Source organism: Acomys russatus, chromosome 3, assembly GCF_903995435.1.
Source record: "Acomys russatus chromosome 3, mAcoRus1.1, whole genome shotgun sequence".
Taxonomy (NCBI): domain Eukaryota; kingdom Metazoa; phylum Chordata; class Mammalia; order Rodentia; family Muridae; genus Acomys; species Acomys russatus.
Window position 1 is genome coordinate 83,750,176 of NC_067139.1, and position 62,161 is coordinate 83,812,336.

General features: G+C 43.4%; 2 protein-coding genes across 2 annotated transcripts; one reads left to right on the plus strand and one right to left on the minus strand.

The window, feature by feature from the left end:
• Window positions 1-9,208: 9,208 nt before the first annotated feature.
• On the minus strand, window positions 9,209-9,525 carry LOC127187238 (acyl-CoA-binding protein-like). Its single transcript, XM_051143411.1, has one exon. It carries the CDS (start codon window positions 9,494-9,496, stop codon window positions 9,248-9,250), a length of 249 nt encoding a protein of 82 aa, XP_050999368.1. The 5' UTR covers window positions 9,497-9,525; the 3' UTR covers window positions 9,209-9,247.
• Window positions 9,526-19,795: 10,270 nt separating this feature from the next.
• On the plus strand, window positions 19,796-60,285 carry Rnf212b (ring finger protein 212B). The gene is made up of 14 exons (XM_051143412.1): window positions 19,796-19,895; window positions 23,160-23,212; window positions 23,415-23,489; window positions 43,732-43,847; window positions 45,038-45,098; window positions 46,214-46,242; window positions 48,591-48,637; window positions 48,854-48,896; window positions 49,062-49,122; window positions 49,486-49,534; window positions 55,516-55,555; window positions 56,157-56,251; window positions 56,978-57,039; window positions 60,223-60,285. The coding sequence occupies exons 1-14, from the start codon at window positions 19,796-19,798 to the stop codon at window positions 60,283-60,285; spliced, it is 894 nt and encodes a 297-aa protein (XP_050999369.1).
• Window positions 60,286-62,161: the final 1,876 nt, after the last annotated feature.

Here is a 62,161-nt window from a genome sequence, read left to right on the forward strand (position 1 = left end):
CCCCCATCAGTAGTGCCCCGGGCTAGGAACCACTTCAAACCCGTGGCCTGCTGGGAAGGCAGATCAAAAGTACAGCCCCAGCCATATTCCTGGTAGGTGTGCTAGAACAAATCTGTAATCTCAGCACTGAAAAGGCCGAGGCAGGAAGATCACGAGTTCAAGGCCAGCCTGCATTATAAGACAAGACCTTGTCTCAAAACCAACGAACCAACCAACCAACCAACCAACCAATCAAAAAGAGGGGCTGGGGTGATAGCCCAGTCTATAACATGCTTGCTGTACAAAGCTGAGCACGGCGGCCTATGCTTGGAATTACAGTGTTGGGAAGGCAGAGACAGGAGGATTCCTGGGGCCCACTGTCAGTCAGCCTAGCAGCCTAGCAGAATTGGTGAAATCCAAGCCAGCTAGTAAAAACAAAACAAAACAAAACAAAAACAAGCGGCTAGAATAGCAGCTGAGCTTGTCCTCTGGCCTCCTCAAGCATGCCCAAACTCACACACAAACACAACCAAAACAAAGAAGAAAGACATTAAAATAAAGTGTGGAAAAGTGAAGAAAGCCCCTCTCAGATGGCCAGGTCCTCCCTCGGTGCTCCCCACTTCCAGCCCATTTACAGCATCGTGCTTTTAATCTGAGATGAGAGTTCTGGCTCACACCCTGCTGCTCCAGCTGCACTGCCTGCTGCCCTCCTTCCCCGATGGTGATGGCGACGGAGCCTTGATCCCCCCACTGGGATGGTAATGGAGCCTTGATCCCCCCACTGGGATGGTGATGGAGCCTTGATCCTGCAGGAACATGTCCCCAGATATGCTCCTTCGTCTATAAGTTGCCTTGTTCATGAAGTGACTTCATAGTAATAGAAAACGCTGGACACCTGCACACACACACACACACACACACACACACACACACACACACACACACACGCTCTCTCGTTCTCGTTCTCTCTCTCTCTCTCTCACACACACACTGTGTCCCCTTTTAGTACTGTGTCTAATTAGTGACCAAGTCTCCCCGACTCTCTGGAAATTGTCCTGTAATCTTCTCCTCGTCCCAAAACTGTTCTAGTCCGAGAACTACTCACTTGCCCCCTCCCTGAAACAACCCACCACCTATCTCAGTTCCCCGAAGCCTTCATCTGCTCCCAGACTAAGGTTGTTATGAACCATGGGGCCAATCGTGTTTCTCTCCTGCTCCAAAGCCTTTGGTGGCTCCCCACCGAACACAGCAGTGGTCCCTGAGGCTGGTGGGATGAACACCACAGTCACCGGGGCATGTAAAGCTAGACACTTACCTGCCAAAAAAAAAAAAAAAAAAAAAAAAAAGAAAATGATAAAAACAGATGAGACTAGAACTGTCAGGGAGAAAGGATACAGACAGAGATACTGGAACTACAGGTGGCCTGGTGGGCGGTACATCACAGCGGACAGGAGTAAGGGGCTCTGTGAGTGCCCAACTAAAGTGACGGCAAGATGTGCTGTGCATCTCACAACACTAGAATGGACAATATAGTAAGCTCTATCCTGAACATAACCTAGGTTAGGAGTGAGGTGCGTGATGACTGTCTATAAAAGATGAAATAATTTAAAGTGTCCACAGTAAAGAAATGACAAAAACCGGGTGTGGTGTCTCATGCCTGAATCTCAGCCTATGGGAGTCAGAGGCAGGAAGATCAGTTTCAAGGCTAACCTCAGCTACAAAGAAGTTGGAGGCCAGCCTGGGCTATCAGAGACTCTTTCAATACACAAAAGAGGAAAACCCCCCAACCAAGAGAAGTGAGAGACATTTAAAGAGACACGGGCTAACCCGGTTTAAACATCCGTGATGTAGTCGTGGATCGAAACGTCACGTGGGTCTCCACCAACAGGCACAGCTTTCACATTTCACATAAATTGAATTTAGAAACAAAAACAGAAAGTAAATTAGATTTAGCCCAGGAAAGTGCTGTGCTATCTCTCCGGTGCACTTTCTATAGCTCCCTCTGCTGGTCACTCCCTGCCACTGCGTCTTGAGGTATTTCACCCACAGCTTTCCTCAGGCTCTGCTGCTTCAGTGGACCCGCCTGAGGAAACCACCAGCTCAGAAAATGAAGTCTAAACTTCCACAGAGACATCAGGCTCACCCTCCAAAGCGGTTCCATAGCATCTTTTCTCCGTCACCCCTGTTGATGTCCCTGCTTTTGAGTCCCTTCAGCAGCTCTGGGCCATCCTGTATTCTCCCATGTTAGGGTCAGTATTGGCGTTTCTCCTCTGCCTGGCATGTGTCTCTCACCGCTGTTGTATATATAAAAAATTTTGCCTTATTTCAGGACCATTCGCATACGCATTTGAAACCGGGAATGGTGAAACATGCCTGAATCCCAGGACTTGGGAAGTAGAGACAGGAGGGTTGCAAGTTCGAGACCAACCTGGCCCACAGAGCAAGAGTTTGTCTCAGAATAAACAAACAAGGGGCCGGTGAGGTTGCTCAGCTGCTAGGAGGAATTGGTGTGTAAGCTGAGAGATTCAGTGCTCTGCGCCACGTATTGGGGGTACTGGCTCCACTAAGTTGTCCTCTCACCTCCACATTTGCTTTGTGACATGAGGGCCCCCCTGCCCCTTTATGTAAACGCATACACACACACACACACATACACACACACACACATACACACACACACATACACACACACACACACACGACTAAAAATATAAAGGCTCAGAGATGGTTCAGCCTGTAAGGGCTCTTGCCTCAAGTTTGAAGACCTGAGTTAATCCTCAGAACGAAGGCACATGGTAGAAGGAGGAAACAGCCTCCCTCAAGAATACATTTCTAGTGAGTTCGAGGCCAGCCTGGTCTACAAAGTGAGTCCAGGACAGCCAAGGCTACACAGAGAAACCCTGTCTTGAAAAACAAAAAACAAACAAACAAGCAAACAAACAAACCAAGAATACATTTCTGAGGGGAGCAGTGGTGGCACACGCCTTTAATCCCAGCCCTTGGGAGGCAGAGTCAGGAGGATCATTGTGAGTTCAAGGTCAACCTGGTCTACAAAGCGAGTCCAGGACAAGTCAAGGCTACACAGGGAAACCCTTCCTTGAAAAACAAAACAAGCCGGGCGTGGTGGCGCACGCCTTTAATCCCAGCACTCGGGGCAGAGCAGGCGGATCGCTGTGAGTTCGAGGCCAGCCTGGTCTACAAAGTGAGTCCAGGACAGCCAAGGCTACACAGAGAAACCCTGTCTCGAAAAACCAAAAAAAAAAAAAAGAAAAAAGAAAAGAAAAGAAAAACAAAACAAAACAACAACAACAACAAAAAAGAGTGCATTTCTGCAACTCGGTCCCCAAAATAGGTGAAGGGGGTACAGTGCCTCTTGTGTGTTTGGATAACACTTTTACTCTCCACTTAGGATGTGGGGGTTATGATTAAAACCCCCACTGGAGAGGCTATGGGTATTTCAGGGTTGATGGCCTGTTTGAGCCCTGGAACCCACATGGCCAGTGGAGAGCGCTGAATTCTACAAGCTGAGAACCAACCCCCCACCCTTGCAAGCTGGCCTCTGGCCTCTAGCATCGTGGCACGCACACAAGCCTGTACAGAATAGGTTTAAAATGTAATAGAACAATCTCATGAATTGCCACTAGAACCCCAGGAGAACACAGTGCTCATGAGCACCCCTGCTCTATCTACTTCCAGGCACGCTTGGTAGTTAGACTGACATTCCAGACTGGAACGCTGCTCACGAAACAGCCAGGTTACTGTTTCTTTGGCGCTATCTTTAGCTTCCTAGAGAGCCATTCCTTGCCCACCTATATAGCCGACTTAACATCCTGATAAACTCATTAAAACTCCTTGGAGTCTATTAACTTTACAAAATCCTATTCTCCACCAGCAGAAGAGGCAGGAGTCTCATCAGACAGCGTCTGAGGCCTACAGGAGAGATGCCCCCATCGCACTGTTGTTGCCTCTCTGATGTACCCAGCAATGTATTTTAAAATTGATTTGAAGTATGACTTTCTTTGTTCTACAAAGCTTCACAAAACCCTCCCATGTGGGGAGAGGGAAGCTGGGTGTTTTAGTTACTGTTTTGTTTTTGTTTTGGATTTTGGTTTTTCGAGATGGGGTTTCTCTGTGTAGCCTTGGCTTTCCTGAACTCGCTTTGTAGACCAGGCTGGCCTCAAACTCACAGCGATTGGCCTGCCTCTGCCTCCCAAGTGCTGGAATGAAAGGCATGCACCACCACGCCTGGCTCATTAGTTATTGTTTTATTGCTGTGAAGAGACAACATGACCAAGGCAAGTTTTCAAATGAAGCATTTAATTGGAGCTTGTCTACAGTTTGATAGTGTCCATCCATATTCATGGCGGAAGCTGACAGGCACAGCGCTGGAAGAGAAGCTAAGAGCTTAAATTCTGATCTGCAAGCAGCAGGCACTAACACACACACGCGTGCACACACGCACGCGCGCGCGCGCGCGCGCGCACACACACACACACACACACGCACACACGCACGCACACACACATGTACAGAGACAGAGAGAGACAGAGACAGAGACACAGAGACACAGAGACAGACTGGGTCTTGGCATGGGATTTTCAAACCTCAAATCCCACCCCCAGCGCCATAAACCCCCACACAAGGTCACACCTACTGCAAGGCTACACCTCCTAATCTTTTTAAACAGTTCTACTAACTGGGGACCAAGCCCTCAAACATAGAGGCCTATGGGGGCACTTCTCCTTCAAACAAGCACACAGGCACAAGCCAGCGCCATCGTTCCTGGGCTATGACTGAAGGGCTCACGCAGGCGGGACCATAGCAAACACCACAGGCCTGGGCATGACAAACATGGCTTTGCCTTTTATCTTTCTCCGCCTTGCTAAACTGTTAGACTACACCCCTAAAGCTAGCCCTGAAGGTCCATTCCTTTATTTGGCCATTGCTTTGACTAAACTAGTGAGCGTACCCTATCAGAACTGATCGGCATGTTCTAGCTCATTCTAACACAGACCTTCCCCGTTCCCCTGTGAAAATTAACACCTGCAAAGCTATTTGCTGCTGTTTCTGCATGATTCAGATTCAAGCACCTTGTCTCTCTGCCTTGCTTAATAAAGAATCTCTTTGCACTCAGTTTGTGCTTGGAAATTGGTGCTTGGGTGGGGTCTGTGCCTAATCTGGGGTCCAGAGGGGAGCACCCCGCAGTATTCAGGTCCCTTCAGTGATCACTCAAATTTAGCTCCAGAATAAACCATCTTTTCCTTTTGACGTGAAAGCTGAGTTTTTGCATTGATAGCAACTCAGAGGCATCAGGAGAAGGTGATTTCCCAGCCAAGTCTGAAGGGATAAATAGAAGTTAATGAACTAATGGAATATGACTACGCATACACACACTCTAAATAAAATGTAATTTAAAAGATATTGGTTTTGGCTGCTATTCAAGATGGCAGCCGCCGGCACCCATGGGACCTCAGGGCAGCTCCTGAGGCACCCACGGGACTCCAAGAGGAGACTCAGAGCCCACAGAGGAGTCCGCAGAGTATGCAGTATCTCTGGAGCAGCTAAAACAACAACAAAACAAACAAAAATGCAGATCCTGTTGGGATTGAGTTGCAGTCTGGATGTGGGCATCCTACATGCAACAATGTTATGTAAACTTTGTTCCCCAATTTTCTCTGGTTGGTTAATAAAGAAAGGCTGGACAACCTGTAACTGGGCGGAAGAGAGGTAGGTGAGGCTTCGGTTCCCAAGCTTGGGGACTTAGGTAGGGACTGCAGGGGAGGAGAGATGGAGGAAGATGGAGAGACATGTGGCCTGACAGAGAAGATCCAGCCCAGACAGGACTAATATTGGTGAGTAACTGGGGGAATTCTGCTGGGAAGTAACTAGACTAGCTTAGAAAATTACTATAATTCGTACCTGCCCACTTATTGGGCTTAAGCTGTTTATATAAATCAATAAGTCTCTGTTTCAATTATTTGGGTCCTAGCTCGGATATAAAGTCCTCTAGAATTAATAAATATTCCATGCCGGGCGGCAAATAAATAAATATTCCACAACACAGCCTGGTCTACAGAGAGAGAGAGAGAGAGGAAGGAGAGAGAGAGCGAGGGGATGAGAGAGCTGAGAGAGAGGAGAGGAGAGAGGGAGGAGGAGGAGAGAGAGAGAGAGAGAGAGAGAGAGAGAAAGAATGTCCCAGAACAGCCAAGGCTATGCAGAGAAGCCCTGTCTCCAGAAAACAACAACAACCCCTTCCCCCCCAAACAAAAAAGGACAGGGGTATTTTATTTTATTATTTCTTTTTAATTTTTATTTTATTATTATGATTTTTATTTGTTTTTGTTTTTTGAGACAGGGTTTCTCTGTGTAGCCTTGGCTGTCCTGGACTCGCTTTGTAGACCAGGCTGGCCTCGAACTCACAGTGATCCGCCTGCCTCTGCCTCCCAAGTGCTGGGATTAAAGGTGTGTGCCACACGCCCCTGGTTTAGGTGACAGGGGGATTTTATACCAATGAATTGGACACAGAGAAAAATGGACATATACTTTGAAAGACAAAAACTATTAAAATTCATGCAAGATGAAAATATAACCTGAGTATGCCTACATCTATCAAAACAACTGAATTTGTAGCTAACCAGATTCTCACAAAGAAACCCCAGACTGAGATAACATCACAGAGAAGCTTTCTGAGCATTTAGAGACCGCACGCCAGTTTGCCAGGTTTGGGGGTTTTGTTGTTGTTGTTTGGTTGGTTGTTTTTTTATTTTTGTTTTGGTTTTTGTTTTTTCAAGACAAGGCTTCTTTTTCTCTGTGTAGCCCTGGCTATCCTGGACTCAGTAGATCAGGCTGGCCTTGAACTCACAGCGATCTGCCTGCCTCTGCCTCCCGAGTGCTGGGATGACAGGCCCATGCCACTGCATCCTGCTACGTGCCAGTTCTTTAACATATGCTCCCACAAAACTAAAGAAAAAGAAAACATTCCCAAATGATTCTTTCAGACTAAGTTGATACCCAAACCAGAGAGCTATTACAAGAAAGCTAAGGCTCGGCGTGGTGGCGCACACCTTTAATCCCAGCACTCGGGAGGCAGAGGCAGGCGGATCATTGTGAGTTCAAGGCCAGCCTGGTCTACAAAGGTAGTCCAGGACAGCCAAGGCTACACAGAGAAACCCTGTCTCAAAAATCAAAAAAAAAAAAAAAAAAAAGAAAAAGAAAAGAAAAAGAAAAAAGAAAGAAAGCTAAGTGGGTCCAGCAAGATGGCTTTGATGGGAAAGGCACCTGCTGCCAGGTCTGGCCAGCTGAGTTTGGTCCCTGAGACCCATTTGGTAAAAGGAGAGAACTGACTCCTTTTGATAGGAATTTTCCTGTGACCACAAGCACATGGCCCATGCTCACCTCCCCCCCCAATTAGGCACACACACAATCAAAAAATAAAATGTAATAAAAAATAAAGGTAAAACTAGTCCACTTCATCTCATAAATGCAAAAATTATAAAGTTAATTTCAACAAATCAAATCCAATAATATATAGAAAGGTTAATAGTCATGAGCAAGTTTTCCCTAAGGATATATTGTTGGTTTAACATTAAAAAGCATTGTCATGTAGCTGGGCGTGGTAGCGCACGCCTCTGATCCCAGCACTCAGGGAGGCAGAGGCAGGCAGATACGTGGAAGAAAAAAACAAAAACAAAAAACCAACAACACTAAAAACAACAAAAAAAGCATTGTTGTTTATGCAGTGACACACTGAAAATTTTAACATGTCAACAGACATAAAAAGGCATTTGAAAAACAAAAAACAAAAACACAGTGTCGTGCCTGGAGCGATGGCTCAGTGGCTAAGCACTCTTTCTGCTCTTCCAGTGGGCCTGCGTTTGTTTAGTTCTCAGTGCTCGTGACAGGCTGCTCCCAGCTGCCTGTAACTCTTCTGCCTTCTGCACACACACAAATAAAATAAATCTTAAAAAAAAATCCAATGTCCAATCCTGATTTTTTTGTTCGCTCTTTTCTGTGGTTGTTGGTCTATTTGTTTTCTTTCTGAGACAGGTTCTAACTATGTAATCCAGGCCCCAGATTCCTGACAACCCTTTCGCCTCAGTCTCCCAAGTGCTGGGATTGCAGGCATGAATCACCACAACCTATTTAATCTTGATTCCCCCCCCCCCCCCAATCGCCTCAGTCTCCCAAGTGCTGGGATTGCAGGCACGAATCACCACAACCTATTTAATCTTGATTCCCCCCCCCCCCCAATCGCCTCAGTCTCCCAAGTGCTGGCATTGCAGGCACAAATCACAACAAGTCTCCCAAGTGCTGGCATTGCAGGCACAAATCACCACAACCTATTTAATCTTGATCCCCCCCCTCCCCGCCAAGTCATAGTTTCTCTATGTAGCCCTGGCTGTCCTGGACTCACTTTGTAGTCCAGCTGGCCTTGAACTCATAGAGATCCACCTGCCTCTGCCTCCCTGAGTGCTGGTATTACAGGCATGCACCACTGCACCTGGCTTTGATTTGATTTGTTTGTTTGTTTAAACAACCAATTATAAAGAAGAGAGCTTCCTTGAGAGGGCATTTGTGAGGAGTATACAGCCCAGGTTATCCTCAGTGTTTGTAAAATAATGAATGTTTTTACTCATGATAAAAATTTAAACAAGGGGTCTGTGTGTAGTAGTCTATAATCCCAGCACTGAGGAGACGCAGGCAGGTGGATTCTCTGAGACGAGCCCAGTCCGATCTACACAGTGAGTTCCAGGCATTGTTGTGACAAAAATACCTGAGGGGAACACCTTGAAGAAGAAAAGGTTTATTTTAGTTTCTAATTTAAGCTTGGTCCCACACAGTTAGCAGAACACTGTGGTTGCTGCTATGGCTTGGATGAGAGTGACCCCATAGGCTCATGTAGTTGAATGCTTGGGCCCAGGTTGGTGGAACTGTTTGGGAAGGGTTAGGAGGTGTGGCCTTGTTGGAAGACTTGTGTCACAGGGCGGGCTTTGAGGCCTCAAAAGCCTCTTATCAATTACCATTGTGTTCTCTGCCTCCTATGTGTAGATCAAGATGTGTTCTCTCAGCTGTTTCTTTAGCCATCTCTTCATCATTTCTTTCTTTTTTGAGTAACAAATGTACTTTTAATGATTTCAGGTAAAAACTACACAGGGAGGAGGATCAATGATTAATTCTGGCCCTAATTTATCAGAGCCATATCATCTACATTAGAAAAAACCAAGGGCTTCTCAGGTCACATGTGTGGCTGGCAGCCAAATCCGGTCTTTTATATTCCGTATTTCTTCTTTAGCTCTTCTACTTTTTCCACATAGGCTTTCATGGCACTTTTCTTGGAAGTCCCTTTTAGCTTATTCCACGAATCCCACTTGGCCTTGCCTTTGAGGTCCAACAGCCTAGGCTGCTCTGTGTTTACATCGCCCACGGTGGCTGGTTTGAACAGCGTCTCTTCGTCCGTTGGCTGGGTCTTGAGTTGCTTCACCTCCTCAGCAGCTTTGTCAAATTCAGCCTGAGACATACTGGCGAGGTGACTTGGATCCTGAAAGCACAGCAAGAAGCCAAGAGCCAGCAGCAATCAAGGTCCAGACCACACAGCTTAGTGTCTTTAAAAGCACAGCCCCCTTCGTCCTTTCTTTTTGCACTTTCTAATTAGATCTCACAGCAAATTATGGGGGCACCAGTAAATTAAATTATGTATAAGTCATCTTATATAGGTGAAAGGTAACACCTAGAGCTACAACCAATATGTCTACACAAAAATAAACATTGAAAAATATGATAGGGCTGGAAAGATGGCTCAGAGGGTAAGAGCACTTACTCCTCTTCAGAGATGGCTCAGCAGTTAAGAGCACTGTCTGCTCCTCCAAAGGACCTGAGTTCAATTCCCAGCAACCACATGGTGGCTCACAACCATCTGTAATGTGATCTGATGCCCTCTTCTGGCCTGCGGGTGTATGTGCAGACAGAGTGCTGTATACACTGTATACACAATAATAAATAAATCTTAAAAAAAAAAGAAAGAAAGAAAGAAAAAAGAAAAAAAGAAAATTTGATAAATAAAAATGGAATCCTGGGGCATGGAGTGGTGACAAATTATAGCTGAATATTATGCAGACAAATGAGAAGCTCTTTATACATAAATATGAAGCAATTCCTAGAATTCATTTTAAGTGCATGTTGTGTGAGACTTGAATAAACATCTACTCACCCCAGACAGGGAACTGATGACAACATAAAGTAATAATTCTACCAAAGCTCTTTTTAGTGACATTGACCTCTGGCCCACACACACATAGCTATAAATATTTAATCACAAGGGAAATCCACAAATGGCAGACAAGCCACACTCCACAAAGACATGTACTTCCACAGAGGCATATGAACAAACAGCAGTAGCCAGTTGTGTTAATAATCTGCAATAAGGGGGCTGGAGAGATGGCTCAGTGGTTAAGAACGCTGCCTGTTGTTCCAAAGGTCCTGAGTTCAATTCCCAGCAACCACATGGTGGTTCACAACCATCCATAATGTGATCTAATGTCCTCTTCTGGTGTGCAGGTGTAGCAGACAGAACTCTGTACGCATAATAGTAAATAAATAAATCTTAAAAAAAATAATAATAATCTGCAGTAAACTCACTCCTGGTAGCATGCAGACACAGTCCAAGAACAAGTCCGCATTTCAGAAGAAACTGAGGTCACACAACTCTTACCTTGTTTTCTTACTCAAAAGTCCCCTCACAGGACTCCATTCTTGGATCATGTTCTGACAGTACTCAAGGAATAACTTGGTTAATATGTTAACAGTATTTTTGGAACAGAGCCCTAAGAAAGGAATTGCTGGCTTAAAGTATAAGCGCCTATGTTTCCTAGATACGGCCCTTTTCAGTACAGGGAGAGACGACTGACTTTTCACTGGAGTTCCTGTCCTGCCCTCTCTCCCAGAATGGAGTGGGCAGACAGCGATGGGGAAACAAAATGAAGTTTTATTTGCCACGAAAGAGTGGACATTTAGATAGGAAAGCAGAAGGTGAGACCCTTGGTGGCAAGAGGATGCCAAGGAGAGATGTCATGTGTGCGGTTTGTACAGGAATGACCCCCACAGGCTTATATGACTGCTTGGTTGTTAAAGTCACTCTTATTTGCCTTTCTGCCTCTGGCTGGTAACCTAGGCCTAGTCCTGGACGTTTCTATAGCCTCCATACAATATAATGTAGGCCTAGAATGCTTTTAGCCTCTGAAACTTACTACTGAATAAACCCACTCTTTTCAGTTCTTTTGAGCTCTGGCTGGCTGCTTCAACTAAGTTGTTTTGGCTCAAACTCCTCTCCTAGCTGACTGATTCAATCTGGCTCCTCAGCCTCTGACTGAATTGCTCTGCTCAGCCTCATATTAACTTTAGCAATAAGTTCTAATCTTCTGGCTCCTTCTCATTCTCTGGATCATTCTGTCTTCACCTGTGTCTGGCTTTTTCTCTCTTCAGTATGTCTCCGTAAAATTTCCCAGTAAAATCTGCCTCTGAGGAGGCTAGAGAGATGGCTCAGAGGTTAGGAGCACTGTTTGCACTTCCAGAGGTCCTGAGTTCAATTCCTAGTAACCACTTGGTGACTCACAACCATCTGTAATGAGATCTACTGCCCTCTTCTGGCCTGCAGGCAGCATGTTGTATACATAATAAATAAATCTTTGTTTGTTTTTTATTTTTTGTTTTTTGAGACAGGGTTTCTCTGTGTAGCCTTGGCTATCCTAGACTCGCTTTGTAGACCAGGCTGGCCTCGAACTCACAAAGATCCACCTGCCTCTGCCTCCCAAGTGCTGGGATTAAAGGTGTGCTCCACCACGCCCGGCTAATAAATAAATCTTAAAAAAAAAAAATTAGACCATTGTTTATAAATACCTAACATGGTATCTGACACAAGGTGGATGTTAATAAACGGTAGCAATTTTGTCTCTCTTGTAGGGAATGATAAGGGTTACCTTAAACAAACAAACAAACAAACAAACAAACAAACAAAACAACTGCCTCTGAATTCCACTAGCTGAACTGCCAGGAACTCAACTCCACTGAACTGCCTCTATTCACTGCCTGAACAAAACTACCTGAACAGAACTGAACTAGACCTCAGAGGTCTGCCTGCTTCTTTCTCCTGGGTGCTGGGATTAAAGGTGTGCACCACCACCTCTGCACCTAAGCTTTTCTTCACCTGAAACTTGCTCTATACCAGGCTGGCCTTGAACTCAGAGATCTGATTGGCTCTCTGCAATTAAGGGCAAGTCTGTATTCCAGACAGAGTAGCCACGTTGCTGGATTAAAATTTCTCTACACTTGGTCCTTGGGTAATGGATTGTTTGGGGGAGGATTAGGAGGTGTGGGCTTGTTGGGGTAGTGTGTTACTGGGGGTGGCTTTGGGGTTTCAAAAGAGCATACCAGTCCCAGTCTTCCCCCCTCCTCCTCTCTCCCTCTCTCTCTCTTTCATGCTTGTGAATCAGATGGAAGCTCCCAGCCCCTTCTCCAAGTGTCTTAACCGTCTATCTGTTGCCATACTCTCTACCAAGACTGCCATGGACTCACCCCCAGAAATTGTAAGTGAGCCCCCAATTAAATGTTTTCTTCTGTAAGTTGTCTTGGTCAGGGTGTCTCTCCACAGCAATAGAACAGTAAGACATTGTGTGACAGTTTGTTCTTTCGGATGGATTTTGGGGGTACCAGCTAAAAAAGGTTATAGGCATTACCGTTACATGCTCTCAGCAGGCTTTGGGGTGCCAGCCGAGAGACTATCAGCAAGTGCTGTAGCTTCAAAGCTCTCAGAGGCCTTGGGGGTGCCAACTAAGAGCAAATCTGCACAGAGCAGGTCACTGATGCCCAGAGCAGAAACAGCTCCCATTTCCGGCCAATCTGAAAGTCTGGGGCAAGTCTCCCTCTTGAGACTGAATACATGGACTTCACGGGCTGAGGCAGGAATAAGGAATACTGAAACCGGGGGCGGCGGCCCTGTCCCCTGCACAAATTCCTGGCACAGAAAACAGATGCGGCATCGCTTGGAGCAGGAGCAGGAGCAGTGGGAACTCAAGAAAATGTCCTTGCTAATGGCAGTCTCCTGTAGGTCCTGTGGTGAATCTCAAGAGCAGGGTTCCTTATCCAGAAAGTGTCTGGGAGCTGGGTACCAGACACAGCCAGGAGCCAGAAAAGAGTTAGATTCTACCTGAACCAGATGCTCAAGGTTTTCTTTCCTTTTTTTTTTTTTTTCCCCCCAACTCCAAAGAGTGGTCCAGTGGGTCTGTCTGTCCAGATCTTGTATACTCTGTTATGCAGAGCCCAGTAGATTCTGATTGACTAGGTGTGTGTGTATGTGTGTGTGTGTGTGTGTTCAGATGAAGTGTATAATGGGACTAATCCTGGAAAAGAGAGAGAGAGAGAGAGAGAGAGAGAGAGAGAGAGAGAGAGAGAGAGAGAGAACTGTCAAATCCAGTGAAAGAGAAACCTGAGGATGTTCTCAAAGGCCTGGCTGCCCCTCCATGCTATTTCCCTTCCTCCCTCAATGTTGCTATGGAAATGGGAGAAACGGAAAGAGAAAGGTGGGAAAACCCCTGTAGTCTTCCCATGGATTCTGGTTCCAATTGCAACTCGGCAAAAAACAGCTCTTTGTATCTGGAAGTTTGAGCTTTCCTTTTGGCAGCTAGGTCTACTGATCCCAGGGGTTGTGACAACCACCAGTTTTCTTCCTAGGGTCCTAAAATAATCATGGTGGCTGTCAGAAGACAACCTGCTGCCACTTTACACTGCCTGCTCCAAGGTACAGGTGTCCTCCAACCCAGCTCCAAGGTACAGGTGTCCTCCAACCCAGACGTCTCAGGCCCTGGCTGCCACTGCTGACCTCTGATCACCCTCTTTGCCCATCACCACTGGACATGCTCAACCTGTAATGTATGTGACTGTTTGCCCAAAAACAGAATTTCTCTGAACCCAACAGATGGAAAGTGGTACTCTGATAGCATTTTCATGCATGTGTTTCTTATTAAAAGTGAGGTTATAAATTTTCTAAAATGTTCAAGGGTGATGGTGAGATGGTTCATTGGCAAAAGAGCTTGCCATGTGTCATAGTTAGTGTTTTATTGCTCTGAAGAGACACCGTGACCACGCTTTTGTCTGGAGGAATATGGACTTAGAAAAACAGTGAAATGCTGTAAGTGGGGCCTAATGGGCGGGCCAACCTAGTAGGAACATGGAAGACAGTGATGTCGAGGGGATTTGAACTGTGGGGGGCTCAAGAGGTTTCAGAGGAGAAGAATATTAGCACGTGACTGAGAGACCCGTCTTATGATATTTTGGCAAAGAATGTAGATGCCTTCTGCCCTTGTCTGAAAAGTCTGCCTGAAGCTAAACTGAAGAGTTTTGGATGAGTTACACTGGCAGAGGAAATAAATCTCAAAGCAGCCGAGCATTGACTCTGTGGTGTGGGTATTATTGATCCCTCTGGTGCAGATCTATAATGACAAGGAGCAAGCTGAGCAAGGAAAAATAGAAAATGTACAGTCTGAGGTCTCAGAAGCTCAAGCGAGGTGCAGTGGCTCCCGGTTCACATCCTGCTGCCTACAGATGCAGAACTCTCAGCTGCCTCTCCAGCTCCGAGTCTGCCTGGGTACCACCGTGCTTCCTGCCATGATGATAACGCACTGAAACCTCTGGACGCAAGCCAGCCCCAATGAAACGTTTTTCTTATTAAGAGTTGCTGTGCTCATGGTGTCTCCTCACAGCAGTAGAAACACTAACCATATAAACCTAAATTCAACCCCTAGTCACATGGTAGATGAATAAAACTAACTCCAAAATGTTGTCTTTGACACCTCCTCCCCCGACATGCGCACACACTAATAATAATGGTCACAATAAGTACAATAATTTAAACCATTCAAAGGGTGTGCAATTTTGTTTTTGCAGCCCTGTGGCTTGACCCAGGGCCTCATGCATGCTTATGAATGATATAACACTGAGCTGTATGCCTGGCCCTTAAAGATCATTTTTATTTGTTCTAGGAACTAGACATTCATTTATTGGATTCAAGTTTTTTATGAAGTTGTTGACATTTTAAAAAGCTCCTTCTATTTTAAATGTGTTAACCCTTTATTATATAAGTTGATTTCACAATTTGTCACTTAGTATCAAATTTCACCTAAGGTGGTGTTTGCACACACGTTGGTGTGTTTATGTGTACTTCTTCAAGCAAAAGATTTTTTTTTTTTAATTTTTGAGAGGGAGGCTGGAGAGATGACTCAGTGATTAAGAGTGGTCACAGCTCTTGCAGAGGACCAGAGTTCAGTTTCCAGCACCCACATGTGGTGGCAGCTCACAACTACCTGTAATTCTAGCTCCAAGGGATCCAACACCATCTTCTGGCCTCCAGGGGTACCTACAAACATGCAGACACAGACACATAAGTAAAAGAAGATTATATTTAAAGCAGTTTGGAGATTGCTAGAGATCAGACACTAAACGGAGGGTCTCATGCATGCTAAATAAATGCTGCATCTACCACCAGCTCCATCTCTAACTCTAAAAGAATTTTTGATATAGTAAAATTCATCAATCTTTATTTTCTTTAGATTTTTATATAAAATGAACATTACCTCTTTTCCTAGGTTATAATTATGTTTCATTTTCACACTTACATTTCTGAACAATTTGGAATTTATCCTGAAAAACAATGTAAGAAATATACTTAAACTGGGTATGGTGGCACAAATTTTATTCCCAGCACTTGGGAAGCCAAGGCAAGTGAGCGTCGTCTAGCCTGGTCTACATGATCAGTTCTAGCACAGTCAGGACCATGTAGAGAGACCCTGTTTAAAAAGAAACGGGGGGGGGGGGGGTGGAGAAAAGCAGAGAGAACAAAAAGAAAAATATATACTAAATATACTTTTTTTGTTGTTTTGTTTTTTGAGACAGAGTTTTACATTGTAGTTCAGGCCAGCCTGGAATTTACTATGCGGCCCAGACTAGCCTGAAACTCATGGTGATCCTCTCAGCCTTCCAACTGCTGAGATTACACACAAGCGTGAGCCACCACATCCAACAGGCCCAATTTAAAATATTTCCAAATGGCTGTCCAATTGTCCTAACTCAACACAATTCCCTTCTAATCCTAAATTAAAATTTCCAAATGTTCTTAGTTCTATTCCTTGGCTTTCCCTTCTATTCCGTGTGTGTGTGTGTGTGTGTGTGTGTGTGTGTGTGTGTGTGTGTGTGTGTCTATGTCTGCATGTGTGGTGGTGGGGAATGAAAACTGAACCCAGGGTCTATGCATAAGCATGTGTTTTGCACCCCTAGCCTACTCTCTCTGTTTGTTCTTTTGTTTTTGAGACAGGGTTTCTCTGTGTAGCCTTGGCTGTCCAGGAACTTGCTTTGTAGACCAGGCTGGCCTTGAATTCAGAGATCCACCTGCACCCCAGCCCCCTTGCTGGGATTAAAGTCATGGACACCCTGGTAGGCTTCTGTATGTTTCTTAAATTACAGGTGCTCTGTATTTTAACATTTAAGTAACATTAAGCTAGTTTCCCAACACACGGACACCGAAAGGCCCCCCTACCCCCAGGCTATCCAGACTATTCTTGTTTGGTTGGCTTTCTTTCTTTCTTCCTTTCTTTCTTTCTTTCTTTCTTTCTTAATTTTTAGAGACAGGGTTTTGCTGTAGCTCATGATATTCTGGCACTTGCTATCTAGACCAGGCCAATCTAAAAACAGAACAAACAAAACAAAAACCTGACAACCATGCAGAGGAAAACTATTCTCTTCCCCGTTCCCCCCCCCCCCCCACAGCCCCAGTTTTTTCTTCTCTTCCTGACTCCTTTTGTTCCCCACTCCTTTTTTTCTTTCCTTTTTGGGATAGGGCCTTGAATGTCTCCCACTGTAACTAGGTATGGAGCTGAGGACGACACTGACCTCTTGATTTTCCTGCCTCATTCTCCCAGACATGCAGGCTGGTTCTTGTATTCAGTTAAGAAAAGTTAATCTTTTTTTTCTAGACATCTGTTTGTTCTGAGTTTATAGCCAGTCAGCCTCTACCTACGTAACTTCTAAGGTTTTTAAAAATTTCTAATTTATGCTGTAATTTATTTTTCTTTCTGTTTGTTTGTTTTCTAGGCACGGTTTCTCTGTGTAGCTCTATCCTGGAACTCACTCTGTATACCAGGCTGGCCTCGAACTCACAGATATACTCCCCCATCTCGTTAAATTCTGGGATTAATGGCGTGTACCACCGCCGCCCAGCTGATACTGTAATTTTCTTTTTTTTTTTTTTAAAGATTTATTTATTTAATGTAATGAGTACTCCATCTGCAATATACACCTGCAAGCTAGCAGAGGGCATCAGATCACATTACAGATGGTTGTGAGCCACCATGTGGTTGCTGGGAATTGAACTCAGGACCTTTGGAAGAGCAGTCAGTGCTCTTAACCTCTGAGCCATCTCTTCAGCCCCGATACTGTAATTTTCAAGCGTCCATCATTTTCATTTCAATTTAGATCATGCCAAAGCTTCTATGGCTTTGCGATTCCATTTCCTTTTCTTTTGGGGGTCGTTTGTGGAACATTAAAAGGCTCATTTTCACTTCTCCACCCCCAGTGAAACAAGACAACTTCGAAGGCCTCCTGGACTTTTCAGGCCACCGTATGGCTCACCTTTCCAGGGAGGCAGTGTGGGTGCTTCTGCGGCTGCGCAGTAGGACCAGCGCGCGCCCCCGCGCGGCCCCGCCCACCCCGCGCGGCCCCGCCCATCCCGCGCGGCCCCGCCCACCCCCCGCGCGCTGGTTCTTTCCGGCGTGCTCCGGCCTGGCAGCTTCTTCGCACCTAGCGGCGGAGTGCGGGGTGGCGGCTGTTTGCTTTCCCGCCCTTTCCGGCGTCTCCTGAGAGACCGGCATGGACTGAGCTCTCCAGTGTGGGATCCTGGTGGCCACGCTGGTAGGGACGCGAGGTAGAAAGAGTCTATCTAGCTCTAGCGCGGCCTCTTCCTCAGCCTGTCAGGGCGGCTGAGAACTCCTGCGAAGTACTGTACCCCTGAGCCTGGTGCTGGGGGGCGGTGCGGTGTGGTGGTTGTTTATTATTATTATTATTATTATTATTATTATTATTATTATTATTATTATTATTCTTATTATTATTATTATTATTATTGATTTTTAAAATGACAGGTTCTCACTACATAGCCCTGGCTGCCCTGCAACTCACTATGGAGACCCGACCGGCCTCGAGCTCAGACAATCTGCCTGCCTCCGTCTCACAAGAGCTGGGGTTGAAAGGCCTGTGCTACCTCACCCTACTATTTAGTAAATTAAAAAAACCTTTCCATTTACTTGTGTGGTGAGGTGGGGTCGTGGCCGCGTGAATAATTAGCAGGCGGTCCTTGTGCCGTAGTGCACGTGCGGAGGGCGGAGGGCGGCTCGGAGGAGGAGCCTGTTCTACCTATTGGTCCCAGGGTATCACACAGTAAGCCCCACTAGCAGCTTTGCCGTCTCACTTCCCCTCAGTAATTACACTTTTTTATCATAAATCCTCCCCCCGCCCCCAAGACAGGGTTTCTCTGTGTAGCCTTGGCTGTCCCGGACTCACTTTGTAGACCAGGCTGGCCTCGAACTCACACAGATCCACCTGCCTCTGCCTCCTGAGTGCCGGGATTACAGGTATGCGCCACCGCGGCCGGCTATAAACTTTTTTTTTAAATCCCACAAAATCACTTTTGTTTGGATATATACTTAAGAAATTATACAAAAGTTGCTGTCAGTAAAAACAATCTTACAGCACAGATCATAGTATGATTACCATGTGAACAAAAGAGCTGTTTAATGTAAGAACGCTAATGTTCCACAGCATCAGGAGACTTGGATTCCAACCCCAGAATTGCCAGTAAAGATGGAACTTTGGACAAGCTGGTTAGTTATGGTTGCAATCATGTACATTTGAAAAATAAGAAAAAGAAAAGATGAGCCTGGTCATGACTTTAAATGCCGTCCAGACCTGTGACTGGGTTTCTGTGGAGTAGAGGTGTATGTAAGTTGAGACTATTATCATCGAACTGTTTCTCTTAGACTAATGTGTGATCTGTCTGATCCACCACCCTCAGTTGGCTCTTTTCTCTGCCCTTTTACAGGAAACTTAGTAAAGATATTCGCTGGGCCTGGGGCTCAGTGTACTTGTTTAATGTTCATGAGGCTCACAGCAGCACACAAATAGGGTGGCATGCTTTTCATTTTTAAAAGATTGTTTTTCTATTTACAAGTTTGAGTTAAGCTAAAAAAAACAACAACTTATAAACGGAAAGTGAGAGTAAAGGCAAGCACACAAATTCAAATACTTACAGCCATACCAGTCCAAGAAAAGCCTCATTTCCGTCTTCCTATGACTTTTATAATATTTTACACAGCTGGGTGGTGGTGGCGCACGCCTTTAATCCCAGCACTTGGGAGGCAGAGACAGGCAGATCAGGATCGCTGTGAGTTTGAGACCAGCCTGGTCTACAAAGCGAGTCCAGGACAACCAAGATAACTTAGAGAAACCCTGTCTCGAAAAACCAAAATAATAGTAACAATAATCATCATCATCATTGTAATAATAATAACATTTTATGCACACGCGGGTGCCCAATGGCATATAGTGAATGTAGTTAGCTGACTTTTCCATGTTATATGTGTATCCCTACAGACAAATGGAATGCCCACACATTTGTTTCCACATCCAGCAAACTATCAGAAGTTAAGCAAACAGCGTTATCTTAACAGCTATAATTATATATATGCTCCATATGATTCCTGTTCTTTCTGTCTGCCCCAGAATGGATTGGTTTCATTGCAACCAGTGTTTCCGAAAAGATGGGGCCCACTTCTTTGTTACCAGCTGTGGCCATATTTTCTGTAAAAAGTGTTTGACTCTGGGTGAGTAACTTCTTTTCAGATGTATCCCAAAATGTTTTTTAACTTAGATACAATGAGTAGCCATTTCTCTGTGTGTTGTTGAATAAAAATCACTTGGTAGGCATCAGTGATAATGTAGACACTATGGCAGCTGTCCGTTTTGGAAACTAAAAGAATCCATAAATAAAAGAACGGAGCTAAGTGATTTAGTAAAAGTGTTACTCTTCAGTGTTTTGAGTTGTGTCAAAGAAAGCCATCATGGATGAAAAAGTTATTTTGATACCTTGCAATTTAATAAGCAATTTCCTGTTTGTTTGGCATTGCTGAGTCCAGAACCTAGGGCTTGGCACATGCTAGGCAAATGCTCTACCAGGAAGCTACACCTCATGCCCCCTTACAAACTTCAAAAACTAACTTACAATGTTTATTTTTTTAAGATTTATTTATTTTGTTTATTGCATATGAGTGCTTTATCTGCAGAAGAGGGTATCGGATTACATTATAGGTGGTTGGGAGCCACCATGTGGTTGCTGGGAAATGAACTCAGGACCTCTGGAAGAGCAGGTGGCACTCTTAACCACTGAGCCATCTCTCCAGCCCACAATGTTTATTTTCAATAAACATATTTTTAAAATAGTTTTCTTTTTCCTGTTGTTTTGAGACAGGACCTTACTGTACAGTCTTGCACGTTCTTGAACTCAGTCTTCCTGCCTTAGCCTCCCAAGTGCTGGGAGTTCAGATATGTACCACCATGCTCAGCCTCCAGGACCAGTTTTATGTAATCGTCTCCAGTCCTTGGTAATAATTACTGGTAGCACTATTTTGTAAATGAGGAAATTATCTCAGAGAATAAATGATTGCCAACTTCTTATAACTATCAAGTTATAAAAACTTAAAAGCCAGGTAGGGCATGGTGGCACATGCCCTGGAGAGGCAAAGTTAAGCAGATCTCCAAGTTCCGTGCCGGCCAGAGAGCTACAGAGTGAGACCCTGTCTCAAAGAAAGGATGCTTGAGTTTTGTTTTGGAGTGTTGGGTAAAGAACTCAGGCCCCCTGGGACAAGCACTCTTAGCTGTACCCCTAATCAGTAACTAGCTTGCCTTCTTAGTGCCAACACACGTAGGGCTGGGTGAGCCAACAGGGTAGCATATGACTATAGCTACTGGGGAGGTCAGGCAAGACGCTGCTTAATTGAGCACAGGAGTTGAAGGCCAGTGTGGGCAGCGTACAGATTCCGAGAACAACAGTAATTTAAAAACAAAGCAAACAAAAAAATGAAACCTGTAAATCATCTAAATCTAGAAAAGGGAATTTGCCCTGCTTAGAATAGATAGGGTGCTTTGATCAGGGAAACATCATAGAAGACATTGTGCTACAGTACGGTTTTGAACAATAGGCTGGAGTTTGGCAAGTTTAGCAAAGATAATTCTAACTTAAAGAGTGAGGGCTGAGCCGGGCAGTGGTGGCGCACACCTTTAATCCCAGCACTCAGGAGGCAGAGGCAGGCGGATCACTGTGAGTTCAAGGCCAGCCTGGTCTACAAAGCGAGTCCAGGACAGCCAAGGCTACACAGAGAGACCCTGTCTCGAAAAAGCAAAAAAAAAAAAAAAAAAAAAGACTGAGGGCTGGAGTGATGACTCAGTGGTTAAGAACTTTTGCTGCTCTTACGCACACGAGGCCTCACAGCCATCTGTAACTCTGCTTCTAGGGGGTCTGATGCCCGCTCCTGGCTTCGACAGGCACTGGGCACACACCACACATGGCACACATACTTACGTCAGGCAGATGCTCAGTATGTCAAATAAAAACACATCTTTTAAAAAAACTAAAGCAGCAGCATGTGTAATGACATGTGACATCTTTAAATTGCCATGCAGCTGCTTCTGCAGAGTTGAGACTGCACAGAGAAGGTAAAGATGGTGAGCGGTGGAGCCAAAGGGCGGGGGATGGGCATCCTGGGCTGTTAGCTTGTTGGTGCTGGAAATCTGTGTAAGTTTGTTTTTATTTTAAATAGAATATTTTCACTTGCTAGCTCACAGTGAGCACTATGGAAAACTGACAGGGAAAGAAGCTTTATTCCCCAAGGAAGGAAGAGTCGGGTTAAATAGTCTCTGGAGAACATTTTCCCCTTGTTTGAGTCTCACTACCTTTTGAGTCACCGGCCGATGCACTGAGACTGTTCACTGTGCAGCACACCTTAGAGTAATTGTGTTGGGAAGCACACACCCATGTGTGCTTTTTCCTGACGTGGCGTTTATCTTGTTTAATAGATGAACCCAGGATCTTGTGTATACCTTCAGAGAAAATTCTCCATCACTGTATGTCATCCCCAGCCCACTGGCATTTATTGTCATCATCAGCACCACTGCTAATACTGCATTCATAAGGAGAGCTTAGAAATTGTACTTTTCCCTTCTTTCAGATTACACTAACTGGACTAAGAGTAGGAGAGCTTCCAAGATCTAGGAATATTAGCAAAGTAACAACAGGAAGGGACAACTGGGGAGTCAGCCTCTTGTAGTACCCAGTGTGTCAGCAGAGAGGAGAGATGGCTCAGTGGCTTCTCTTATAGAGGACCCAGGTTCGATTCCCAGCACCCTATTCTGGTTTTCTCAGGCACCAGACATGCACATGGTACACAGGCATACATGAAGGCAAAACATTGATAAAATGAATCTTTTTTTTTTAAAGGCACCTAAATGAAAACCATTGGTACTTTTGTATTTGTCCCAGAAGACCCGCAAATGTATTCCAGGACTTCTGTTGGCACAGTAGATACTACCAGTAAATGTCATTAGTCCCAGTCAATACTCAGGAGACTGAGATGAGAGGGTTGCTGGAAGTGCAGGCCAGGCTGGCTACATTTATGAGACCTTGTGTCTCAAAAACAAAGAAAGGAAAGAAGACAGGGAGATAAGCACAGTGCAAGCCTCGTACCTCAGCATGCTTGTTTGGAAATGTTGGTTTAGAACAAAGAGATTAAGTTGATATCGTTTTTCTTTTTTCATGACAGGGTTTCTCTGTGTAGCCCTGGCTGTCCTGGACTCACTTTGTAGACCAGGCTGGCCTCGCACTCACAGCGATCCCCCTGCCTCAGCCTCCCGAGTGCTGGGATTATAGGCGTGCCCACCACGCCCATCAAGTTAACATCCTTTATAGCACAATGATGATCTGAATTTAGCTAGGAGCCTGTTTCTTGTCTTGCTGCTCTACTTGACAGCTGTCACGTGCCTTAGGAAAATCTTACCTCTCGCTCTTATGCAAACATTTCCCCTTTGTCTCTCAGAAAAATGTGCTGTTTGTGGAAGTCCGTGCAAGCATCTGGCTCTTTCTGATAATGTAAGTTTTTACCCTTGTCAAACTGCCCCATCCAATCCCTGTCAGTAGGAAGTACATGCATACATAATAAGCTGCTCAAGACAAAAAGAAGGAGCCAATTTGAAGACAGCAATTGAAAAAAGATAGCTATTTAATTCCATTGTCAGCATTTTCTTTCATTTTGTTACGGATGTTCTCACTGTGTGTCTTGCTCTCTTCACAGCTAAAGCCTCAAGAGAAGAAGTTTTTCAAAAGCCCTGTAGAGACAGCTTTGCAGTATTTTAGTCACATCTCTCAGGTATGCGAACCAAAATGAAGAAAGCTTCTTCCCGCTGAAAGGCTGCCTGGGGTCTTGTAGTGAGGACAGCTGGGTACGTGGCGCTCCTGTCTCTAAGGGAAGGGTTAAAGGATTCTCTCTGTCTCTGTCTCTGTCTCTGTCCATCCGTGCTCCCCCAACCCCTCTCTGAGACTGGGTTTCTGAATGTAGTGCTGGCTGTCCTGGAACTTGTTCTGTAGACCAGGCTAGCCTGGAACTCAGAGATCCACCTGCCTCTGTCTCTGCTTGGATTAAAGGTGTGTCACCACCACTCCCAGGTAGGGAGTTTCTGTTGAAACTGTCTTTGTGCACAGTGCAGAGAAGCTGCTCTGTTTGCTTGCTTCCCTGATACAAATCTCTTCCAGTTAACTTTTTACTGACCCAGAATCTATGGTGTGCAGTCAAACACACTCTAGTTGAATCTTATTTTGTAGTTTCGACTTCTAATAACTAGTTCTTGTGACTAAACAGTCACAAGGAACTTTATTATCTTTCTCTGCAGATATATGCATTTAAAAAAATTGCATATATGGGCCTGCAAGGAATGGGTTTGGTAATTTAGCTTGGAGCCTTTTGCTTATAGACCTATATTCATGAACATATGTCTTAGTCTTTATTTTTTCAGTAACCTTTGCAGTAATATTTAACTTTATTTGGAGTTAACAACCAATTGCTTGAACATTAGAAAATATTTGTCTTTTCCCGATGCCTCGTATGTTGACGAATGATTGGTGTGTCAGGAGTAGTAGAACATTGCAAAAGGCAGAAAGGAAGCAGTGTTAATTATGAGAGAGTTCCCAAGTTGTGAAGGCTTTGATTTTTAAGATTCCACTCTCGAGTTCTCTGCTGAGATGATTTTTTAGTATTATGGGATACCTCTCTTGGAATGATTTTTCAGACTTTCTGAAAAGAGATGGATTAGTGGGTAAAGGAGCTTGCTGCCAAGCCAATAGTCTGAGTTCAATTTCTGGAACCCGTGGGCTGGAGCGATGGTTCGGTGGTTAAGAGCACTGGCTGCTCTTCCAGAGGTCCTGAGTTCAATTCCCAGCAAGCACAGGACAGCTCACAACCATCTGTAATGAGATCTGGTGCCCTCCTCTGATGCGCAGGTGCACATGCAGATGGAGCCTGCATGATAAAAGGAGAGAGCTGCCTCACAAAAGTCGCTCTCTTACCTCTGTGTGCATGCATATGTGCACACACACAATAAATACGTAATTTAAAAAGATTTTATTGCTTCCTTTTGTTGTTAGTGTGCTGGTTATTAGACCCTGGGCCCTCTATGTGTTTGGCACCACTGCATCAAATCCCCAACTATTGTCATTTTTAATTTGCTTTTTGCCTTCAAGAAGAGTCTTTCCCTTCTCCTTTCCTGACCCCTCCACCACACGAGGTGGGTGTGTGTGTGTGTGTGTGTGTGTGTGTGTGTGTGTGTGTAAGAGAGAGAGAGAGAGACAGACAGACAGACAGACAGACAGACATAAAGAGAAAGAGATCAGGTTTGGTGGCTAGTGCCTTTTCCCACTGAGCCATCTCTTTAGTCCAAAAGCAGAGTTTCTAGTAGTCCATAACTCACTCTGTAGTGGAGGATGACCTTGTATTTCCTTCTACCAGAATGCTGAGTACAGGAATATTCTGCCACTCTAGATGTAAATGTGTTGGGAAAAACTCAGTCTCTTTTTTTGTTTGTTTGTTTGTTTGTTTTTTGAGTCAAGGTCTCTCTGTGTAGCCTTGGCTGTCCCGAACTCACTTTGTAGACCAGGCTGGCCTCAAACTCACAGCGATCCACCTGCCTCTGCCTCCCAAGTGCTGTATTAAAGGCGTGTGCTATCACACCCGGCTATAAACCCAGTCTCTTGCTAGCACTTTACCTACTGAGCTCCAGCATGTTGTTTTTTTGTTTTGTTTTGTTTTTGAGAAAAATCTCACTTTGTAGGTTAGGATAGCTTTCAATGCATGATCCTCTGGCCCCTACTTCCTGAGTATTGTGATTACAGACATGTACCAAAAACCACACATGGCTTTGGCATTCCTTTCCTTGTCTTTGTGTGGTGTGTTGCTGGGAGTTGAGCCCAGAGTCCCACGCACACCAACCAGGCAAGCTGTCTACCAGTATCAGCTCTTCTTCCTAAGAGAGCTCTGTTTGTTTTCCAGACAGGGTTTCTCTGTGTAGCCTTGGCTGTCCTGGACTCACTTTGTACACCAGTCTAGCCTTGAATTCACAGAGATCCACCTGCCTCTGCCTCCGAGCATTGGGATTAAAGATGTGCGCCACCACTGCCTGACTCCCAGCCTCCAGTCTTAACGCTGGAAATACAGTAAGGAGAATTAGAGCTTTCGTTATCACTGTCTTAGTCCCTTGGATGAGCCATTATATTTGAGATTCTACATTCAATGTTTTGAGTAGATAAAATCCAGCTGAGACCCAAGGAGAAATGTAAAAGAGGTCACATGAACAAGAGAAAGAACAGACCTTTGGTTAATGTTTAAATCCACAGTTAGTTAATGATCAGTAAAGAAATTATATATAGTCTGAATCTTAACCTGCCTAATCATGGGACCAATTATACATGGTCAAATAATCAAGGTAAAATAAATAGAAAGGATCAGTTAATCATCACTTTAGTGAAGGGTCAGTTTGGTAAAGTCAGCAGTCTGAAAATGTATTTTCCTAATGTGTGCAGTTGAATAACTGATGTGGGACCTACCCCTAAACTGTGTCATTAAAGCTTTTGCTTACATTTTCTTTCATAAGAAGGATCTTCCCTGGCGTCTTAGAAGGAGCTCCAGCATCTACCTCTTGTCTTGCTTTTATAGGTCTGTGTGTGTGTTTGCTTCTGAGCCCTGCACTGGACGATAGCTCTCAAGGGCAGAGATTGGGCTGTTTTGTTTGTTGTTCCCCTTGACTAGTTTCTAATACGGAACGAACATTCAAAACATTGTCCTTAAGTGAACAAATGGACTGTTGCTCGAATTGTCCGTTTCCGTTCTCTATAATGTCCCAACAAGGACAGTCTTTTTCCTGCCCTGTGCTAGTTCTTGACTAAAGCTGCCTCTTGTGAATTCTTGACTCTCCTCTAAACTTTTCAAGGGAATTGAAGAGCTCATTAGGACTTGTTAGTGCTCTTTTAGTCCTAGACCACAGACCTCACCTTTACTCACAACCACGCACCTTTCAAACACATGCAGCATTGTGCCTTCTCTAGTAAAGCCTGCCATGATTTTTTTTTTCAAGTCAGGGTTTCTCTGTGTAGCCTTGGCTGTCCTGCACGCACTTTGTAGACCAGGCTAGCCTCGAACTCACAGAGATCCTCCTGCCTCTGCCTCCCGAGTGCTGGGATTAAAGGCGTGCACCACCACACCTGGCTTTACATGATTTTCTAGCAGAATTTTGTCTTGTTTCTTGTACCCTACATTGTTTTTAACTCTGCAAAATGATTAACTCTGAAAATGTGATTTATTTGTTGACATATCTGTTTTTATCTCTTTTCAAAGGTGGGTACATCTTTGTAGCATTCAATGACTAATTAGATGTGTGACCCAAATTATGTTCATAAGAAATGTTTTGTAGAGCCAGGTGTAGTGGTGCAGCCTTTAATCCCAGCAATGGGAAGCAGAGTTAGGAGGACCTGTGTGCTTTTGAGTCAGCTTGGTCTACACAGCAAGTTCCAGAACATCCAAGACTACATAGACAGACTTTGTCTCAAAAGAAAGAAAAAAGAAAAAAAGAAATGCTTGTAAGTGACTGAAATGTAAGGACAATTAAAAGACAGGTTATTTAAAGCCAGGTCTGTGAAGTAGGTACTTGTAGATCCAGGCAAGAAATTTAAATTTTCTCTTAAGTAAAGTTACATTATTGGAGTGTTTTATACAAGGAAACGACATTATATGATACATAATTTTAAAAGAGAATGTGGCTGTTGAGTGACTAGGCCATGAATGGGTTAAGAGTAGAGGCAGGGAGACCAGTCAGGAGGAAAACAATCTAAGCAGACTGCTTGCACTGAATCTGTGGTGGCAGCAGAAAGGGAAAAAGGCATGAAGGTTATAAACCAGTGGCATAGAACTTTCCCAGCAAGCCTGAGAAGGTTCTCAAGCCACACACACACACACACACACACATGCACACACACACACATACACACACGCGCACACACACACATACACATACACACACATGCACACATGCGCACACACACACATACACACATACACACACACATATACACACACACATGCGCACACACACACACACATACACACACATACACACATACATACACATACACACATACACACACATGCACACATACACACCACATGCACACATACACACACATGCACACACACACATGCACGCACACACACATACTCACACACATACACACACATACACACACACACATACACACATACACATACACACACATGCACATACACACACACATACACACACATACACACACATGCACACACACACACATACACACACACACACATGAGAGAGAGAGAAGGTCGTTACTGTATTGTGAAGGCTCAAGGACAAATTTACTAATGTTTAAGAAAAAGCATAGTACAAGTTAGGTGAAAATACCAGCAGCTGCTAGGAGAAGGTAGGGGGAAAGTAATGCCTTTTCAGTTAGACATTAGAAATGGACAGCTTATGTTTAAAGGCGGATGGGGCTAGAAAAATGGCTCAGTGGTTAAAAGCAATAACTGCTCTTCCAGGGGTCCTGAGTTCAATTCTCATAACCCACATGGTGGCTCACAGCCATTTATAATGGGATCGCTGTCCTCTTCTGGCCTGCAGGTGCACATAGAGCACTGTGTACGTAAAATGCACAAATAAATCTTTAAAAATATTAAATAAATAGGATAGCATTTCCAGGAATGGAAGTAGGAAGTAGGCTAAGGGAGCTGAGTAAAGAATCCAAAACCTTATTTTGTGAGTTTTTAAGCTTGTTTGTTTGAGGTGTGTGTGTGTGTGCATGCGCATGTGGGTGCTCGAGTGGCATTTTGTTTTGAGATAAGGTCTTTCTGCATAACTATGGCTGTCCTAGAACTCAATAGGTAGGCCAGGCTGGCCTCCAATTCATAGAGTTACACCTGGCAAATAATTTTTAAAGAATGAAGAAGTAATGTTGCCAGTGCAAAATGTGAAAAATGTTTTACCATGTTTTGGTTGTTCCCTCAAAAATCTTCCTGGCTGATTTTCTCCTGGCTCTGCCAGCAAGATGTGGACATATTAGGTTTTAGTTGACTCTCAGAAACCAGGTAGCAAAGTCAGGAAGGCTGAGCTCATTCTGGAGCTCAGTGCATAGAAAACTGCGCTATGAGTTCACATCTTGCCAGAAAACAGTGTTTTCTAGAGGATAAGGTAAGGGGGTGGGGTATTTCAGTGTAGGATGTATACTCTCCTGATGTCAGGATATCAGAGTCATATATCCATCCATGTACAAGGTACTGTGTTCACTCCACTCCCCACCCCCTCTCCCAGCATACACACAGAGAAAGTAAGTCTAGGGAACAGTTGAGGACATGTAAGGAGAAAAGAAAAAAAAAAAAAAAAAAAGAGTTCCCTCAACACCTAGCAGTTAGCTGGAAGAAAAGAAATTAGGAAAATTGCCATCAGAAATAAAAACAAAAATGTGTGGTGGAAGAAAAGTATTTCCAAAGGTGGCTATAGTCATCTGAGTCAAATACTGTTGAGACATGAAGTCAGAATCGGGAGTGAAACCAGGGTTGACTGTCATCCCTCATGGAATTCATAGTCACATATATTCGCCCTTATGTTGTGTGTTTGTCTGTCTTGTTTACTTTACCTCCAGTACTCTTCATAGCCTTCTGTGATCTGGTTTCTAACTGTTGGATTTAAAACTGCTCCCACTAAGGGCATCAACATCCTCATTAAAATCAATGGATACTTTTTGTTTGTGTTATAAATGATCTGACCTGATTTCTCTCCTTAGAAATGTTTTTTGGCTAGCTTAACTAACAGGTACTGTTTTCTTTGGGAGTTCATCTCCCCCTCTCCCCTATCTGTTGGTTTTTCAAGACATGGTTTTTCTGTGTAGCCTTGGCTGTCTTGGACTCATTTTGTAGATCAGGCTGGCCTTGAACTCACAGAGATCCACCTGCCTCTGCCTCCCAAGTACTGGGATTAAAGGCGTGCACTACGTGCCTGTTATCTGTACATCTCTTAAATAGTTACATTTCTCTAAGTGCTGTCTTTCCTTTTGATAAGTGCCATGAATAGTCTCATCTCCTTCGGATGTATGACCAGGAGTGGCATAACTGGGTCTTGAGGTAGATCGGTTTCTAATTCTCTGAGAAACCACCATATTGATTTCCAAAAGTAGCTGTACAAGTTTGTACTCCCACCAGCCATGGAGGAGTGTCCCCCATGCTCCACATGCTCACCAGCATGAGCTGTCACTTAGGGTTTTGATCTTAGCCATTCTGGTGGGTATAAGATGGAATCTCAGAGTTTTTCTTATTTGTATTTTCATGATGGCTAATGGTGTTGAACATTACTTTAAGCGCTTCTCAGCCATTTGAGATTCCTTTATTGAGAATTCTCTGTTTAGATCTGTACCTCATTTTTGTTGTTGTTGTTGTTGTTGTTGTTGTGAGACAGGGTTTCTCTATGTATTCCTGGCTATCCTAAACTTGCTTTATTGACCAGGCTGGCCTTGAACTCACAGAGATCTACCTGCCTCTGCCTCCTGAGTACTGGGATTAAAGGTGTGCGCTGCCACCATGCCCAACTTGTACTAATTTTTTAATTGAATCATTTAGTGTGTTGATGTCTAGTTCCTTGAGTTCTTTGTATATTTTGGATATTAGCCCTATGTCAGATACAGAGTTGGTAAAAATAATTTCCCATTCTGTAGGTTGCTGCTTTGTCCTGTTTATAGTGTTCTGTTCAGGAAGTTGACTCCTGTGCCACTGTGTTCAAGCCTGTTCCCCACTTTCTCTTCTATTGGGTTCTGTGTATCTGGTCATATGCTTATGTCTTTGATCCACTTGGACTTCAGTCTTATACAGGGTGATAGCTATGATGTTTGGATCCTTCTACATGCTGACATCCAGTTAGACCAACGCCATTTGTTTAAAATGTTCTCTTTTTTCCATTGTGTATTTCTGGCTTCTTTATCAAAAGTAGGATGCCCATAGGTGTGTGGATTTATGTCTGGATATCTGATTTGATTCCATTGATCAACTTGTCTGTTTTTATGCCAATACCATGCCGTTTTTGTTACTAAAGCTCCATAGTACAGTTTGAAACTGGGGATGATGATACCTCTGGGAGTTCTTTTATTGTACAAGATTGTTTTATTAGCTGCCACGAACCACCGAGGGGGCTTCTAGCCATGGAGAGCAAGGGCCCTAGGATATCAGGTGGGCACGGATTCGGCGCGACAGACAGACATGAACACAAGGGAGGTTCAATGCTGCTGCCAAAATCTTTACTTGAGCTCAGTGGTTTATACAATCATGACAGGAACTTCTGCTACCTACAAACCACAGTTTAAGAGATACAGATCAGGTTACAAAGTGCAAAGTACAGCAATAATCAGAAACTAAAAGTACAACAAGGTCCTCTGTCTATGCACAAGGGCCAGAGACAGACTGTGGTTAATCACCTCAGAAGGTGGCATGAGCTTTTCTTAGAATTTGCAGTCAGCTAGGCGAAGCTGGCTCCTTTCTCAGGCATGTTATTATTAACAGCTTTTACCCATGAGAGAAGTACAAGTCTGCACATCTGTAGCCCATAAAGTTGTTACATTCCTTTACACATCTTAATATTTCTGGTCGTCCCATACATTGTAAACCAAAACAATCCCATGGGGTGCCATACTTTACTACCGCCTTGGTGAGTTGTGTAATTATGTCATTTTTCTCTGCTGCAGTTAAAGTGCACCATGGAGGTCTGGCCCTCAAGATTCTTTCCCAGGGACTCAGGTCCTAATGTCTTATCTTTTTACCATCCTTAGTAACCCATCGCGTTAAATCCTCATCATACACTCCTATATATGGTAATGGAGGGTAGGAAGTGGTTCTTAGAGCTAGGGTCCTCTGTATTTGTGTCTCTGCGTCCATTTCCCTTCAATCCAGTCCTAAGTTGTCCCGTTTTCTGTTTTACTGGGAACTCCCGGGACTGCTTCACTCTCCTCGCTATCCTCACATTCCTGGATATGCCTTCTCTTCTAGAATTCTTTAGCCTATACTCCAGCTGTTGCCATTTGTCAAGTGCCTCCTGTACAGTTGCATTTTCTTTCTGTATCAACTGCACAAACACCTTCACCCCCAAGGTGTAGTTTCATTTACAGTCATGTTTCTGGTACTGTTTAATATGAGACGTTCAGCTTTCAGCTACTTCATCCACGGCCACCATTGGTTCATTTCCCGATGGACTCACATCAGGTTTCTCAGTTACTGAGATGTTCAGAGGGTAAGAACAGCCTTGCCCTGGAGATGGACTTAATAAGAATGTGTGAGTGATTATAGAGCAAGGAAGGAGGAAAAGCAGAAGTAGGCCAATAGCCAGGCTCTGTACACCCAGGACTCGGGATGCTTGTCTCAACAAATACCTGGGCTTCTGCCAGGGACCCTTGCGAATCTGGTTGCCCATCACCTGATTGATGTCGGAGCATCCTCCGAGCCGATAAGGTTGCATGTCACACAGACTCTAGCGGAGTGGGTGTGGCAATTAGCTATCCTGTTTTTTGTTTGTTTGTCTTTGTTTGTTTTTTCATATGAATTTGAATATTGTTCTTTCCAGACTCATCTTTCTAGCACCTTATAAGTTGTTCAGCAACTCAGAAGCCCCAAATCTCCTTGTCCAATTAGTTTACGGACATCTCATTGGGTATGACTGACTAAATAATTGTCCATTAGTGACTGAACTCACTCTCTAGCCTTTGTCCCCTCCCTAGATATGGGAGGAAAAGAGAAGGGTTAGGGCTAAAAGTTCTAACCCCTGATCAGTCGTGGATTCTCTGGCAACTACTATCTCATCAAGAATCACCACATTAACACACACTCAGGCATGGCTGAAAGGGGCTGTGAATAACTGGATTCTAGTATCACTGAGGACAGTGCCACAAATTTTAGAAACTGTATTCATCCTCACACTGCATTCTTCAGAAAATCAATTTGTAGTGTTAATACAAAAGCACAGTTCTCACCTCAAAGGCACTAAAATACAGTTTACTCTAGAGATAAATGTGAGTGACCACAATCTGGGAACATGGGTTCAGATTGCCCTGAAAGGCATGTTTCATTGTGGACATGGTTGCATAGGTTTTATTAGTGATAGGACCAACTCATAAAACCAGGCATTTACCAATGCATTGATGAAGAACACAGATAGGTGGATTACAGCAAAGCAAGAAAAATTCTGCTGTTGCTTTCATGTGCTTTCTCACAACATTCTTAGCCTTTGCAATGGATGGTAGACAGTGTCCTGCCAAGGACACACTTTAAGATGTTTTAGTAGTCACAAGGATATCGTCAAGTCAGACTTACAAGTGGGCAATGAATGATTTTCAAAGAGACTAAAAACAACACAATATATTTTGGTTCTGGTTTGCAACATTTAAAAAAATATATCTTTTAAACAACTTTTGTTTTTTTTGAGACAGGAATTCTCTATGAAACTGTACTGTTGTGGAACCCACTAGTAGTCCAGGTTAGTCTCAAACTGACAGAGTTCCACCTACCTCTGCCTCCAGAGTGCTGATATGAAAGGTGCACACACCACACCCAGATGAAAATCTACATTGTTGGATGTGTCTATTTGTATGCATAGATGTGTGTGTATAGCACATTTCTGCAGTGCAGACAGAAGCCGGAAGATTTGCATGCCCTGGAATTAAAGTCACTATGTAGATGCTGGGAACTGAATCTAGGTTTTCTGAACAAGTAAGTCCCTTTTTAACTGTGTAGTTTTAAGTTCAGTCATTTTGCCCTGTAGAACTACAGGTATGGCTTTTTTTCCCCTGAGAACTTCAGTTTATGAAGAAAGGTTTATTTTGTCTCATGATTTCAAAGATTTCCATCCATGGTTGGCTGCTTCTGTTGCTTTGGATCTGTGGCAAGGCAGAACATCATAGTAGGTGTGTGTGGTTGGGAAAAGCTACTCACCTTATGATAACCAAGAAGCAGAGAAAGGATGGAAAGGGAGGTTAGGATCCCCATATTCCTCTAAGAGCTTACCTTTAGTAAACCTTTTTCCAGTAGGCTTACCTCCTAGAATTTTACCACCTCCCAGTAATGCCACAGACTGATGGCAAAGTCTTCAACACATGAACCTTTGAAGCACATTTAGCATCCAAACTATGTCAGGGCCTCTATGTTAAAACCAGAGACAAAGATGAAGCACATACTTCTCCATTCTGCACAACAGCCCCCAGTCAGGCAATAGTTATAAATGACTCCAGAGATGGTTCAGGTAGGAAGCATCCCAGAACCGGTGTTGGAAGGCGCATAACCACTTGTAATTCTAGCTCTTCTGACCTCCATGGGCACCCACACAATCTCTCTCTCTCTCTCTCTCTCTCTCTCTCTCTCTCTCTCTCTCTCTCTCTCTCTCTTTCTCTCTCTCACACACACACACACACACACACACACACACACACACACACACAAATCAGAGGGGTTTTTTTTTGTTTGTTTTTAAGTTTTAAAACTTTTTTATACCACTGGGAATTGAGCCAAAGTCTTCACAGGAGGTAGGCGAGCAGTCTCCCCCTCTCAGCTATACTCCAGCCCTTTTAAATTTTATTTTGAGGCAAAGTCTCATTAAGTTACCTAGGCAGTCTTCAAACTTCTCTTGCCCCGATCTCCTGAATACCTGAGATTGTGAGCGTGTGTGTGTTCCTAGCTTTAAATTTTTGTTATAGGTAATTTCAAATATATTAAACCAGAGAAAATATAATATGAATAATATATGAATTTCCATTATTAATCGTCATATTTTAACAGTTGTAAGCCAATGGCCACATTTTCCCTTTTCTTCTACTATCCCAACCAGATTATCCAAAATCACATATTTCATCATGTTAAATGTAGATATTTTCATGTGTATCACTTAAGGTGAGAATGCTTTTTAAAATATTCATATTCCCCCCCGCCTCTGGTTTTTTGAAACAGAGTTTCTCTATAACAGCCCTGGCTGTCCTGGACTTGCCTGGAACTCACAGAAATCCGCCTGCCTCTGCCTCCCTGAGTGCTAGGATTAAAGGTGTGTGTCACCACACCCAGCTTTTATGATTATCTTTAGAGTTTGTTTGAGTTAGGTTTCAATACAGTCTGTATATTTCAGTTAGTTATTATTTTTTGTTTCTTTTTAACTATAAGCTTCACCTCATTTTTTTATTATTAAAGAATAAAATGGTTTTATTTTATTATTTAATAAAAAAAGAGGTTTTCTGTCCTATTGTTTATAACATGGATTTTGTTTTGTTGTATTCATGGAGTCATTTACTGTGCTCCTTGGACCTGTTTCCTATAAATTGGCAGGAAAAGCTTATTCCCCATTACTTGATCTAGGGAAGGTGAGGCAAGGCAACTTCAGTGGTGTTACATTTCACAGGAAGTACATGTTGGTCTTCTGTCATTTGTATGATGTTGCCATGATGAGTTTCACACAGATTTGTTAATTCTTTGCTAGTTTCAAAGTGTTATATACTAATTCTGTCATTTCCTTTGCAGTTTCTTTTTTTTAGTTTGAAAGACTTCTAAAATCAAAGAACAAATAAATACTTCTAAAATCAAATTCTGTTTTATTAGCTTAGTTAGTCTGAAATAGTTGAGAAATATAAGACCTGGAGCTGTAAAGATGGCTTCGTGGGTAAAGGCACCTATCACAAAGCATGAGGACCTGAGTCCAATCCTGGGGACCCACATAGTAGAAAGGAGAGAACCAAGTTCCCAGGCTATTTTCTGACCTCTATACACACTCTGTGGCACAAACAAATAAATAAATGTAATTGTAAAACTGTTTGTGGTGGGGGGAGGCTGGAAAGATGGCTAGGTGGTTAAGAGCACTTGCTGCTCTTTCAGAAGACCTGGATTCAATTCTGTAAGCTTAATGTAGTTCTCTAAAGCTCATTAACTCTGTTGCAAGTACTCAAAGCATCTAAACTGCTTGAGACAATAGGTATTTAACTAGATAGAAATTTACCCTTAGAGAGCCGGGCGTGGTGGCGCATGCCTTTAATCCCAGCACTCGGGAGGCAGAAGCAGGCAGATCGCTGTGAGTTTGAGGCCAGCCTGGTCTACAAAGTGAGTCCAGGATGGCCAAGGCTACACAGAGAAACCCTGTCTCGAAAAACCAAAAAAAAAAAAAAAAAAAAGAAACTTACCCTTAGAAACTAGAATTAAGGGTTTGGTGTTGGCTCAGTCCACACAGTACCCGCTGTGCAAGCACATGGACCTGAGCATCAGCACTGGGGCAAGGTGTGGTGAAGGACAGAGGTAGGTGGATCTGTGGAGGTCATAGGCCAAGCAGATTAGCTAAAATGATAAACTCAAGTTTGGTGAAAGAAATTGGCCTCCAGAAGCATGCACACATATGTGTATGTTCATGCACATACAAGAAAACTTTAGGGGCTGGAGAGATGGCTCAGAGGTTAAGAGCACTGGCTGCTCTTCCAGAGGTTCTGAGTTCAATTCCCAGCAACCACATGGTGGCTCACAACCATCTACAATGGGATCTGATGCCCTCTCTGGTATGCAAGTGTACATGCAGGCTGAATACTGTATATGTAATATGTAATAAATAAATAAATCTTTTTTTAAAAAGAAAACTTTAAAAAATAAAGCCACTTTAAAAAAAGAAAGCCACTTTTGTCAGGCACTGTTACACATACCTTCGAGGTCCGCTTGGTCTACATGGCAAGTTCCAAACCAGCAAGGACCTTGACTCAAAAGAAAAAATTAATAGCCAGGTGCAATTGCACACTCTTTTAATCCCAGCACTCAAGAAGGTAGAAGCAAGCGGATCTCTGTGAGTTCAAGGCTAGCCTGGACTACAAAGCAAGCCAGAGGCAGCCAAGGCTACACAGAGAAACCCTGTCTCAAAAAGCCAAATATATACTGTTTTTGTTTCTCTTAGTTTCTCTCTTAATCCAGCTATCATACAGATAATTGAGACTCTTTTTTTATATTTGTTTAAAAATAAGCTTCACAGCCGCAGTGATACATACCTGTAATCCCAGCACTCTAGGAGGCAGAGACAGGCAGATCTCTATAAGTTCAAGGCCAGCCTGACCTACAAAGCAAGTTCCAGAACAGACAAGGCTACACAGAGAAACCTTGTTTCTAAAAACCAAAAACCAACCAAACAAACAAAAACGGTTCGCAACACAATTTTGAGCCGTGTAAGTCTGTTCTTAACCCTCTGTGTTATCCTTACTCCATCTTTGCCACGATCCCCAAGTCACTAGCTTTTTAGTTCCTTCCTTGCTCCAGCTGAATCTTTTTCACCGCTCCTGCCCCTCGGCCTGCGGCTCCTGCCCCTCGGCCTGTGGCTCCTGCTCCTCGGCCTGTGGCTGAATCCCCTGGCTGACTTCCCTGCTTCCTCTTCTAACTCCTCCTCCCCTGGCTGGCAGGAAATTTAGCCCTATTCTCTCCCCTGCTCATTGATTGCCTGTAAGCTACTTTATTGGCATACAAGGGGACAATTGGGGACCAGTGTTTATACAATTTTGAGACAGGACACTCTCAGAACAAGGATTGCAGCCAGATACGGGGGACACAGAACCAGCATGTGAATTACATAATCTTATACAGACTACACATATATGAACAACTGATGTAAAAACAACTAATGCTCATTTCTGAAAATCTTTGTTTTAATAACCTGCATTGGGAGTCAGTGAGATGGCCCTGTGAGTAGGGTACTTCTTTCCAATCCTAATGACCTGGGCTGGAAAGATGGCTCAGCAGTTAAAGGCTAGGCTCACAACCAAGCCTAATGACCTGATTCAATCCAGAATCTACATGGTGAAAAAAGAAGACAGAACTCTTCAAATTATCTTCTGATGGCCAATCCCCTTCCAAAATAAATGTTTAAAAAAGTCAGTAAGCAACACTGGGGGTGGGGGCGGGACTGAGGTTGGGTGGGGTGGGGGAGAAACAGAAGCAAACAAAAAACATATAGTGAATCTGCTGAACTCCTACTTGGCTTCCATAACTGTGCCTCTCTCTGTTGGTGTCTGCTACAGTTTGGAAAGAGATGTCTTTGGAAGACTCATGTTAAATACTTGGCCACCAGTCTTTGGCACGATTAGAGGATGTGGAAGTTTGGGCTGGTGATACAGCTCAGTTGGTAGTGTTTGCCTAGCGTTCATGAAGCCCTGGACTGACTCCATAGGACCCCATAAAACTGAGCACAGCGACACATGCCTGTATTCCAGATCTTAGTAAATAAAATAGGAGGAGCAGAAGTTCAAGATCATCATCAGTTACATAAAGTTCAAAACTCTGTTTTGATGTTTTTTGTTTTGTTTTTTGAGACAGTTCCCTGTGTAGACTGTCCTGGAACTCTGTGTAGACCAGGTTGGCGGCAAAACTCAGAGATCCGTTAAAGGCACGCACCACTACTGCGCGGCTTTGTTGTGTTCCGTGAGGCCTGGGAGGAGGAAGTTCAATAACTGAGGACATGCCCTTGAAGGAACTGTGAACACCCTGCTCCCTTTCTGCCCCTCTCTGCCTTCCAGCCATGTAACGTTCGGGCTTCCTTTGCGACGTGCTCGCACTATACTTGCCACAGGTCCAAAACCAAGGCTTCTTGGTATAGTGATTTGAATGAGAATGTCCCCCTTAGATTTTTGAACACTTGGTTCCCAGTTGATACTAATGTTTGGGAAGGTCTAGGAGATGTCACCTTGCTGGAGAAAGTGCGTCAGTAGGGGCAGGATCTAAGGACCCTGTTCCCAGCTCACTGTCTCAGCTTTGTGCTTGTTTTCAGTGTGTGAGCCCTCAGCTCCCTGCTCCTGCTGCTGTGCTTTCCTTCTGCCATCATGGACTTTAACCCTCTGTAACCATAGCCCAAACGTTTCTCCTATATGCTGCTTTGGCCATAATGTTTTATCACAGCCACAGAAAAGTCCTAATATACTTGGTAACCATAGACTAAAACCCCAGAAACAGTAAGCTCAGACTAATGTTTCTTTTTTGTAGATTACATCGGGTATTTTGTCATTGTGACCATAAGTTGATGAATAGTACTTTTCGGGTGTCTTCCTTTTACTCTCTCCAGCCTTTTGATAGACCTAATTCAGAGCTGATGTTTTATAATGCTCTCCTCACTAAATAAAAGTTATGTTCTAGCTGGGTGTGGTGATGCACACTTTTAATACCAGTACTGGGGAGTCAGAGACAGGTATATTTCTATGGGCTAAAGGCCAACCTAGTCTATAGCAAGTTCCCAGATGGCCGGGGATGTGTAGTAAGATCTAGTCTCGAAACAAAAGAATTATGTTTTATGTGTTAAATAAAATTTATACGAGACTATTAGATTAGATTGAGCTGCTACAGTAGGCCCAGCAGACCAAACCAAATAGACTTATTCATGCAGGAGTTCTATGCCACTAGGTCCAAACTAAATTGTTTATATGACTGTCTAAGAAGGATGAAGAGGGAGGAAAAAGAGGGAGACTGCCAGGGTTAAGCATGCCAGTTTCATCCATCATGATAAAGAGATCCTTTCTGTTTTTCTAAGGACATTTACTCTAAAATGACTAACATGAAGATGGCATCTAGCGTGTACTTACGCTTATGACTCCAGGACCTGGAAGGCTGAGCCAGTAGATGATGAGTTTGACCCCAGCTGGGCCACATGGACCCTGTCTTTAAAAAGTTATTTCCAGGGAGTGGTGATTGACACCTGTAATCCCAGCATGCAGGAGGCAGAGGCAGGTGCATCCCTGTGAATTCAAAGCCAGACTGGTCTACAAAGCAAGTTTCAAGACAGCCAGGGCAACACAGAGAAACCCTGTCTAGAAAAACCAAAAATTAAAAATTAAAAAAAAGAAATTGGGTTTTGGAGCTGGAGAGATGACTTAGAAATTAAGAATGCTGGCTGCTCTTCTAAAGGGTCCTGAGTTCAATTCTCAGAAACCATATGATGGCTTACAACCATCTATGATGAGATTTGGTGCCTTCTTCTGGCATGCAGGTGTATGTGCAGGCAGAACACTGTATACATAATAAATAAATCTCTTTTTTTTAATTGGGTTCTATTTTTCTTCTGTTTTCTTTAGCTCTTTTTTTTTTGCCTCCAATGCCAACTCTTCTCAGTTCATCAGGACCCATCTGTTTTATAGAGGGATGTTACCTAATTTAAGAATCATAAACTACAGAGTCCACCTTCAGCCACAAGGAATACTATGATCCTCAGTGGGTTCCTGAAACACAGATAGTACTAAAAGTTATATGTGCTGTTCTTTCCCTCTGTACACAAAAACCTGTAGTAAAGTTGAACTTGTAAATTAGGCACAGCAAGAGATTCACAATTCAAAAACTGGAGTTTTTTCCTTTTTCACAGTTTCATGATGTGCTGACTTGTTTCTGTCAACTTGACACAAACCAGAGTCATTTGGAAAGAGGGAACTTCAATTGAGAAAGTGTCCCCACCAGATTGATCTGTGGTGCATTTTCTTGATTGATGAATGTGGTGCACTGGGTGTCACAAGAAGGCAGGCTGAGCAAGCCATGCGGAGCAAGCCAGTAAGCAGCACTCCTCCGTGGCCTCCGTCAGCTCCTGCCTCCAGCTTCCTGCTCTGCCTCCCTTTGGTGATGAGCTGTGATGTGGAGGTGTAAGCTGTTACTCACCTCCCCAAGTTGCATTGGTCATGGTGTTTCTCCACAGCAACAGAAACCCTGAGACACATGGCTGTGTTTGTTCTTACCAAAATCTTAACAACACCACACATTTCCCCCTCTCTCTTAAGGTGAGAACTTGTACCTTTTCACGTAAAGGAAGCACTTCATGGCTTCTTGTTGGTGTGTCCAAATTGCCAGCAACATTTTAAGTGCAGTAAGGGTTACTGAAACACAAGCCCTACAAGGATAGGTCTGAAAATATTTTTAAACTACATTGCACCCTGGGTAATGGAAATCTCAGAAATGTGAAGCCTCAAGTAAATGTTATAAAAAGCCTGTTAGTTTCTTGTTTGGGGTTTGTTGTTGTTGTTGTTTGTTTGTTTGTTTTGTTTGAGACAGTTTCTCTGTGTAGCCTTGGCTGTCCTGGACTCACTTTGTAGACCAGGCTAACCTCGAACTCACAGCGATTCGCCTGCCTCTGCCTCTTGAGTGCTGGGATTAAAGGCGTGCACCACCAGCCTGACAATTTTATAATTGCTAAATGAACAACATGAAAACTATGATACTCACTGTCTGATCCTAGACATGGAGGTGAAGGGTCTAGAAGTGGGTAGTTTCATGTAGTGTTATAACTAATAATATTTAACATTCGCATCATCCAGATGGTGTTGTCAATAGTATAACAACTTTTATTATCTGCTCTGAGTTACTGTATTAACAAAGCAATTATCTTAAAAATGAAAATAATCTTTTTGACAGGTTGGAGTCTTTTCCAGGCAACTCACTTGGTCTGAGTCTCTTCTAGACAGTTTGGCTCATCTGCTCCTTCCAAGGGATTTGTCTTGTCTAACTTTGTCTCTGCCGTTCTCACTAGTAAATAAATTTGGAGAGGATAGGGCCTAGTGAGTCTGGTCAGTTTCAGGGACTTCCTGAAGCCACTAGGTTATTTGCTAAATTTTAATGTGCTTCCCTGCAGGATGAAAATGCTTCACCTCCCTTTAGAACACCCATGTCTTAGAGAGCTTCTTTCAAAGATGGAAGGTTTCATCTGACTGGCAATTGCTACAACCAGTGGCTGTACCTGAGATTTAAGTTTCCATTTGGGGGGATAAGAAGGCAAAGAAGGGCTGGGCAGTGGTGGTTCACGCCTTTAATCCCATCACTTGGGAGGCAGAGGCAGAGCTAGGCCGATCTCTATGAGTTCAAAGCCAGCCTGGTCTACAGAGTGAGTTCCAAGACAGCTAGAGCTGTTACACAGAGAAACCCTGTCTCGAAAAACAAAAAGCAGAAACAAACAAAGAAGGCTTGCTTAGGACTAGTCAAAGGGCCTTCCCATAGTCTGATCAGGCGCCTCAAATTCTGTAATGAGCTGTGTGTGGACTAAGGTAGGGTTTGGCCTTGATCAGTCTTACTTTTTTGATAATTTTAAAAGTTTTATACATTTTATTTTATTTTTTTTAATTTTTATGTGAATGCATGCTATGGTTTGAATGAGAATGGCCCCCATAAACCATAAACTCATACTTTTGCATGCTTAGTCCCCAGTTGGTGAGCTGCTTGGAAGGATTAAGAGGTGTGGCCTTGGCTGGGCGTGGTGGCGCACGCCTTCAATCCCAGCACAGAGGGAGGCAGAGGCAGGCAGATCTCTGTGAGTTCGAGGCCAGCTTGGTCTACAAAGCAAGTCCAGGACAGCCAAGACTACACAGAGAAACCCTGCCTCAAAAAACAAAACAAAAAACAAACAAACAAACCAAAAAAAAAAAAAAAAAAAAGGTGTCCTTGCTGGAGGAGGTTTGGAGGAGATGTGTCACTGGGGTTGGGCTTTGAGGTTTCAAAAGGCCACACCAGCCCCCAACATTCTCTCTCTTCCTTGTGGATGCAGATGCAAAGCTCTCAGCTACTTCTCCAGCATTATGCCTACCTGTGTGCCACTGTGCTTGATGATCGTGGGCTCACCCTCTCAAACTATAAGGAAGTGACAACTAATGCTTTCTTTTTTATAAGAGTTGCCTTGGTCGTGGGTCTTTTCAATAAGTGTGTGTGTGTGTGTGTGTGTGTGTGTGTGTGTGTGTGTGTAGGTCAGATGACTAGTGGCATGATTTTGTTTTTTCCTTCTACCATGTGGGTCCCCAGGATAGAACTCAGGTCATCAGGGTTGCAGCCCACTGATGTAGTTCAGGCTGGATTACAGTCTTCCTAAGGACTAAGATAGTAAGCATCAGCTACCAAGCTCCGCTCATATTTCAAGTGCCTTATAATAACTCATTTTATCTCTTGTTGATCCCACAGGTAGAACTGGGATGTTGGGAGTACTGCATCTTATTACATGTATTTATAGTAACTATTACTTTAAACACCTTCTCCCACCATCTCAGATAACTCCTAAGATTCTAAGTGACTTTTTTCTGCTTCTACTCTGTTCACATTTTCAAAATTTTTACTTTTATAAACAACAACAAATCAGATGAGGAGAAAAGTTCATGAGAAGAGTACTAACACCAAGGGAAGGGCCCTTGATAAAGAGTTTATAGTCTGAACAGTGAGAAAGCAAATGAGACAAATTCTGCTGTGTATTAAAAATAGAACCTGACACAGCTAAAACACTTTGTAAATATTAACTTTATCTGATTCAACAATCCTATGATAGGTACATTAGTGTAGCAAATGGTAAAATAACACAGTTATGTGTCTAAATCCAGAAATAACGCAGAAAATATTTAAAATTCAGAAACAGATGCTCTCCTTTTATGCTCTTCCTTCTTGAGACAGGATCTCACAGCCTAGGCCAGCTTCAAATTCACATTGTAGCCAGCCAAGGCCTCCTGAGTGCTGGGATGATGGGCATGTCCCGTCATACCTGGTCACATCCTCATCTTTTACTCAAGCAGCACAAACATCCTTCAAGTAACACAGTCTGAGTGTGTTAGGGAAAATGCATTATGATAGCTGAAAATGTGGAAACTAAATTAATCAGATAAGTAGATACATTAGAACCAAGAGCTTAAAAGGTGTTTTTTGTTTTTTGCTCAGGATAAGTGTGTGTGTGTGTGTGTGTGTGTGTGTGTGTGTGTGTGTGTGTGTGTGTGTGTGTAATATATATGTGTGTGTGTGTGTGTGTGTGTGTGTGTGTGTGTGTGTGTAAAATGTGTATATTCTACAATGCCAGAATACTCCCACTAAGATCGGAGAAAGCCAGTGTCCTAATGTGGAGAGCTTTGGCTCCCCCTAGTGTTGAACTCTGTAGTTTGGGGCAGTTAGCAAGTTATGCTAAAGGGTCTAGGAGAAGAAAAGCAGTTCAAAACTATGATTTAGTGGATTCTCTTTGTAGCCAAAAAGTACTATGAAGGAGTTAATAGAAGTGCATGCCAAAGACCTCTTTTCCTAGTAGGTGTGGTGCTTCCAGAAGAAACAAACAGATCTCCTTATTGCCTTTTATAAGGACAGAATTACAAAATTAGAAGCAGCTATGAAAGAGGCCCAGCAAATGGCTGCCAGCCAGAACAAGTAAGTGCCAAGTCAAATCTCCAGCTAGCACCTTTTCTTTCTTGTAGTATAGCTGTAGTCCTTTCTAAATGTAAGGACTGATAATTGCCCTCTGTGTGTTCATGTTTGTCTTAAGAAAATCAGCTGCAAAATTTTTGGTTGTTCCCTTGGTCCCTCTTAATTTTTTCTCTCTTCACTCCAAGGACCCTCCTTACTTTTCTCTTTTTTTATATATTTTATTTAATTTTAACTCATGTGCATTGGTGTTAGGGTGTCAGATCTTGGAGTTCCAGACAGTTGTGAGCTGCCTTGTGGTTGCTGGGAATTGAACCCAGGTCCTTTGGAAGAGCAGGCGGTGCACTTAACCACTGAGCCATCTCTCCAGCCCTTACTCTTCTCTTTTACTTCATTATATCAAAAATAATTTCTTCAGGCAAGTCAGATACAGCTGACTCACACTGATAACACTGAGATAGATATAACATTTAAAATGTCTCTGTGGAGGAAGTGTATTTTGGAAATCTTAAGCTAAAAGATAGAATCATTGGAGCTGGAGAGTTGGCTCAGCAGTTAAGAGCGCTGGCTGTTCTTCCAGAGGACCTGGGTTCAATTCCCAGAACCCACATAGCAGCTCATAACTACCTATAACTCCAGTCCCAAGGGATCTGACGCCCTCACACAGATATACATGCAGGCAAAAAACCAAAGCACTTAGAATAAAATCCTAACTTAAAAAAAGACAGAATCCTTGTTGGAAAAGTAAAATGTTTCTTCATTTAAGCATGTGTGCTGTCCTCTGACTTCTATAAGCATGCCAGGTCAGAGGTCAACTTGCAAAGTTGATTTTCTCCTTCCACCATGTGGTTCAGGGGATTGAACTCAGGTCATCCGATTGGGTAGCAAGGCCTTTCCCCACTGAGCCATCTCAGAGGCCCAGTTGTTGGAACCTTTCACACATCAACAGTCCAAGAGGGTGTATGAAGAAGAGGTGGAATTCTATGCAAAACCTCTTGAAGTCATGCCAAGTGACTTCATTTTGTTCATTTATTTCTACTATCAAAACACTGGCATGTTCTTCCTGCATCACCAATTCCCTGATGGAAGTACCTTTATGCTGCAAATACCTCTCAGTAAGCGTTAACTAAGATGTTGATAGTAGTAATAATTTTGTCCTAGTGACCTGGACCTGACTGTTCCCATCTTTTGCCTAGAGAGATGTCAGTCTTGAGAAAGGAGAATGAAGAACTGAAGAAATGTATAGCCGTCCTAAAGGTGAAGGCCGTAGGCTTCATTTTATCTTTTTTCATTGTTTTGGTTTGGTATTTCTAGACATCAAACTGAGGGGCTTGAGAGGTTTACTAGAATGTGCTAGTAAATGTTCTATAACTGAGTTACACCCCCAGGGTTTCAGTGTGTGTTCCAGGCTGGCCTTGAACTTGCCATTGTAGTGCAAACTGGCTTCAGACACAGGATCCTTCTGTCCCGGTCTCCTTTGGTGAGGACTGCCACCTATGCCACTGTGTCCAGCTGAAGACGATTCCCTTTACTATTATTTTATCTCCTACCTTGCCCATCTTTCTAGATGACTACATAGAACAGTGCTGCTCAGCAGACTCATAGCAGTTGTGCAGTAAGCGCACTGTAGTAATGAATAAGGTACCGAAGACCTTGGCCGGTTGAGAGCGTCAATATTTAGCACATTTTTGTGCCACTCTGAATTGTTAGTGAGTCATGCTCTAACTGATGGGAAGCTCTCATGAAAAAGTGCATTTGAACTTAACATTTCTCTTGAAGACTCCAAGATGCCGCAGAACCCTTTCCTTGTTGTTTGTTATTTTAGAGCTTTTGTTTGTTTGTTTTGAGATTGAGTCTGAAATAGGCCCAGCTTTGAACTCTTCTCTTAAGCTTTTGTTATTATTGTTGTTCGTATATCTGTGTGTACATATGTGTAAGGTGTATGGTGTGTATGTGATCTGGGATGGATGTGAGTGTAGCTGTTAGGGGGTAACTTTAGGGAGTCACTTCTCTCTCAGCCATGGGAATGAGGGGTCAAATGCAGGTCAGGGTTAGACAGCAATCATTTTTACCCACTGAGCCATCTTACTGGACCTGACTTTAACTATTTATATATACTCAAGGCTGGCCTTGGACTCCTAAGTCTCTGGCCTCCACCTCCTTAGTGCTGAGATTACAGGTGTGTGCCACATGCCTAGCTCCCCAGTATGCTTTTATTAAAAGAAACCAAATTTTTATTCTCTCAAAGGAAACACATATTTGTCCTTCTGTTGTCAGCCTTCGCTATGGGAATTTATCTAACAAATATGACTGAAGTCCATTAATTAGAACCTTTAACTATAGCTTCCTTGCTTGCATTTTTTCACCTACAGGGATCACCAGGCTGCTACTATGGAAGCAGGTCAGTTTTTACCAATCTAGCCCTCTACCTTGAAATTTTCTGATTTGTTCTTCCAAACATTTTCAGTTGTACAGTTGTGTGTGTGTGACAGTGTGATGCATTTGTACTATGTGTAATGATCAACTCAGGGTGCCTAAAGCATTTCCTCTGTGTCTGTCTCTGCGTCTCTGTCTCCGTCCCTCCCTCTCTCTCCTTCCCTCCTTCTCGCTCTTGGTTTTTTGAAACGGGTTTCTCTGTGTAGCTTTGACTGCCCTGGACTTGATTTGTAGACCAGGCTGGCCTCAAACTCACAGTGATCCACCTGCCTCTGCCGCCCAAGTGCTGGGATCAAAAACATGCGCCACCATGCCCAGCATTTCCCTCTTCTTAATCTTTAACTATTTTCTTATGTTAGGAAGCTTTTGACTAGTTTTTCTTGACTCCTAGTTGTGTGGGCTCCAAGATGGATAAAATTATCTTTTACTTTTCTGATTCTTTGACAGAATGAAATCTTTTTGTTTTGTTTTTGTGGTACTGAGGGCTAGGGTCTTGCAAGTACATTACCAGTGATCTAGAACACTCAAGAGCTCCCTCCTTCCTTTACTCCTTTTTTTTTTTTTTTTTTTTTTTTTTTTTTTTAGGGAGGGGAGAATCTCACTATGCAGTCTTAGCTGGCCTGGAACTCACAGGGATCTGACTGCCTCTGCTTCCTGAGTGTTGGGCTTAAAGATGTGCTACTGTGGCCCCTCATCTGATCCTTCCAGTCCCCTTTTTCCTAATCATTTTGAGATAGTCTCACTAAGTTACCTAGGTTGGTTTTGAACTAAAGATCTTGGGTTAACCTCCTGAGTAGTTAGGATTACATGTGCTGCCATTTTCAGCTTTGAAGTGAAATCTTCATTATAATGTTCACCTTTTGATTACTGTCTAATAAATTCCTATTAATCTTTTAAAAATATGACATGTATCACTTCTTCTGTAATGACTGTATCAAATGGAGTCAGAATTTGTTTATTCAATAACTATTCATTCAGCAAGTACTGTTTATCTACTTAAATAAAGAGTGTACAACACTGTTTTTCTGATTAATGATATCTGTGCCCTACCAGCCACTAAATATTTTTTTAAAGATTTATTTATTTATTATTTATACAGTATTCTGCTCAAATGTGTGTGTGCAGGCCAAAAGAGGATACCAGATCTCATTGTAGATGATTGTGAGACACCCATCATCTGGTTGCTGGGAATTGAACTCAGGACCTTTGGAAGAACAGACAGTGCTCTTAACCTCTAAGCCATCTCTCTAGCCCCACTAAATATTTTTAATGGTGAATTTATTCAAAAGACAGAGCAATTCAGTGATCACAGAAGTTACTATCTAGTCTTCTTTCAAATGTCTTTATTTTTACATATCCATTTTAATGCATAAACATTGTTGTGCTTGGGTTTTGGGTTTGCTTTTTGCTTTTTTTTTTTTTTTCTTTGTAACCCTTGCATGTCACATCTCAGGTCTTGCTAAGCAGCACTCTACCACTGGATTCTGTCCAGGCCTGATTCTTACCTTCTTTCTTAGTAGCCTATGAGTCTCTCACAGCTAATTGTTTTAATCTCAAGGTATAGAACGTAGACACAGTATATAAATGTTTGTTGAATGTATGGCTGGTGGATGGATGGATGAATCAACGAGTAGTTTTAAGGTTGAGAGTAAGATGCTACAGGAAAGAAGAAAGAAAAAACTCCAGAACTCTATTATAAATGAGAGGTGGAGGAAGGTTCTGGGGAACTGGAGAGTGATGGGAGCTCACAAGGAAGCTTCCCTTCTGCATGTTCGTGGCAACGCCTTCACTACGGGGAGAAAGTGCCCTGTGCTGAGAGAAGAAGCCACTCTTGTTCTTCTTCCTATTCACTTTTTCCCTCTTCCCCCTGCCTTTTAAAAAGAAATTTTATAGCGTGGTGGCGCACGCCTTTAATCCCAGCACAGAGGGAGGCAGAGGCAGGTGGATCGCTGGGAGTTTGAGGCCAGCCTGGTTTACAAAGGGAGTCCAGGACAGCCAAGGCTACACAGAGAAACCCTGCCTCGAAAAACCAACCAACCAAACAAACAAGCTAACAAAAGATTTTATTTTTAATTGTGTGTGTGAGTGCCCACGGAGGCCAGGAGAGAGTATCAGATCCACAACACTGGAGTTAATGGCGTTTGGGAGGAGTCAGACAGCAGATGCTCAGAAGTGCACTGAGGGTCTCTGAAAGAGCAGGCCCACTGAGCCTTCTCTCCAGCCTCAGAGCTGCTGTAGTGACTGACTCCCTAATGTGGTCTCTAATTCTGCTCCATGAGATCAAAGCTGCCTTTTCCTTTTGTTTTCTTGTAGGCTAAGCACACCTCGACCAGTGGGCATTACTTCCCCATCACAACCAGGTGAAAAAGTAATTCTTTCAAATACTTGTGTGAGATGAATAAATATCTTTTCCTCTTATGGAAGTTTTTTTTCTTCATGGGACTTATATTATTTTGCTAATCTTACATATAGTATGTAAAACATGATATAGCCAGATAACCACCCAAAGCAAATTAGCCAGAAAAGGCAGAGTGCACCATTGTTGGCAATTATTCCTGCTCTTTATGCTTTTTCAGTTGTTCCACGACCTAGTTCCCAGCATAGCAGCCAAGTGGTCAGGTGAGTAGAAAGCCTATTATTCAGCACTAAGACTGTTGACAAAGTTGGAAGATGAATGAAGTGGCTCAAAGTGGTCCTGAAGAGAATTACTGCCATGTCAAATTTAACACCAGGGTTCTGTGTTTTTCTTTTGTTTGTATTCTTGTTTCGTCTCATTGTATACAGCCGCTCTTCTTCTATGGAGTCCCTCCCTTACACAGTGGCTGGCATTGGCAATGTGGACCAGGTAAGTAATAGTCACATTAGTTTTAGCTATTCCTAATGCTAAAAGAAAGAAAGACTGTAGTTCAAGAACCTTTACCTTTGTGTTGTTTGGCACATTTTTCATGCCATAAGGAGCCTACTATGGGTACTCACTGTTATAACACAGAATCAGCCGGGGCGGCTGTAGTGTGAGTGTCCAGGAACTGAATGCTCAGTGTCTGTCATGTTCATTTTGGAAGTAATAGAGCATAGGTCCTGCTGAAGAGCAGACGCACAACCTGGGAGGATAGCCGTATGTGTGAATGGATCCTTACTGAGAAACAGTGGGGAACTGGGGTGTAGAGAACCAGGCTATGGTAACTAATGGTCACTGTTTTTCTGCCAGGGAAGCAGAGGCCTGCAGGAAAGGAGCACTCCCAGAGACTCTTACACTGGTGAGAGAGGGTAGGGGGAAGGTAATCAGCATATTCTGTGCAGAGACTAGAAATTTCTAGTGTTCTATGCTGTTTTACTCTTTGTCCTGGAAAATAATTCCAGGTACACAAACATGTATTACAATTTTTCAAGTAATGGTATTTGTTTTGAATCAGACAGTGAGAAAATAAAAATTGAGGTATAACCATTGAAAACTGATGAAAGGCTTGGCTTTCTAATTGAGTTCAATTTTCCCAAAAACACAAAAAGATGGAAGGAGAGAACCAACTACAAAGTTGTTTTCTGGTAAAACACGCACGCACGCACGCCGCCGCGCGCGCGCACACGCGCACACACACACACACCCTGATCAGAGTAACTTCAAACTTGCCACAAGATGGCAGTAGAAATTAAGCCTAAGAGGAAAGTTAACAAACTGTCAAATTTGTAATGCTAGCAAGTTATTTCTCCATCCGTGTGTCATGACACACAAGTGGAGGTCAGAGGGGAGATTTGTGAAGTCAGTTCTCTCCGGCCACCTTCTGGGCTCTAGGGAGCAAACTCAGACCATTAGGCTTGAGCAGCAAGTCCTTTACCTGCTCAGCCATCTCTCCAGCGCACAAAATGTGAGTTCAGAACCCGGAAGGTATTTGGTTTTTTACTGTGCATTAAAGGTGAAAGTATGGGCTGTTTCTAGTAACAATTTTTCTTAAAGTCTTGCTTTGTCTGTTACTGGCACAGCCACTCCAGTTTTCTTGTTTGCTTTCTTCGTGGGCCATCTTGTGTGGATATGGTGCTAGAGACTGAGCCTGGGGCCTCAGGCACACTCCCATTGATACACATACACACTCTTTGCCTTCTTTCCTCCTCCCTCCCTCCCTCCCTTCCTCGCTTGCTTCCTTTTTCCCTCCTTTTTAATCAGTGCTGGAGATCAAATACATACTAGGCAAATATTCTACCACTGAGCTCTATCCCCAGTCTGTTTTGATTTTCTGGAAATTTTTCTTTTATCCTTTGTATGTGTAGACAGGTATGCATATCAAAGCATGACATGTGTATGCATGTCAGAAGACAACTTTGTGGAGTTGCTTCTCTTCTTTCATCTTAGTTGGTTTCTGGGGGTTGAGTTCAGGTCACCAGGATTGAGCAGCATTGGTCCTGATTTTCTGCCTTTTAATTGGAAACTTTAATATATTCATATTCACCGTGATTGCAGATAAGAAAGAACTGTCACTTTGCTACTTCCTTTATATATGCCATCCTTTTTGTCACTAACTCCTTACTACGACCTTCCTTTGTGTTAAGTTGTTTTCTGTGTGGCACTATAGCCCTTTTGTTCTTTCACTGTATTCAAAGCTGTTTTGAGATAACAACTAACATAATTTATAAAGACATGGTTTAAATTAATGCCACATTTAATATCAATACTATACTAAAAATTCAAGTTCAGTTAAATTATATACCCAGAAACACAAATTTTAAATTACTGCCTTATACAATTGTCTTTTAAATCTGATGAGGGGAGAGCTACCAAGAAAAAAGATGCACTTAAACTGTCTTTTGTTGTATTTACTTATATAAAAATCTTTTCTGCATTTGAGTTACTAATTAGTGTCCTTTCATTTCAGCCTGAAAGACTCCATTTAGTATTTCTTATAAGGCAAGTTTGAGAGTAATAAGTTCACTGTCTAAATTTTTGTTTATATAGGAATATCTTAATTTCTCCTTCAGTTTTGAACAATACTATTATTAGATATGTTTCTGGTTGCTAATCTTTGGGAACTTTGAGTGTTCTCTCTGGTCCTTGGTATGTCTGATGAGAAAGTCAACTTTAATCTTGCTGAGTATTATTTGTGCTGAGTTTCTTCTCTTTTGCTACTTTTGAGACTCTTTGTGAGGAGAAGGCAGGTGGCTCAGCTGGCAGAGTAGTGCAGAGGACGCATGCAGCGCTGGCTTGACCCTCAGCACGCCACAAACGACATGGCGCCACATCCCTGCAACCACAGCACTGAAGAGACTGAGGCTGGAGGAGCAGGAGCTCAAGGTCATCTTTGGCAACTTGAGCCCCTGTCTCAGAACAGCGAGTTCAATTAACCATTAGCTATTATGACAGGAAGGGAACTCTCAGCTAATACTTTTTTTTTTTTTTTAAGTTAACTGGTATTGTACACCCTGCTAGGTTTGTTTTTGTTTTTGAGACAGGATTTCTTTACAAAGCTCTGGCTGTCCTGGAACATAGATGTAGATCAGGCTGTCCTCAAACTCACCAACATCCACCTGCCCCTGCCTTCCGAGTGTGGGACTGAAGGCGTGTGCTGCTGCTGACTATCAAGGTTTGGTTTCTGAGACAGGGTCTTACTGTTTGGACCAGGCTAGCTTTGTACTCAAAATTCTTCTGTCTCATTCAGAAGGGATTCTGGGCTACTTCTTAAATTTTTTTTCAATACCTTTTAACTTTTTCAGTTATCCTCCATCTTTCAACTTTACTTCACTCCAAACTAAAAAATTCACTGAAAATTTTTCAGTCTTTTCCCACAAGACCTTCAGCCATTTTCCAGTGTTGATCATTTTAATCTTTTTTTGAAATAATTTCTCATTTTTCTTTTCTTCCTTATTCTAAATTCCAAATTTCCTGTTGATGTCCCTGGCTTCTCCTTTATAGTCTCCTTTGCTGGTTCCTTCTCTACCCAAATGTCAGACAACACTTCTCACATGTTTGGCTCTCCATACAAAGGAAGTCCTAGGATAGTATTAAAATAAAGAACATCAAGGTTTTTGTTCTTTATTTAGGCCAGAGCTTGACTTTGGGTGTCTTCCTCAGTCACTGCTCACCTCATTTTAAAACATGATTTACTGGGGCTGGAGAGGTGGCTCAGCAATTGAGAGCACTAGCCACTCCTCTAGAGATCCTGAGTTCAATCCCCAGTACCCACATAGTGTTTTATAAATCCCCATTCTGAAGTACATGAAAACAAAGCACTGATAGACATAAGTTTTTTTAAAAACAATAATTATCTGGGTGTGTCAGCACACACCTTTAATCCCAACATTTGGGAGGCAGAAGCAGACAGATCTCTGTGAGTTTGAGGCCAGCCTGATCTACATAGAGTTCCAGGACAGCCAGAGCTGCACAGAAAGACTGTCTCAACACCTGCCCCAAGAAAACTATTTTAATTGTATTTACTAGTTTATTTAGTGTATGCATATGTATGTGGGTACAAATATGCCACAGTGTTCATGTAGAAGTCGAAGGACAGTTTTTGAGAACGGGTTCTCTCCTCTACCATGTGGGTTCTGGGGTCTAACTCAAATCATTAGGGCTGGCGTCAAGTGCCTTACCCACTAAGCCAGCTCACTAGCCACCCACCTTATCTCCTCTTCCTCTTGGTTTTTTGTTTTTGTTGTTGTTGTTTTTGGTTTTGTTTTGTTTTGTTTTTTGAGACACGGTTTCTTTGTGTATCCTAGAACTGACTCTGTAGACCAGACTAGCCTTAAACTCCGAAGATCCACCTACTCTGCCTCCCTAGCACTGTGATCAGAGTATTCACTACCATGCCCAGATGTTTAAAACTGACTTTTAAATTTTAATGTTATACTCACACACACATTTACGTGTGCTGATCACACCCACCACCAGGCACTCTCTCCTCCCTCTCACTCTCCTGTTCTCTTTATTTTTATAATGCACTAATCCAATTAGTTCTGAACATGGGCAACCTACCAGCCACATCCCCAAAGAAAAATGACACCCCTTACTGTCAGTAACTCATCAGCTGGGTGACGCTCATAGCCCTCCCTGGCCACAGTTTGTGAGTGCAGCAGCCCACAGCATGTGCTTCCCGTCCTCCAGCCCTGCAGCCCCATCTGCCTTGTGGAGGCCATCGTTTTAACTTGTTAGACAAGGTCTTTCACTTGAGCTTGCCATTCCTGCTAGATTGGCTGACTACAGAATCACAGGGATCCCAGCGCAGTGCTGAGGTTACAGGCTCACAATGCCATGCCACGCCCAGGTGTGCTATGGGTGCTGGGATCCCAAATGCAGGTCCTTATGTTTACACAGCAAGCGCTTTACCAGCTGAGCCATCTACCCTCCCCACCCCCAGCCCCTACCGCTTTTTTTTTTTTTTTTTTACAGTCTTCTCTCCAGATTTGATAAACCACCATTCTCATCTTTTCTCATAATATTAGCTTGTTAATATTATTTGGGGGGGGGCAGGTGAGAACTCTAGTTCTAGAACACAGATGTGGCAGCCAGAGGACAGCGTTTAGGAGTCAGTTCTCTCTTCTCATGAAGGTTCTGGGGATCAGACTCAGGCATTCAGGCCCTCACGTATGTGTAGCAAAGCAAATATTCTTAAGGGATGAACCATCTCACCAGCCCACTTTTACTGCTTTAGACATAACTTCCTTTCCTTTTTTAAATGTGTCATAAGAGGGTTACTAGGCCCTTGGAGATTCCGTGCCTGGATGATTTTTCTTTGCACATGCCGTGTCTTTCTTTGTCACATAATTTGCACACTTTTGGCACTCAGTCCTCTAATTGACAGCTGCTTCTTGAGACCTTCCTTTTGTGCACTCTCGGGGTCAGTCCAAGGCAAGTGCATAGTCCTTCAGATGTTTCCTGCACTGTGCACAGCCCTGGCCTAGATCCTAGACGTGTGGCAACATCTCAGAGTCCTCACAGCCATCCCATTTCTCTAGTTTTCCTTTGCCTCTTTCAGTCTGTTTGCCTCAAATGACAGTTGTCATCTCAGGCAGCCAGAGCCAGTGCCTCTAATTGTTTTCCACAAACACTGTGCGTCTCCAACACCCATGTAAGGGCCAGGTACAGTGGCATGTGTCTGGAACCCCAGTACTGGGGAGGTGGAGACAGGAGGGTGTCTTGGAGTGCTGATTGGCTATCCACATGAACAGAACTAACAAGCTCCAGATTCTGTAGAAAAGCCTGTCTTAAAAACAGACAGACAGACAGACAGACAGACAGACAGACAGACAGACAGACTAATAAGGCACTGAGGCTGGAGAGGTAGCTCAGGGTTAAAGACCACAGTGCTCTTGTTCCCAGCACCCACGTCAGCAGCTCACACTCCAGTTCTGTGGGAATCCCATGACTTGCACACATGTACTCACATGCACACATATACATAATTTAAAATAAATGCTTTTATATAATAAGGCACTGGCTAGAAGGTGTAGTGGCGCACACCTTTAATCCCTGCACTCGGCAGGCAGAGTAGGTGGATCCCTGTGGGCCCATATCAGCCAGGGCTACATAGTGAGACCTTGTTTTAAAACGTGTACAGAGCAAGAGAAGACAGCTGACATCAACTTCTGGCCTCCACACACATGTGCATACACATGCACATATGCCCACCTGTGCAACACATCCATAGAGACGGCTGCTTTGAAAAACTGCAACCCTCGTCCCTGTAGTGACCATCAAACTTGTTTTATACCCTGACTATGGCCTTCTGGGTTTCCAAGCTGCCGCAGAGCTGGAGGAGCCATGAGTGCAGCGGAAAGGCCCAGCATGTGCTGCTTCTACTCACACTCACTGTTGTCATTTTTTCTTAATGTACATTCTGCAGATTACCACCAGATCTTTATCATTTCAGGAGTTCTGAAACGGTATTTGGACGCTTTTGCAAGCTTCCTCCTTGCCTTGGATGCTGGGGATCATCTTTGGAGCCCTTGCTCTCTCTTCGCTGGAGTCTCTCTAGACAGTTTCATGACCTCAGCTGTACTTTCAGTACCATCTTAGAGGGGAAGCTCAAGTGCAGACACGTTGAAGCAATCATGGCAGTGCTGGGCCCTGTCCTCCAGACTCAAAAGTGAAAAGAGCGTATTTTTATGACGTGCTGCTGAGTGACTTACACGCCTTTTCATATACCATGAGCCTTAGCCCTGAAATATATATGAAAAGTCTTTGGCCCCGTTTCTTTTAACCTGGACCCTGACTCCCTTGTGAATTATCTCACTGGTTTGTATTTATGTTTTTCAGAAACCCCATCACCAGCTTCAACTCATAGCCTCTCTTACAGGTAAGTACACTGCACTTCCTTTTTGTTGTTGATGTTGTTTTTGAGACAGGGTCTCATGTAGCTCAAGCTGGCCTCAAAGTTACTACGTAGCTGAGGCTACCCTTGAACTCCTGGTTCTCCTGCATCTACCTCTCAAGTTTTGGGGACACAGAACCATGCCTATTTGTCTTGTTTCCTTTTCTAGGGATGTGTTCTCAACGACTCTACTAGAATTCCTAGGGTTTCTTGTAATGGCCTGTACTGTTGGCATTCATAGTCTGCAGTTATAAGATGGAGTAGTTCTGTATCTAATATGCAATCAAGTTATTGTCTTCTTAGTTATAGGCAGGATTTTCTTTCTTCTCTGGCCCAGAGGGCTCACTCTTTACATTCACTTTACTTTTATCTCTCCTTTCCTCTATTGACTTTATTGTTGTTGTTGATTGATTACTTTTTGAGACAATGTCTTGGTCTGTAGTTCTGGCTATCTTGGAACTATGTAGACCAGCCTGGATTTGAACTTGATTCAATCTTTATGTATCTGCAGATTCCCCCACCCCTGGGATTATAGTTGGGATGGTGTGATTCCAGTGTTGCCCATGATTTTATTTCCATTCCTCAGACCCTCCTCTGCCTCCTCTGGACAGGGGGTTTCTTTTGGGCCATTCCTCAGTGGGAACTCAAGCCACACCAGAGTCCTCACTCCCAATAATTCTGGTGAGTTAATGTTCTCAATTTTTCATTACAATGAGGGGAAAGGTCTGAATTTTGCCTGAATAGCACAAACCTGTCAGTGGTTGGATCCTGTTATATACAGGTTGGCCTAGAGGATTAGGCTGGCTCCTCTCTCCCATCCCCCACAAGCTAGATATCAAACCAAGGCCCTATTAAAAGTGTGTGATAGCCAAGTTAACTTTCCTGAGCAGGAGTCTTGTTGTGCAGGTCCAGGAGCCTTCAACCATCTCTGAGGTCCAGGTTTACCTCAACTTGTGATCACCCTGCATCAACCTCCCAAGTGTCTTAACTGCAGGCAGATACCACTGGCTTTTTTTTCTACATCTCATGTTGGGATTTGGTAAGAGGGCTCAGCAGGTAAAGGCTTTCTGCCAGGCCTGATGACATGAGTTTGAGCCCTAGGACCCACAGGTGTGGAAGTTGTATGATGGAAGGAAAGAAAAGCAGCGCCTGAGAGCTGTCCTTGGACATCCCATGTGCGCCATGGCACCATGTGTTGAACTGTGTGGCCAGGTTGATCTCAAACTCATAATTCTGCCTCCACCTTACAGGTGTTGGGACTACAGGCATACTCCACTGTGCCATGGTGCCTGACAGTCTTTCTAAGCAGTGTTGTTTAAGAGCTTAGTAGAGGCTATGGCCCACAAGTCACATGGCTGAGAAACTGTCCGAGTAAGTTATCTTTCACAGTTCTGTCCTATCCTTCAGGTCAGCCCGATAGCAGAACCACACCAGAGTGTCTTCCTGGTTTCCAGCTTCCAGTCCTACAGGTAAGGGCTGGCTAGTCTAATTGTCAGTGTATAGAATTTTGAAGTTAGGTCTTCATGCTAAAGGCACTTTTTTGTCTTGGCTTTTGGGTCTTTGTTTCTTTGTTTTTCAAGGCAGGGTTTCTCTGTGTAGCCTTGGCTGTCCTGGACTCACTCTATAGACCAGGCTGGCTGCCAACTCAGAGATCCACCTGCCTCTGCCTCCCAGAGTGCTGGATTAAAGGCGTGCGCCACCACGTCTGGCCTTTTGGGGTTTTTTACGGTTATTTTCACTAAAGTTTCTCATGAACAAACAAACAGCCCCTGGATAGTAAGACTGGGATATGCTATTTCCATAATTCAAGGTGCCCTTCATCAGCAATAAATCAAACTTAAGTAGGGCCTGCTGGCAAAAAGTGTGTGATCCTAGCTACTCAGAGACTGAGGCAAGAAGGATCACAAGTTCAAAACTGGCCTGGGCTACAGTGTGAGTCTCAGGTCTTATTAAAACCCTGTCTGAAAATGAAAATTAACCAGGTAAGGTGGCAAGTACCTATAATTCCAGGATTTGAGAAGATGAAATAGGAAGATCACAAGTTTGAGGCCATCTTGAGTTACATGGGAAGTTCCAGGCCAGACTGGCTGGAGACCTTGTCTCAGGTGAAATAATAGATAAAACCAGGTCTACACAGGGGTACAGGTCAGTGGTAATATGCTCGCCTGGCATTTACAAGGCCTTAGGTGATATCAATCTCTAAAACGGGAAAACAAAAAGAAATTAAGGTCTAGTAACGAGACCAATTTCTTTATATGTAAACTTTTTTAAAAATTAAGTTAAAAAAAGAAAAGGGTCCTGGGATGTAGCTGAGTTCCAGCATGCACTAAATCCTGAGTGCAGTTCAATTCCTTGCACTTCATGAAACCACGTCCACGTACTCAGGAGGTGGACAAGAAGTTGCAAGGCGTCCTTGTCCATATCAAGGTCAAGGCTCGTTTCTCAATGGAGGCAAGAGGGCGGGGAAGAGAGGATTTTTTGTTGCTGTTTTTGTTTTGTTTTAAGATATCAGGATCCCAGCCTAGTGTCACACATGTGTGGTCTCAGCATTTGGGAGGTAAAAGAGTAGAAGATTAGGAGGTCAAGGCTAGAGTAAGGTGCCTGAGACAGTCTCAGGACAGACGAAAAGGCGAGGCACTCTGAAGAAGCAGCATCCTCTCAAAGAACTCACAAACAGAAATAAACTTAGAAGGACACGCAAGAGAACTACAAGTGTGTGGCTCCAAGCTGAGTCCCTAAACACATTGTAACTGGGTGTAGTGGTTCACACCTGTCATCCCAGTCCTTGAGAGGTCAGGGCAGGAAGATTATCCTAGCCTACACAGCAAATTTTGAGGCTAGCCTGAACTATTATGAAACCTCTCAAAGACAAAACAAAAACCCTGCTCCTAGGAGACAGTTCAGCAATCTTAGTCTGTTGGGCACTATTAAAAAGCTAATTTTTAAAGCTGGGCATGGAGGTGCACACCTTTAATCCCAGCACTCGGGAGGCAGAGACAGAGGCAGGCAGATTGCTCTGAGTTTGAGGCCAGCCTGGTCCACAAAGTGAGTCCAGGACGGCTAAGATAACATTGAGGCACCCTGTTTTGGAAAAAAAAAAAAAAAAAGAATTTTTTTCTCGGGACAGGCTCTCACTTGTAGCCCTGGCTGGTCTAGAACTCACTCTGTAGACTAGGCTGGCCTAATACTCAGAGATCTGCGTGCCTCTGCTTCCTGAGTGCTGGGATTAAAGGCGTGCAACACTATGTGCTGAAATATGCCTCATATTTTAAACACTGAGGAATATTTTAGGTCTGATGACTATTTTTACACACACACACACACACACACACACACACACACACACACACACACACGTAAATACTTACATATATGTAAATATAAAAACTTTATGGAAAGGAAATTAAATGGTATCTAGATTTTGCTTTAGTATAATTTAGTAGAAAAAACAATAAACTATATAAATAAAGGATTGGCTATGAACCCTCTTGATGTTGCATGAGAGGTTCATTATTCTAGCCTATCCTTTAACACAGTGGTTCTCAACCTAACGCTGTGACCCTTTAACACAGTTCCTCATGACGTGGTGACCCTCAACCATCAAATTACTGTTGTTGCTACTTCATAACTGGACTCTTGCTACTTTTATGAATCGTACTGTTTATTTGGTATGCAGGATACCTGATGTGTGACCCCTGTGAAAGGGTCATTTGACCCAAAAGGGGTTGAGACCAACAGATTAACAACCTCTGCTTTAAAGCAAAGGCTGCTGGGACTGGAGAGATGATTCAGCAGTTAAGAGTCATTAATTGCTTGCTATTCCAGGGCACCCTAGAGTTAGATTCCAGCACTCACGTGATGGATCACCACTCTCTGTAACTCCAGTTCCAGGGGATCTCCAATGTTCTCTTCTGAGCACAGACATATGCATCAAGACACCCATAAACATAAAAAATTAAAAACATTAAGAAAGTAAAAGTTGGGGCCTGGAGAGATAGCTCAGCAGTTGAGAGCACTGGCTACTCTTCGAAAGGTCCTGAGGTGAAATCCCAGAACCACATGGTGGCTCACAGCCATCTATAGTGTGATCTTATGCCCTCTTCTGGCCTGCGGGGGTATAAGCAGAGCTCTGTATACATAATAAATTATAAAAATCTAAAAAAAGAAATTAAAAGTTATTGAAAAGTGTCACATCCCTAGAGATGTAAGATCTCTGCCTCCCTGATAATGCCTTTTGCTAGGATAGTCAAATGCTCCAGTCTTCCAGACGTTTCTCAAATAAGACATTATCATCAAAAAGCACTCAAATATTCTAGAGTTTCTTCAGTAACATCAAGCCCCCATCACACACAGTTGTGTCCAATCTTAGTCTGGGCTGGTAGTGGTAGCGCACACCTTTAGTCCCTGCACTTGGGAAACAGAAGCAGGCAGATCTGTGAACTCAAGGCCAACCTAGACTACACACAAACATGTGTAGTGAGACTCTATCTCAGAAACAAAATTTCTTTTAGTTTGGAAGTTAGTCATCACACACATCGTACGTCATAGAAACCATGGATAATAGCAGTTGATTTTGTTCATCAACTTTAGTGGTTGGAAACATCCTTACTAGTCTAGTCTGTCCTAACATGCACATCTGTTCTCTGCTGCAGACCTTCTGTCAACAGAGGCAGGTGGGATTAGCCAGGAGAGACGGATGGAACGTTTCCAGATAGGAGACCCTCTTCTAGGTCTCATCTGTGCATAGTGCTCAAGGATGGACTGCAGCGCCCAGGACCATTAGGGGATATGGGCTTGGAAAATACACCGTTTCCTGGTTCCACTCTGCAGCTTGTTCTTGTCAACTTTATTTTATGTATCTTTCTCTCCAAACATTTAAAATTTTAAAAAAAGTTTGTGTCTGTATGAGGATGTACCACTTGCACATGGGTGTCTACGATGCACTCGGCCTTAGAGGCCAAAGGAGGGTGTGCGTGCTACAGGCAGTCTGTGTGCTGACTGACATGGGTGCTGGGACCCAGCTCAGACCTTCTTGAAGAGCATAAAGCACCCTTAACTGCTGAGCCGTCTCTCTAGCCCCTTGAATTATTAATTTTGTTTAAGTACCTGTGGGGGATCAGAGGACAATGTGGGGGAGTCCGTTCTTTCCAGCATAAAGGTCCTGGGGATCCAGCTCAGGTCACTAGGCTTTGGTGAAAGTGCTTTTACCCTTCAAGGCCATCTCACTGGCCCTATCTTACATCAACACACGAGCGCGCTTTAGGTCTGACACAGGGCTTCAGAAAGATGACACCTCTCCCCCCACCACACTCTGCCTTTCATTCCCTAGTTTGAAACTAAAGTTGTAAAAATCCTTGGCCTCATGCTTGGGGGTAGGGAGACTAGATAATATATTTATACTGGTTCATTTATAGATTTCACTTTTTAGCTCTGGTCTTTGCAATCCTGTTGCCAATGTTAATAAGCAACAACTGTTCCTTCACCCAATTTATTATATTTCTCTTTTACCTACTGTTTGTCCTATAGACACTTGGTTTTCCTTTGTCCAAACAATGGGTAGAATGTATTTCCAGCTTTGATTTTGCTGTTAAAACAATAAAGCAGGGCTTGGTGGCACACACCTTTAATCCCAGCACTTGGGGAGACAAAGGCAGGTGGATCGCTGTGAGTTTGAGGCCAGAGCCTGGTCTACAAAGTGAGTCTAGGACAGCCAAGGCTACACAGAGAAACCCTGTCTTGGAAAAAAAAAAAAAGCTGTGCATGGTAGCACACACCTTTAATCCCCAAAGGCAGGCAGATCGCTGTGAGTTCCAGGCCAGCCTAGTCTACAAAGTGAGTACAGAACCAAAAAAAAAACCCAAACTTTTATGGCCACTGCAACTCTTGCTATAACAGGTTCTAGAACAGTGGGACAAGCAAGTGGAGTTACAACCTATTATCACTGCTGAAGCACCAATAAATCTTGTCATCTGACTGCTGGAAACCATGTGTCTGCCAACAAATGCTGATTTACTGTTGTGTCCTGACTTCTTAAATAATAAAAATATACTAAATCAGAAAAAATTTTAAAGTGGTACTAGGGCTTGACTCTAGGGTGTCACACATGCTAGGTCTATCACACACCAGCCCTTAAATCATACGTTAATGGACTTGGCTACATTAAATGCCTAGACTCAGGCTGGGTACAGATGTAGCCCAGTTGGTAGAGGGCCTGCCTATCATACCCCCAGGCCTGGGCCTGACCTCCGGTGTTGCTTGACCTGGACATGATGGTACAGACTCAGGCTCAGCACTCGGGAGGTGGAAGCAGAAGGAGCAGGAGTTCAGTGGCAGTCATGGCTTCAGTGAACTCAAGGCCGGCCTTCACACAGTGAGGGAAAAAAAAAAAAAATAGGTATAGAGTAGCAGCAAAGTGGAGAAAAGAACAATTTTATTTTTGGCCTTTTTTATTTGGGGCTTATGTATTTTCAGATGACTAACCAATTGTTCCCAGTGATTCCCCATGTTGAAATTTTTTCTAGAACATCGAGTTAGAAGACCATGGTCCTTCTGACCCCAAGACAGATCCTATAAAGGGAAATATCTCTTGTT

What these genes read in the sequence shown, in the direction of transcription:
- Rnf212b (XM_051143412.1), top strand. Translation starts at nt 19,796, where the DNA reads ATGGATTGGTTTCATTGCAACCAGTGTTTCCGAAAAGATGGGGCCCAC. An exon ending in ATTTTAGTCACATCTCTCAG is followed by an intron (nt 23,490 to 43,731) that starts GTATGCGAACCA and finishes TTTTCCTAGTAG; the next exon opens with GTGTGGTGCTTCCAGAAGAA. An exon ending in CCTCACTCCCAATAATTCTG is followed by an intron (nt 56,252 to 56,977) that starts GTGAGTTAATGT and finishes CCTATCCTTCAG; the next exon opens with GTCAGCCCGATAGCAGAACC.
- LOC127187238 (XM_051143411.1), bottom strand. Translation starts at nt 9,496, where the DNA reads ATGTCTCAGGCTGAATTTGACAAAGCTGCTGAGGAGGTGAAGCAACTC.